The sequence below is a fragment of the Salvelinus namaycush genome, unplaced genomic scaffold (assembly GCF_016432855.1).
Source record: "Salvelinus namaycush isolate Seneca unplaced genomic scaffold, SaNama_1.0 Scaffold391, whole genome shotgun sequence".
Lineage (NCBI taxonomy): Eukaryota > Metazoa > Chordata > Actinopteri > Salmoniformes > Salmonidae > Salvelinus > Salvelinus namaycush.
The window spans coordinates 7,677-79,765 of record NW_024060908.1 but is presented as its reverse complement, the minus strand read 5'-3'; positions in this window follow the sequence as shown (position 1 = coordinate 79,765).

Genomic DNA, 72,089 nt, shown 5'->3' with positions numbered 1-72,089 from the left:
TACTTTAAGACATGAAGGTCAGACAATTCGGAAAATGTCAAGAACAGAACTTTGAAAGTTTCTTCAAGTGCAGCAACAAAAACCATCAAGCGCTATGATGAAACTGGCTCTCATGAGGACCGCCATAGGAAAGGAAGACCCAGAGTTACCTCTGCTGCAGAGGATAAGTTCATTACAGTTACCAAATAAATGTTTCACAGAGTTCAAGTAACAGACACATATCAACATCAACTGTTCAGAGGAGACTGCGTGAATCAGGCCTTCATGGTCAAATTTCTGCAAAGAAACCACTACTAAAGGACACCAATAAGAAGAAGAGACTTGCTTGGGCCAAGAAACACGAGCAATGGACGTTTGACCGGTGGAAATCTGTCCTTTGGTCTGATGAGTACAAATTGGAGATTTTTGGTTCCAACCGCCGTGTCTTAGTGAGACGCAGAGTAGATGAACAGATGATCTCCTCATGTGTGGTTTCCACCGTGAAGCATGGAGGAGGAGGTGTGATGGTGTGATGGTGCTTTGCTGGTGACACTGTTTGTGATTTATGTATAATTCAAGGCACACTTAACCAGCATGGCTACCACAGCATTCTGCAATGATACGTCATCGCATCTGGTTCAAGCTTAGTGTAACTTTTTTGTTTTTCAACAGGACATTGACCCAAAACACACTTCCAGGCTGTGTAAGGGCTATTTGAGCAAGAAGGAGAGTGATGGAGTGCTGCATCAGATGACCTGGCCTCCACAATCACCCAACCTCAACCCAATTGAGATGGTTTGGGATGAGTTGGACCGCAGAGTGAAGGAAAAGCAGCCAACAAGTGCTCAGCATATGTGGGAACTGGTTGAGAGAATGCCAAGAGTGTGCAAAGCTGTCATCAAGGCAAGGGTGGCTACTTTGAAGAATCTAATATATAAAATATATTTGGATTTGTTTATCACTTTTTTGGTTACTACATGATTCCATATGTGTTATTTCATAGTTTTGATGTCTTCACTATTATTCTACAATGTAGAAAATAGTCAAATAAAGAAAAACCCTTGAATGAGTAGATGTGTTCAAACTTTTGATTGGTAAAGTATGTAAATTAAATGTTTCTGTATTTTTCCACATTCTGCAAAATGTGGAATAAGTCACAGGGTATGACTCTATAGTCCTCTATAGTCGTGACTATTCTGTCTTTATCTGGTGCATCAGGTTAGTCACCAGAGTCACAACTTACCCACATTTTTAGAGATGGAACATGAGATGGAACATTCTAACATCCTGACAATTAATTGACCATGTTTTACAGGAATCTTCGTCAGGAATCTTCAAATCGGAGGGAAAAGATGTATAAAAAAAAAATACTACACATTACCAAACATAACAGTACAGAAAAATGAATCCAGTGAGAAACCTTTGCTGTGTAATAACTTATTCCATGATGACATTTTAACCTTTGACCTTTCTGTATCACACAAGAGTTAGTTCATAGTATTCACTAGATAATCTTCTATCTCTGCAGTACAGTTCTAGAGTCACATCACAACAAGACATGTAAACCAACACACCCATTCAGCAGGATTCATTCATCTATCTTTAAAGGTCTTATTCTTGATAAATGACCCGCTTTGACCTTCCAGTATTCTCATGAGTGTTTACAGAGCAGAGTCTACAGATTACTTTGACCTTCCAGTATTCTCATGAGTGTTTACAGAGCAGAGTCTACAGAGCACTGAGTCCGCAGACCACCCTGTCAGGCCTGAGATCCCTACTAGACAGTTTTGGGCCGTGCATAGATTATTTTATTTGTAGTGTATGCTTATATTTGCACGGTAACAAAAGTAGCAACAAATATCAGTATACTCTAACAGTAATGGTAATGAGTATTTATATATTTTTTTTTTTTACCTTTCATTTACCTGGAGGAAACTGTGGCTGTCTCTCATTAAACGCTGGAAAAGCAGTGAACTCAAACAAACCCTGACACTCGCCCGGGTGCACAAGGGAATCAGGAAGTTGACCACTTATCTCAATTATCTCAATCAGAAATAGAGAAAGACGAGTAGAGGAGAGAAAAGCAGAGCGAAGGAAAACAAAGGTCTGGCCGGCAAGCCTCTGGCCCACAGCGGCAGACCGACACTAGCCTACACACAAACACAACACAACCTCATTTGTGGTGGAACTCATTCTGCTGTGAGAGTTTATTTGCTCTTGGCCTTGTTTGACAGGCGGCTCCGCCAGGGGTCACGACCCTGGAAATGAATCAGCTGACCCCCTCCTCTGAGGACGCTGTAGGAAGTGACTAATTCTCAGATTTATTTTAGAGATAATGTTTGCATCTCAAAGGGCACCCTGTTCCCTTTATAGTGCACTACTTTTGACCAGGGCCCATAAGTAGTACACTACTTTTGACCAGGGCCCGTAAGTAGTGCACTATATAGGGAATTGGGTGCCTTTTGATACGTAGCCATAATAGAAACTAGTGATGAGCTGCCTGACTGCGCTAGCGTCTCCCTTTCTACCCATCTAAGTGTTACTTGTCTGTACGCCTTATTGCTTCCTAACCAGAATCAATTATGGGCCGGCTGATTACTGGAACAAGGAATGATCCCCCATGCAATCATTCTGACTGCTCACAAGCTTTGTCGCTCTGAATTTGGCCGTATTTAACTCATGGAACTTTGTCAAGTTCACGTTTGGGTGTTATGTTACTCTATGAACTTATCAACCTTTTTTTTGTTCTCACAGCCAACATTGGACATTTATTTTATTTGGAAGGTCAGTTTTAGCTGGCCGCTGACACCATGGCTAACGTGAATATTGAGCACTGTAAGGGAAGTTAAGGGGAGGGTGGTGTGATGTGATGTGCGTGTGCGTGTGTGTGTGCGTGTGCGTGATGTGCGTGTGCGTGTGCGTGCGTGCGTGCGTGCGTGCGTGCGTGCGTGCGTGCGTGCGTGCGTGCGTGCGTGCGTGCGTGTGTGTGTGTGTGAGGCGAACCAAACATCGGCCATGTTGAAGGAAGGGTGTGAGGTGATTCTGTCTGAGGGGAAGCTGTGTCACCAGTTTAAAAGGCTCACTGGGACCCATCACAGCGTGCTCACAGTATAGACAACACAGTGCACCATATAACCACAGAGTTGGATGGTGGTTGGTCCCCAGAACGACTTTTTGGCTGTCCTTCCCAAATATCCAGTGTCTGTTGCCAGGGCGATAGGAACTAGGAAGGAACATTCAGAAAGCATTCGTCCCATTTGATGAAGAATAGGGTGGAAGGACCTCATTAAGGATCTGCCCCTTTTTTTTAAATTTTAGCCTAAAATGACATACCCAAATCTAACTGCCTGTATCTCAGGCCCTGAAGCAAGGATATGCATATTCTTGATACCATTTAATGAAGAATAGGGTGGAAGGACCTCATTAAGATTCCAAGATAGACAAAATATATATTGTAGCTTTGGGAATGAATTGTAATAGAATATGAATTATATTGTTGATTTTATTGTGATGAAATGCTACACTCCCATCTAGTTTTGGCCAGTGAATCAAAGCCCTTTCACCGTGCACGGAGTATCTCATCATTCAACTGGATCACTCATAAACCACAATGGCAACAAAACACATCAGTGTGTAATTCACTCAACTGTCCCTGGATGTTTTCTTTTCAACCCAGAGGAGATGATCTTTGTTTCAATGAAGGAGGATGAAGAGAGAGGGAGGCAGGAGGGAGAGAGAGAGAAGGGAGAGAGAGAGAAGGGAGAGAGAGAGAAAGGAGAGAGAGAGAAGGGAGAGAGAAAGAGAAGGGGGAGAGAGAGAGAGAAGGGAGAGAGAGAGAGAGAAGGTAGAGAGAGAGAGAAGGGAGAGAGAGAGAGAAGGGGAGAGAGAGGGAGAAGGGGAGAGAGAGAGAGAAGGGAGAGAGAGAGAGAGAGAAGAGACAAGGAAAGAGAGTAGAGAGAAAGTATTCATACATAGTACCCCTTCAGTTATTCCACATGTTATTATGTCACTGCATGAATTCAAAATGGATTCCATTTTTTTCTCACCCATGTATTTACACTATTTACACAATACCACTTGTTTTTAGAATTTGTGTTAGACATTTTAGCAAATTTATTGCAAATGAAATACATAAATATCTAATTTACATAAGTATTCACACCCCTGAGTCAATACTTTCTCACACCCCTGAGTCAATACTTTCTCCCACCCCTGAGTCAATACTTTCTCCCACCCCTGAGTCAATACTTTCTCACACCCCTGAGTCAATACTTTCTCCCACCCCTGATTCAATACTTTCTCCCACCCCTGAGTCAATACTTTCTCCCACCCCTGAGTCAAGCACCTTTGGAAGCGATTCAGATTTTTCCACCCCTGGATTGTGCAACATTAGCTTTTCATTATTTTCAACATTCTTCAAGCTCTGTCAGATTGGTTGTTGATCATTGCTAGACAACCATTTTCAGGTCTTGCCATAGATTAACAAATTGATTTAAGTAAAAACTGTAACTCGGCCACTCAGGACATTCACTGTCGTCTTGGTATGCAACTCCAGTGTAGATTTGACCTTGTGTTTCAGGCTATTCTCCTGCTGAAAGGTGAATTAATCTCCTAGTTCCTGATGGAAAGCAGACTGAACCAGGTTTTCCTCTAGGTTTTTGCCTGTGCTTAGCTCCATTCTGTTTCTTTTTATCCTGAAAAACTCCCCAGTCCTTAATGATTACAAGCATACCCATAACATGATGCAGCCACCAGTAATGTGTTCTATTGGATTTCCCCCAGACATAACACTTTGTATTCAGGACAAAAAGTAAATTGCTTTGCCACATTTTTTGCAGTATTACTTTAGTGCCTTGTTGCAAACAGGATGCATGTTTTGGAATATTTTATTCTGTACAGGCTTCCTTCTTATCACTCTGCCATTTAGGTTAGTATTGTGGAGTAACTACAATGTTGTTGATCCATCCTCAGTTATCTCATATCACAGCCATTAAACTCTGTAACTGTTTTAAAGTCACCATTGGCCTCATGGTGAAATCCCTGAGCGGTTTCCTTCCTCTTCGGCAACTGAGTTAGGAAGGACGCCTGTATCTTTGTAGTGACTGGGTGTATTGATACACCATCCAAAGAGTAATTAATAACTTCTCCATGCTCAAAGGGATATTCAATGTCTGCTTTTATTTTTACCCATCTACCAATAGGTGCCCTTCTTGGCGAGGCATTGGAAAACCTCCCTGGTCTTTGTGGTTGAATCTGCGTTTGAAATTCACTGCTGCACTGAGTGACCTTACACAGACAGTGAGCTCCAGCAGGATCGGGAGAGTGACACTTTTTTTGTTGTTTTGGTTCTGTACGGTATAATAATATATTGTCACAATTTCGAGTCACTTTTACTGTAAATAAGAATTATATATGTTTCTACACATTTCTACATTAATGTGGATGCTACCATGGTTACAGATAGTCCTGAATGAATTGTGAATAATGATGAGTGAGAAAGTTACAGACGCACCAAAAATATCACAACCCCAAGACATGCTAAGCTCTCAACATTATAATAACAGGATATTAGCATTTGGGGGGGGGGGGGGGGTATTTATGCTCTTTAACAAAACTAAAAAATCTTGTTAAGCACTATTATTGCACACAAAGTGAATCCGTGCAACTTATTATGTGACTCGTTACACACATGTTGCCATAACAACGGGGTTGAATACTTATTGACTCAAGACATTTCATCTTTTCATTTTTTATTAATTTGTAAACATTTTGAAAAACATAATTCCCCTTTGACATTATGGGGTATGGTGTGTAGCACAGTAACCCCCAAAAAATCTCAATTTAAAACATTTTAAATTCAGGCTGTAACACAACAAAATGTGACAAAAGCTCAGGGGTGTGAACACGTTCTGAAGGCGCTGTAGACAGAGAGAGTGTGAGAGAGAGAGAGATTCTACCATCACAATAAAGAGAAGCCAGTTCAGAAGGGGAAACTCCAGTGAGGTGGCATCAGCTGATTGCATCAGCGTGAAAATAAATCCTCAGTCTGAAGTAGTTATTTTATCATCTTCATATGACACGTGGCTCTGGCAGTGAGCTACCCTGAAGGAGTCCTATAGACAGTAACCTGGTGTTGGACTATAGACTGTAACCTGGTGTTGGACTGTAACCTGGTGTTGGACTATAGACTGTAACCTGGTGTTGGACTATGGACTGTAACCTGGTGTTGGATTATGGACCGTAACCTGGTGCTGGACTATAGACTGTAACCTGGTGTTGGACTATGGACTGTAACCTGGTGTTGGATTATGGACCGTAACCTGGTGCTGGACTATAGACTGTAACCTGGTGTTGGACTATGGACTGTAACCTAGTGTTGGATTATGGGCCGTAACCTGGTGTTGGACTGTAACCTGGTGTTGGACTATGGATTGTAACCTGGTGTTGGATTATGGACCGTAACCTGGTGTTGGACTATAGACAGTAACCTGGTGTTGGACTATAGACTGTAACCTTGTGTTGGACTATGGACTGTAACCTGGTGTTGGATTATGGACCGTAACCTGGTGTTGGACTATAGACTGTAACCTGGTGTTGGACTATAGACTGTAACCTGGTGTTGGACTATGGACTGTAACCTGGTGTTGGATTATGGACCGTAACCTGGTGTTGGACTATAGACAGTAACCTGGTGTTGGACTATAGACTGTAACCTGGTGTTGGATTATGGACCGTAACCTGGTGTTGGACTATGGACTGTAACCTGGTGTTGGACTATGGACTGTAACCTGGTGTTGGATTATGGACCGTAACCTGGTGTTGGACTATGGACTGTAACCTGGTGTTGGACTATAGACTGTAACCTGGTGTTGGACTATGGACTGTAACCTGGTGTTGGATTATGGACCGTAACCTGGTGTTGGACTATGGACTGTAACCTGGTGTTGGACTATAGACTGTAACCTGGTGTTGGACTATAGACTGTAACCTGGTGTTGGACTATAGACTGTAACCTGGTGTTGGACTATGGACAGTAACCTGGTGTTGGACTATAGACTGTAACCTGGTGTTGGATTATGGACCGTAACCTGGTGTTGGACTATAGACTGTAACCTGGTGTTGGACTATGGACTGTAACCTGGTGTTGGACTATGGACTGTAACCTGGTGTTGGACTATAGACAGTAACCTGGTGTTGGACTATAGACAGTAACCTGGTGTTGGACTGTAACCTGGTGTTGGATTATGGACCGTAACCTGGTGTTGGACTATGGACTGTAACCTGGTGTTGGACTATGGACTGTAACCTGGTGTTGGACTATGGACTGTAACCTGGTGTTGGACTATGGACTGTAACCTGGTGTTGGACTGTAACCTGGTGTTGGATTATGGACCGTAACCTGGTGTTGGACTATGGACTGTAACCTGGTGTTGGACTGTAACCTGGTGTTGGATTATGGACTGTAACCTGGTGTTGGACTATAGACAGTAACCTGGTGTTGGACTGTAACCTGGTGTTGGATTATGGACCGTAACCTGGTGTTGGACTATGGACTGTAACCTGGTGCTGGACTATAGACTGTAACCTGGTGTTGGACTATAGACAGTAACCTGGTGTTGGACTATAGACAGTAACCTGGTGTTGGACTGTAACCTGGTGTTGGATTATGGACCGTAACCTGGTGTTGGACTATGGACTGTAACCTGGTGTTGGACTATGGACTGTAACCTGGTGTTGGACTATGGACTGTTACCTGGTGTTGGACTATAGACTGTAACCTGGTGTTGGATTATGGACCGTAACCTGGTGTTGGACTATAGACTGTAACCTGGTGTTGGACTATGGACTGTAACCTGGTGTTGGACTATAGACTGTAACCTGGTGTTGGATTATAGACAGTAACCTGGTGTTGGACTGTTACCTGGTGTTGGACTATAGACTGTAACCTGTGTTGGACTATGGACTGTAACCTGGTGTTGGACTATAGACAGTAACCTGGTGTTGGACTGTAACCTGGTGTTGGATTATGGACCGTAACCTGGTGCTGGACTATAGACTGTAACCTGGTGTTGGACTATAGACTGTAACCTGGTGTTGGACTATGGACTGTAACCTGGTGTTGGATTATGGACCGTAACCTGGTGCTGGACTATAGACTGTAACCTGGTGTTGGACTATGGACTGTAACCTGGTGTTGGATTATGGACCGTAACCTGGTGTTGGACTGTAACCTGGTGTTGGACTATGGACTGTAACCTGGTGTTGGATTATGGACCGTAACCTTGTGTTGGATTATGGACCGTAACCTGGTGTTGGACTATGGACTGTAACCTGGTGTTGGATTATGGACCGTAACCTGGTGTTGGACTATAGACTGTAACCTGGTGTTGGACTATGGACTGTAACCTGGTGTTGGATTATGGACCGTAACCTGGTGTTGGACTATGGACTGTAAACCTGGTGTTGGACTATAGACTGTAACCTGGTGTTGGACTATAGACTGTAACCTGGTGTTGGACTATAGACTGTAACCTGGTGTTGGACTATAGACAGTAACCTGGTGTTGGACTGTAACCTGGTGTTGGACTATAGACTGTAACCTGGTGTTGGACTATAGACTGTAACCTGGTGTTGGACTATAGACAGTAACCTGGTGTTGGACTGTAACCTGGTGTGGACTATAGACTGTAACCTGGTGTTGGACTATAGACCTGTAACCGACTATAGACTGTAACCTGGTGTTGGACTATAGACTGTAACCTGGTGTTGGACTATAGACAGTAACCTGGTGTTGGACTGTAACCTGGTGTTGGACTATAGACTGTAACCTGGTGTTGGACTATAGACTGTAACCTGGTGTTGGACTATAGACTGTAACCTGGTGTTGGACTATAGACAGTAACCTGGTGTTGGACTATAGACAGTAACCTGGTGTTGGACTGTAACCTGGTGTTGGATTATGGACCGTAACCTGGTGTTGGACTGTAACCTGGTGTTGGACTATAGACTGTAACCTGGTGTTGGACTATAGACTGTAACCTGGTGTTGGACTATAGACAGTAACCTGGTGTTGGACTATACACTGTAACCTCAAAGGGTATCAGTAACACTATCAAAGGGTATCAGTAACACTATCAAAGGGTATCAGTAACACTATCAAAGGGTATCAGTAACACTATCAAAGGGTATCTGTAACACTATCAAAGGGTATCAGTAACACTATCAAAGGGTATCAGTAACACTATCAAAGGGTATCAGTAACACTATCAAAGGGTATCGGTAACACTATCAAAGGGTATCAGTAACACTATCAAAGGGTATCAGTAACTCTATCAAAGGGTATCAGTAACACTATCAAAGGGTATCAATAACACTATCAAAGGGTATCAATAACACTATCAAAGGGTATCGGTAACACTATCAAAGGGTATCAGTAACACTATCAAAGGGTATCAGTAACACTCTCAAAGGGTATCAGTAACACTATCAAAGGGTATCAGTAACACTATCAAAGGGTATCAATAACACTATCAAAGGGTATCAGTAACACTATCAAAGGGTATCAGTAACACTATCAAAGGGTATCGGTAACACTATCAAAGGGTATCACTAACACTATCAAAGGGTATCAGTAACTCTATCAAAGGGTATCAGTAACACTATCAAAGGGTATCAATAACACTATCAAAGGGTATCAATAACACTATCAAAGGGTATCGGTAACACTATCAAAGGGTATCAGTAACACTATCAAAGGGTATCAGTAACACTCTCAAAGGGTATCAGTAACACTATCAAAGGGTATCAGTAACACTATCAAAGGGTATCAATAACACTATCAAAGGGTATCTGTAACACTATCAAAGGGTATCAGTAACCCTATCAAAGGGTATCAGTAACACTATCAAAGGGTATCAGTAACACTATCAAAGGGTATCGGTAACACTATCAAAGGGTATCAATAACACTATCAAAGGGTATCAGTAACACTATCAAAGGGTATCGGTAACACTATCAAAGGGTATCAGTAACACTATCAAAGGGTATCGGTAACACTATCAAAGGGTATCAGTAACACTATCAAAGGGTATCAATAACACTATCAAAGGGTATCTGTAACACTATCAAAGGGTATCTGTAACACTATCAAAGGGTATCAGTAACACTATCAATGGGTATCAGTAACACTATCAAAGGGTATCAGTAACACTATCAAAGGGTATCAGTAACACTATCAAAGGGTATCAGTAACACTATCAAAGGGTATCATTAACACTATCAAAGGGTATCAGTAACACTATCAAAGGGTATCAGTAACACTATCAAAGGGTATCAGTAAGACTATCAAAGGGTATCAGTAACACTATCAAAGGGTATCAGTAACACTATCAAAGGGTATCAGTAACACTATCAAAGGGTATCAGTAACACTATCAAAGGGTATCAGTAAGACTATCAAAGGGTATCAGTAACACTATCAAAGGTCAGGCAATCAACATCAAAACATCAAAAACATCAAAACGTCATCATGAGCTCTTTTTCCTTGATTGATCTGAATGTTTTATGACAAGAGCAAATTGAACTTGCCCAGTCTTCAAATTGATGAAACCCTTATGAATGTATCAAGTGTTTATTGATTTGTATTTGTTTAGTCTAGATGTAAAATCTGTTACTTCTTAAACTAAGAGACAAACACACATGTGCACTTTGGACCAACTTTCCCTACACTCTTAGAAAAAAGGGTTCCAAAAGGGTTCTTCGGCTGTCATCATAGGAGAACCCTTTTTGGTTCCAGGTAGAACTCTTTTGGATTCCTTGTATAACCCTTTGTGTAAAGAGTTCTCCAAAATAATTCGAAAGGGTTCTACCTGGAACCAAAACGGGTTCTGCAAAGGGTTATCCTATGGGGACAGCCAAAGAACCCTTTTAGATTCTAGATGGCATATTATTTTCTAAGAGTGTAACATGTACTATGAAGGTCAGCCCTTGGCCTTAACACAGCCAGCAGGGAAGAGAGCCCTAACCCCCACAACTCCTCCACTACAACAGAGAGGTCTGGGTTTGATTAACAACCATCCATTAGTATTACTGTAGCAGGACGACTCCGCTGGGTTTAACTGCACTGGTTACATTATGTCTGTGTTCCAAATCGCACCCTATTCCCTATGTAGTGCAATACTTTTGACGAGGGCCCTGTAAAGGGAATAGGGCGCCATTAGAGACTCAGAGAGAGAAAGACAGAGAGAGAGAGAGAGAGAGAGAGAGAGAGAGAGAGAGAGAGAGAGAGAGAGAGAGAGAGAGAGAGAGAGAGAGAGAGAGAGAGAGAGAGAGAGAGAGAGAGAGAGAGAGAGAGAGAGAGAGAGAGAGAGAGAGAGAGAGAGAGAGAGAGAGAGAGAGAGAGAGAGAGAGAGAGAGAGAGAGAGAGAGAGAGAGAGAGAGAGAGAGAGAGAGAGAGAGAGAGATGTTGTGGAGTGGACAATGCCAACTGTTTCATGTAGGAGACGAGGAGTGTTGAGAAGTGCTGGACTCTGACACACTGATTTTCTGATCTGATATGAGGGATCTCTGTCTGTATCATTCTTTCTGCATCACTCTCTCTGCCTGTATCATTCTCTCTACATCACTCTCTCTCTCTCTCTGCATCACTCTCTGTCTGTATCATTCTCTCTGCATCACTCTCTGCATCACTCTCTCTGCGTCACTCTCTCTGTCTGTATCATTCTCTCTACATCACTCTCTCTCTCTCTCTGCATCACTCTCTGTCTGTATCATTCTCTCTACATCACTCTCTCTCTCTGCATCACTCTCTCTGCATCACTCTCTCTGTCTGTATCATTCTCTCTGCATCACTCTCTCTGTCTGTATCATTCTCTCTGCATCACTCTCTCTGTCTGTATCATTCTCTCTGCATCACTCACTCTGCATCACTCTCGCTGTATCACTCTCTCTACATCACTCTGTCTGCATCATTCTCTCTGCATCACTCACTCTACATCACTCTCTCTGTCTGCATCACTCTGTCTACATCCTTTTCTCTGCATCACTCTCTCTGCATCAGTCTGTCTGCGTCATTCTATCTGCATCCTTATGTCTGCATCACTCTCTCTGTATCACTATCTCTGTATCACTCTCTCTGTCTGCATCATTTTCTCTGCATCACTCTCTATGTCTGCATCATTTTCTCTGTATCACTCTCTCTGTCTGCATCATTTTCTCTGCATCACTCACTCTGCATCACTCTCTCTGTCTGTATCACTCTCTCTGCATCACTCTCTCTGTCTGTATCATTCTCTCTGCATCACTCTCTCTGTCTGCATCATTTTCTCTGCATCACTCACTCTGCATCACTCTGTCTGTATCTCTGTCTTATTAGTTATTGTCTCAGCTTCATTTCACAGCAGCTGGTTCAAAAGTGTCAAACCGCTGTCAATGTAACATTAGGTGTTAAGATAACAAGTTATCTCAAGAAAGGCTGAGAAGTAGAGCTGAGGTAACTTAAGGGTGAGATTACCATGGCAATAAATAAAATGATTTCCTGTTTCACGACAGTGAAATGAGAAGTAGGCTATGTAGTGTCACGAGCAACTCAATAATATTCAACAACAGGTAGCGATGATTTGCAACACTAAATGACTTGCCCGCTGTGTTTCCCTGCGGTAGGCCACCTCTGGTGGAATGATTAAAGTGACAAAGACACGATAAAAGCCATATTAATTGGCTGGTGAGGATTACGGAAAAACCAAAACATTGTGTGTCGGAAATGCATGCAAACGCAATGAGGCAAACTGCATAACTAAGTTGGGCTGAAAACACTGAAAATATTGACTTTCTCTCATCTCGATGTTGATGTTAGGCCAGAAGAACTATTGCGAAATCAACCACCCCACCCACCACCCTGAGACAAAATTGTCCCTCTCCTCGTCAGGAATCCATAAAAAATTGGATCAACTTGCAGCTCCTGAAAAATATAAACCCAAGAGATCGATATATCCGCCAGAACGCTCAACTTATAACTTGGCCGAGACGCCAACATGATAATACATTTGTATTCCCAAAATCATGCCAAAACATGTCTGTATCATGAGATGTGTTGCTAGGGGAAGACAATAGATATTCATGTTCTCTCTGTCAAATAGCATGTTGGATAGCAACCAAGGTTCAACCATCTCAACATTTTGATTTATAACCCGTGCATAAATATGTTGCTTTGGATAATGTTTCATATGGTATACGAATGGAAAAACATTTATTTTAAGGACATCATGTTTTTTAAAGCATTAAACATTGCTTGCATTGGCCACAATCCTGATCTTATACTAACAATGGACCTTCACTGTATAAATCACAGACCAAATCTACTTTCACTGTATAAATCACGGACCAAACGGACTTTCACTGTATAAATCACGGACCAAATGGACTTTCACTGTTTAAATCACGGACCAAATTGACTTTCACTGTTTAAATCACGGACCAAATGTACCTTCACTGTTTAAATCACGGACCAAATGTACCTTCACTGTTTAAATCACGGACCAAATGGACTTTCACTGTTTAAATCACGGACCAAATGTACCTTCACTGTTTAAATCACGGACCAAATGTACCTTCACTGTTTAAATCACGGACCAAATGGACTTTCACTGTTTAAATCACGGACCAAATGGACTTTCACTGTTTAAATCACGGACCAAACGTACCTTCACTGTATAAATCACGGACCAAATACCAGTAATCCTACTTACACAAAGATTAGCTCAAGTGTTGTCCCAGGTCACTCAACAGATGTTTTATTTAACAGACGATGGATGGAGAGAGTGGAGAGAGAGAGGGAGAGGTAGGATACAACACAATGCTGAAGGGTTTTCCCAGACCACTCATCTATCATTATCTTATATATTATTTATTTTTACTTTTTCTCTCTCTTTCACCCAAGTCACAAGACATGTATTTCCAGGTCCCAAGTGTGCGTGTATCCCAGAGATAACCAAACCAATTATATTACTGACCCAAGCACTGCTTTGTTAATATGGCCGTCAGAAGGGTAAATGAATGTTTGGCCTTCAGCTACCTTAATGAAGCCCAGCACCTTAATGTGATGCATCCTGACATGCTCCTCCAAATTGGATCAAGGGAATTGCTCACATTCTTCCCGTTTTGCTTCCTACTGTCCCTTGCTGGGAGATTGGCCCATATTGGCCTAGTCTGCATCCCAAATGGCACCCTTTACCTACGTAGTGCACTACTTTTGACCAGAGCCCTATGGCTAGTAGTGCACTACATAGGGAATAGGGAGTCATTTGTGATTCAGCCCTAGTAACTTCCACCACACTGGGTTGACTTTTCTCTGACGAATCAAATGTCATTATTGAATCAAATAAAAATGGTCCGCCGTTACAATGGGGGCTGATAGGGATCTGAGGAGGAGGACGTCACTTAAACCAGTAGCAGTGGTGTTTTAATCCGTGACTCACGCAGGGACATAAAGTAAAGAGACTTGGTAAGGGTTCTGTTGACAGAAGGGACCTCTGCTACTTTCACTACGGTTTCATAACAGGAAAGACTTTGATATTTGTCCAAAATGGCACCCTATTCCCTTTGTAGTGCACTACTTTTGCCCATAGGGTCCTGCTCAAAGTAGTGCACTATATAGGGAATAGTGTTCCATTTGGAACGTACACATTGTCAAATATTTCATTAACTTTCTCTCTTTTTAACTGTCATTTTTTTCAATACCCCTTACATTTCTACAACTTTGGTGTTTTTGTTTTTAGAATTAGCAATACTTTGTCCATATCCCAGGAGGAAGTTGAAGACTCTCTGAGAGGTTAAGACATCACAACCCTGTTGTTCAGAAATGACTTGTGTTCAGTTACTTTGAGGGGATTGATGGTTCCGAGAGACGTTTTATTAGCAGAACGGCCATGTAATTACAGTGTAAACAGATGATGTAATACTACAATACTATCGCTGAAGTGATTACAGTCTCCCAGCGTGTTATATTGAAGATGGTGAATCTCTGCTGACATTTTTCCATTTATCGTGTACAATAACCTGCAGCCAGTGGGTATACACACACACACACACACACACACACACACACACACACACACACACACACACACACACACACACACACACACACACACACTCACACACACACACAGTAATAATGTTAGGAGGTTGTGACGTCCTCCAGATGAAGGAGCCCTCGTACACCCTTTAAGGGGTTTCATGTCAATCCTCATCTCTGCACAGGAAGCCTATACTCAGTAGTGTAAAGTACTTCACCTCTTGAAGCTAGGGGGCAGCATTTTTATGTTTGGGAAAATAACGTTCCCATTGTAAGCTGCCTATTTCTCAGGTCCGGATGCTAGAATATGCATATAATTGACAGAGTAGGATAGAAAACACTCTAAAGTCTCCAAAACTGTCAAAATGTTGTCTGTGAGTATAACATAACTGATTTTGCAGGCGAAAACCTGAGAAAATCCAACCCGGATGTGACTTCTATTTTGAAAATTCCCTGTTCCATTGTCTGCCTATCCTCCATTTAAAGGGATATCAACCAGATTCCTTTTCCTGTGGCTTCCTCAATGTGTGAACAGTCTTTAGACATAGTTTCAAGCTTTTATTTTGAAAAATGAGCTTAAGTAGTTTTTTGGGGTTACTCTACTTTACTATTTACTTTTACTTTCCTAAAGAAAATAAAGTACTTTTAACTCCATACATTTTCCCTGACACCCAAAAGTACCGGTTACATTTGGAAATGCTCAGGCAGAACAGCAATATGGTCCAATTCATGCACCTATCAATGTAACGCCTCGTTATGACCTACTGCCTCACTTAACACAAATACAGCGTTTGGAGATGATGTCTGACTGTGCCCCTGTCTGTCTGTACATTTTTAAAAAGCAAGAAAATTGTGGTTTTTGGTCTGGTTTGCTTTAATTTGATGTATAGCATTTATTTTTACTCAAGTATGAAAATTAAGTATTTTTTCCACCACTGTACTTACATTTGAGTCATTTCAGCAGGCAGTCTTATCCAGAGTGACTTACAGTAGTGAGTCCATACATTTTTCAACAATATATTCAACAAAATTGAACTTTTTTCTTCAAAATCTCAGTGTAAAATGTTCCCTGTAGTTGGGGAGCCGGGTGAAATCATTCTGGTCCCCCTGTGGGAATCGAACCCACAACCCTGGCATTGCAAGTGCCCTGCTCGACCAATTAAAACCATTTTAGAAGTACATTTATAACCAGACACTTTTAGACTTTTACTCAAATATTATTTTACTGGGTGACTTTCACTTTGACTTAAGTCATTTTCTGTTAAGGTATCTATACTTTTACTCAAGTATGACAATTGAGTACTTTTCCCACCCCAGCCTATACTGTACGTCTGTGGACCAGAGCCAAGTCAATACATCCCATGTTGTATGTATAGAGTGAGTGAGTCTGAGTCAGAAATGGCCTCCTATTTCCCTATATAATGCACAACATTTGACCAGAGCCCATACGGGGGTCCGTTGTTCAAAAGAGAATATGTTACCATTTAGGACACAACCAAAGGGGAATGTCCTCCAGATGCTACAAGCTATCAGCTTTACCTCATCATTTACAGACCACATGGCTCCAATCTTCAGACCCCCAAGAGCCAGCAGCTCAGGCAGCTTCCTCTCACTTCCTCCCCAAAAACACATCTCCTCTGATACCCTACCGCTTTACGTCAGCTGGCTACCTCCCGCAGCTCCTCACTCTTAACAACAAACTGCCAACAAGACTCCATGAAGGCAAAAGCATTCATCAACACAGGCCTGTTAATGCCAGGAGGCTGCATGTGTCAGGGATGTCCATCAGAAATGATTCCTACATGGAGTTGTCAGGGATGTGTTTCCTAGGTGTTTTGAGTCATGTGATCTGGACACAATGGAGAGTAGCAGACAGATAGAATCCGTTTTTTTTTCAACAGTAAGATTCCCGTTGATTTGACACATTTCTGAAACACACTACTGTATATAAATAATGTGTTTTGTTGGTGGCTAAATGGTCACAGCACACTTTACAAAGACAATGAAGAATACATGTGAATCTACACTAAGGGAGCGGAGTAGAGGGGTAAGGAGGTCCAGGGCTGGTACTGAAGTGGTAGTGCTGGGTATTAGAGCAGGCCAGGGCTGGTACTGGACTGGTAGTGCTGGGTATTAGAGCAGGCCAGGGCTGGTACTGGATGGTAGTGCAGGCCAGGGCTGGTACTGGAGTGGTAGTGCTGGGTATTAGAGCAGGCCAGGGCTGGTACTGGATGGTAGTGCTGGGTATTAGAGCAGGCCAGGGCTGGTACTGGAGTGGTAGTGCTGGGTATTAGAGCAGGCCAGGGCTGGTACTGGAGTGGTAGTGCTGGGTATTAGAGCAGGCCAGGGCTGGTACTGGAGTGGTAGTGCTGGGTATTAGAGCAGGCCAGGGCTGGTACTGGAGTGGTAGTGCTGGGTATTAGAGCAGGCCAGGGCTGGTACTGGAGTGGTAGGGCTGGGTATTAGAGCAGGCCAGGGCTGGTACTGGATGGTAGTGCTGGGTATTAGAGCAGGCCAGGGCTGGTACTGGAGTGGTAGGGCTGGGTATTAGAGCAGGCCAGGGCTGGTACTGGAGTGGTAGTGCTGGGTATTAGAGCAGGCCAGGGCTGGTACTGGAGTGGTAGTGCTGGGTATTAGAGCAGGCCAGGGCTTGTACTGGAGTGGTAGTGCTGGGTATTAGAGCAGGCCAGGGCTGGTACTGGAGTGGTAGTGCTGGGTATTAGAGCAGGCCAGGGCTGGTACTGGAGTGGTAGTGCTGGGTATTAGAGCAGGCCAGGGCTGGTGCTGGAGTGGTAGTGCTGGGTATTAGAGCAGGCCAGGGCTGGGACTGGATGGTGGTGCTGGGTATTAGAGCAGGCCAGGGCTGGTACTGGAGTGGTAGTGCTGGGTATTAGGGCAGACCAGGGCTGGTACTGGAGTGGTAGTGCTGGGTATTAGAGCAGGCCAGGGCTGGTACTGGAATGGTAGTGCTGGGTATTAGAGCAGGCCAGGGCTGGTATTGGAGTAGTAGTGCTGGGTATTAGAGCAGGCCAGGGCTGGTACTGGAGTGGTAGGGCTGGGTATTAGAGCAGGCCAGGGCTGGTACTGGAGTGGTAGTGCTGGGTATTAGAGCAGGCCAGGGCTGGTACTGGAGTGGTAGTGCTGGGTATTAGAGCAGGCCAGGGATGGTACTGGAGTGGTAGTGCTGGGTATTAGAGCAGGCCAGGGCTGGTACTGGAGTGGTAGTGCTGGGTATTAGAGCAGGCCAGGGCTGGTACTGGAGTGGTAGTGCTGGGTATTAGAGCAGGCCAGGGCTGGTACTGGAGTGGTAGGGCTGGGTATTAGAGCAGGCCAGGGCTGGTACTGGATGGTAGTGCTGGGTATTAGAGCAGGCCAGGGCTGGTACTGGAGTGGTAGGGCTGGGTATTAGAGCAGGCCAGGGCTGGTACTGGAGTGGTAGTGCTGGGTATTAGAGCAGGCCAGGGCTGGTACTGGAGTGGTAGGGCTGGGTATTAGAGCAGGCCAGGGCTGGTACTGGAGTGGTAGTGCTGGGTATTAGAGCAGGCCAGGGCTGGTACTGGAGTGGTAGTGCTGGGTATTAGAGCAGGCCAGGGCTGGTACTGGATGGTGGTGCTGGGTATTAGAGCAGGCCAGGGCTGGTGCTGGAGTGGTAGTGCTGGGTATTAGAGCAGGCCAGGGCTGGTACTGGATGGTGGTGCTGGGAATTAGAGAGGGGTAGAGCTGGTGCTGGATGGTGGTGCTGGGAATTAGAGAGGGGCAGAGCTGGTGCTGGATGGTGGTGCTGGGAATTAGAGAGGGGCAGAGCTGGTGCTAGGGATCAGGGGCGGTTCCTTGGGGGTTCCACCCAGGGTTGGGGGGACAGAGACCTAGGGGACAGAGACCTAGGGGGACAGAGACCTAGGGGGACAGAGACCTAGGGGGATAGAGACCTAGGGGGATAGAGACCTAGGGGGACAGAGACCTAGGGGGACAGAGACCTAGGGGGACAGAGACCTAGGGGGACAGAGACTTAGGGGGATAGAGACCTAGGGGGACAGAGATCTAGGGGGACAGAGACCTCGGGGGACAGAGACCTCGGGGGACAGAGACCTAGGGGGACAGAGACCTAGGGGGACAGAGATCTAGGGGGACAGAGACCTAGGGGGACAGAGACCTAGGGGGACAGAGACCTAGGGGGACAGAGACCTAGGGGGACAGAGCGTCCTGCCGTGATGGGACTCCCGGCTCGATGGATACGTCAGTTGGTTATTGTAACCGCTGCAACCCTTGGTGAGATCAGATCACACAGTGGAGAGATGTTTGGAATCCAGAGCTCCTGGATTCAGTTATGAGCCCAGGTCCCCCCAAGTCCCTGACGTTTATACTAACCACCATAGAGTACGGTTGCATTGGTTCTTCTATCATTTTTTCCCAAGTAAGATTCATGTCTGAGACCACCCAGAGACGATAGGATAGGAACAGAAAGACATGGCTTTAATCTCAGTCAGACAGTCATACATGGGGAATTCTATATCTAAGTGGGAGTGAAATTCATGAGCTATGACTTGTTGCTCCTTCCTGTCTGATGTTTATAAAGACGTCTTCTCCATCCAGACTACCCAAGATAAGCTTATCTACATGGAAATTAGTAATAAAAAGTGTGTTTTTGGTATCATAAGGAATTATAATTGCTCTCATATGACCTTGTATGTGCGTCATAGACAGTGTTACCCAACATTTCCTCTTTACCCAGACGCCCCAGATAAACCGATCTGCATGAAAACCAGTTACAACAAGAAGCCTTTACTTGGATGTGCTGTTGACGTGCTGCTGACGTCTGTTACGTAACGATCCCCTCCTTCCTGGCTGAGTCCCAAATGGAACCCTATTCCCCACATAGTGCACTAGTTTCAAGGCCTCTGGTTAAAAGTAGTGCACTATGTAGGGAATAGGATGCCATTTGGGATGCATACATGGTGCCCTGGCTCCTGGGTGTCAGCAGGCAGCGCCAGCGGGTTGGGATTGCACACACTACAGGAAGTCTCCGTTATGCCGCCCTAGAAGGTCAAAGGTCAGTTTAAGTTGCTGACACACAGAGGAGCTGTGTTATCCGACATAAACCATAGCGATAATCACTGGTGTCTGTTTCAGTTCACTCTGTTAGATAACCCTTGCCTCTCTGACTCAGACAGCCAGGCAATCGGCTGGGCACTGATGGGGATGATGGTCAGTCCTGATGCATACTATATGGAGAGGGATGGGATATCCGTCCTAAACTAAAGAAATAACCAATCTCTGTTAGAAGGCCCTGGTCTACGGCATCCATATTAGGAAGTCACTCAGTTGTCAGACCAAACTCCCTCAGTGGTCAGACCAAACTCCCTCAGTGGTCAGACCAAACTCCCTCAGTTGTCAGACCAAACTCCCTCAGTTGTCAGACCAAACTCCCTCAGTTGTCAGACCAAACTCCCTCAGTTGTCAGACCAAACTCCCTCAGTGGTCAGACCAAACTCCTTCAGTTGTCAGACCAAACTCCCCCAGTTGTCAGACCAAACTCCCTCAGTTGTCAGACCAAACTCCCTCAGTTGTCAGACCAAACTCCCTCAGTGGTCAGACCAAACTCCTTCAGTTGTCAGACCAAACTCCCCCAGTTGTCAGACCCCACTCCCCCAGTTGTCAGACCAAACTCCTTCAGTTGTCAGACCAAACTCCTTCAGTTGTCAGACCAAACTCCTTCAGTTGTCAGACCAAACTCCCCCAGTTGTCAGACCCCACTCCCCCAGTTGTCAGACCAAACTCCTTCAGTTGTCAGACCAAACTCCTTCAGTTGTCAGACCAAACTCCCCCAGTTGTCAGACCCCACTCCCCCAGTTGTCAGACCCCACTCCCCCAGTTGTCAGACCAAACTCCTTCAGTTGTCAGACCAAACTCCTTCAGGGGTCAGACCAAACTCTTTCAGTTGTCAGACCAAACTCCCCCAGTTGTCAGACCAAACTCCCTCAGTTGTCAGACCAAACTCCCCCAGTTGTCAGACCAAACTCCCTCAGTTGTCAGACCAAACTCCCCCAGTTGTCAGACCAAACTCCTTCAGTGGTCAGACCAAACTCCTTCAGTTGTCAGACCAAACTCCCCCAGTTGTCAGACCAAACTCCCCCAGTTGTCAGACCAAACTCCCCCAGTTGTCAGACCAAACTCCCCCAGTTGTCAGACCAAACTCCCTCAGTTGTCAGACCAAACTGACAAAAACGTCAACTGACAACTGAGGGACTTAAAGGGATAAAAATAAAACAGATGCCGCATAAATTAGCTGTTTTTTATTTTCTTTGAAACACACCAAGAGCCATGGAGGCACAATTTCACAATTTCACTGTATCAATCCAACCTCAAAGTGTAGAAATATACACTTAGTGGCCAGTTTATTAGGTACGCCCATCTAGTACCTGGGTCGGACTCCCTCTTTGCCTCCAGAACAGCCTGAATTCTTTGGTGCATGGAAACGTTGCTCAATTTGTATCAAGGGACCTAACGTGTGCCAGAAAAACATTTCCCACACCATTACACCTTCGCCACCAGCCTGTACGGTTGACACCAGGCAGGATGGAGCCATGTACTCATGCTGCTTTCTGCCATAAGCATGACTCAACAGGAACCTGGATTCGTCAGACCAAGCAACGTTTTTCCACTCCTCAATTGTCCAGTGTTTGTGATCTCGTGCGCACTGAAGCCTCTTCTTCTTGTTCTAAGCTGATAGGAGTGGAACCCGGTGTGAACTTTCACAAACTGGAGTCGGCGAAACACAACTCCCCTCAACAAAACAGAGAAAGGATTTTACACATCAGACACATACAGATGTAGAATCTTAATTTGAATCAGGCAATTTTGAGCAACAGGCAATGTGAGTTATTATATGGATTATGATTAATGGACATTTTATGTAGGGGTTGATCAATTTTTCATTAGGGTAAATCAAGTCTGACATTTCAAAGTGCAAATTACAAACTTTAAAAGCATTTTTAAAACTCAAATACCCTACAAGTCTGCAGTTCCTCCTTCCCAGGTGGTGCAGAGGATAAAAGACATGGCTTGGAAACCAACCATTGCAAGATCAAACCCCACATGTGCAGATTGTCAACGTATGAAGTATTTTTCTTTTTAAATATGGTTGTGTTTGTTGATTAAATGTTGTTCAAATGTACAATAGAGTGGCAGCTAGCCTAGCAGTTAAGAGCATTGGGCCAGTAACTGAAAGATTACTGGTTTGAATCCCTGAGCCAACCAGGTGAAAAATAGGCCCTTGAGCAAGGCACGTGGATGTCGATTAAGGCAGCCCCCTCCACCTCTCTGATTCAGAGGGGTTGGGTTAAATGCGGAAGACCCATTTCAGTTGAATACATTCAGTTGGACAACTGACTAGGTATCCCCTTTCCCATACTATTTCCAAGTGATTCAGCCATCCATTCAGATGCTACTGTGGTAGTATAAATTATTTGTTCAGATGCTACTGTGGTGTTTGGCCGACAGACAGGGGTGGGCTGGGACTGTAGAAAAGCTAGTGCTGGGGATTGAGAATGTATGGGAACAGCAGAGAGAGGTTGTCACTGCCAGCAGAGATGGAGGAGGAGATGGAAGGATACCAGAAGGAGGAGGAGATGGAGGTCGACCAGCGATTCACCTGACAGATGTGCACCAGATGATCCTTATCACCTCCTCTCTCTCTGATCAATAACCTGACACCACTCAGCTCGGATGTCCCCGGGCTGGGACAGGACCTGACACCACTCAGCTCGGATGTCCCCGGGCTGGGACAGGAGGGGGTGTAACAGTATAACTTTAAACCGTCCCCTCGCCCCGACACGGGCGCGAACCAGGGACCCTCTGCACACATCAACAACTGACACCCACGAAGCGTCGTTACCCATCGCTCCACAAAAGCCACGGCCCTTGCAGAGCAAGGGGAAACCCTACTTCAGCTCTCAGAGCAAGTGACGTAACCGATTGAAATGCTATTAGCGCGTAGGAGGGGGCAGGGAGGATGTCATGGGACAGGAGGGGGCAGGGAGGATGTTGTGGGACAGGAGGGGGCAGGGAGGATGTCCTGGGACAGGAGGGGGCAGGGAGGATGTTGTGGGACAGGAGGGGGCAGGGAGGATGTCCTGGGACAGGAGGGGGCAGGGAGGATGTCCGGGGACAGGAGGGGGCAGGGAGGATGTCCTGGGACAGGAGGGGGCATGGAGCAGGAAGGATGTCCTGGGACAGGAGGGGGCAGGGAGGATGTCATGGGACAGGAGGGGGCAGGGAGGAAGGAAGGATGTCCTGGGACAGGAGGGGGCAGGGAGGATGTCCTGGGGCAAGAGGGGGCAGGGAGGATGTCCTGGGACAGGAGGGGGCAGGGAGGATGTCCTGGGACAGGAGGGGGCAGGGAGGATGTCCTGGGACAGGAGGGGGCAGGGAGGATGTCCTGGGACAGGAGGGGGCATGGAGGAAGGATGTCCTGGGACAGGAGGGGGCAGGGAGGATGTCCTGGGACAGGAGGGGGCAGGGAGGATGTCCTGGGACAGGAGGGGGCATGGAGGAAGGATGTCCTGGGACAGGAGGGGGCAGGGAGGATGTCCTGGGACAGGAGGGGGCAGGGAGGAAGGATGTCCTGGGACAGGAGGGGGCAGGGAGGATGTCGTGGGACAGGAGGGGGCAGGGAGGATGTCCTGGGACAGGAGGGGGCAGGGCGCAGGGAGGATGTCCTGGGACAGGAGGGGGCAGGGAGGATGTCCTGGGACAGGAGGGGGCAGGGAGGATGTCCTGGGACAGGAGGGGGCAGGGCGCAGGGAGGATGTCCTGGGACAGGAGGGGGCAGGGAGGATGTCCTGGGACAGGAGGGGGCAGGAAGGATGTCCTGGGACAGGGGGGGGCAGGAAGGATGTCATGGGACAGGAGGGGGCAGGGAGGATGTCCTGGGACAGGAGGGGGCAGGGAGGATGTCCTGGGACAGGAGGGGGCAGGGCGCAGGGAGGATGTCCTGGGACAGGAGGGGGCAGGGAGGATGTCATGGGACAGGAGGGGGCAGGAAGGATGTCATGGGACAGGAGGGGGCAGGAAGGATGTCATGGGACAGGAGGGGGCAGGAAGGATGTCATGGGACAGGAGGGGGCAGGAAGGATGTCCTGGGACAGGAGGGGGCAGGGAGGATGTCCTGGGACAGGAGGGGGCAGGAAGGATGTCATGGGACAGGAGGGGGCAGGAAGGATGTCCTGGGACAGGAGGGGGCAGGGAGGATGTCCTGGGACAGGAGGGGGCAGGGAGGATGTCCTGGGACAGGAGGGGGCAGGGAGGATGTCCTGGGACAGGAGGGGGCAGGAAGGATGTCATGGGACAGGAGGGGGCAGGGAGGATGTCCTGGGACAGGAGGGGGCATGGAGGAAGGAAGGATGTCATGGGACAGGAGGGGACAGGGAGGAAGGAAGGATGTTGTGGGACAGGAGGGGGCATGGAGGAAGGAAGGATGTCATGGGACAGGAGGGAGCATGGAGGAAGGAAGGATGTTGTGGGACAGGAGGGGGCAGGGAGGAAGGAAGGATGTTGTGGGACAGGAGGGAGCATGGAGGAAGGAAGGATGTTGTGGGACAGGAGGGGGCATGGAGGAAGGAAGGATGTTGTGGGACAGGAGGGGGCAGGGAGGAAGGAAGGATGTTGTGGGACAGGAGGGGGCAGGGAGGAAGGAAGGATGTTGTGGGACAGGAGGGGGCATGGAGGAAGGAAGGATGTCATGGGACAGGAGGGAGCATGGAGGAAGGAAGGATGTTGTGGGACAGGAGGGGGCAGGGAGGAAGGAAGGATGTTGTGGGACAGGAAGGGGCATGGAGCAGGAAGGATGTCATGGGACAGGAGGGAGCATGGAGGAAGGAAGGATGTTGTGGGACAGGAGGGGGCAGGGAGGAAGGAAGGATGTTGTGGGACAGGAGGGGGCATGGAGCAGGAAGGATGTCATGGGACAGGAGGGGGCAGGGAGGAAGGAAGGATGTTGTGGGACAGGAGGGGGCAGGGAGGAAGGAAGGATGTCATGGGACAGGAGGGGGCAGGGAGGAAGGAAGGATGTCATGGGACAGGAGGGGGCATGGAGCAGGAAGGATGTCATGGGACAGGAGGGGGCATGGAGCAGGAAGGATGTCATGGGACAGGAGGGGGCAGGGAGGATGTTGTGGGACAGGAGGGGGCAGGGAGGATGTCCTGGGACAGGAGGGGGCAGGGAGGATGTCCTGGGACAGGAGGGGGCAGGGAGGATGTCCTGGGACAGGAGGGGGCAGGGAGGATGTCCTGGGACAGGAGGGGGCAGGAAGGATGTCATGGGACAGGAGGGGGCAGGGAGGATGTCCTGGGACAGGAGGGGGCATGGAGGAAGGAAGGATGTCATGGGACAGGAGGGGACAGGGAGGAAGGAAGGATGTTGTGGGACAGGAGGGGGCATGGAGGAAGGAAGGATGTCATGGGACAGGAGGGAGCATGGAGGAAGGAAGGATGTTGTGGGACAGGAGGGGGCAGGGAGGAAGGAAGGATGTTGTGGGACAGGAGGGAGCATGGAGGAAGGAAGGATGTTGTGGGACAGGAGGGGGCATGGAGGAAGGAAGGATGTTGTGGGACAGGAGGGGGCAGGGAGGAAGGAAGGATGTTGTGGGACAGGAGGGGGCAGGGAGGAAGGAAGGATGTTGTGGGACAGGAGGGGGCATGGAGGAAGGAAGGATGTCATGGGACAGGAGGGAGCATGGAGGAAGGAAGGATGTTGTGGGACAGGAGGGGGCAGGGAGGAAGGAAGGATGTTGTGGGACAGGAAGGGGCATGGAGCAGGAAGGATGTCATGGGACAGGAGGGAGCATGGAGGAAGGAAGGATGTTGTGGGACAGGAGGGGGCAGGGAGGAAGGAAGGATGTTGTGGGACAGGAGGGGGCATGGAGCAGGAAGGATGTCATGGGACAGGAGGGGGCATGGAGGAAGGAAGGATGTTGTGGGACAGGAGGGGGCAGGGAGGAAGGAAGGATGTCATGGGACAGGAGGGGGCAGGGAGGAAGGAAGGATGTCATGGGACAGGAGGGGGCATGGAGCAGGAAGGATGTCATGGGACAGGAGGGGGCATGGAGCAGGAAGGATGTCATGGGACAGGAGGGGGCAGGGAGGATGTTGTGGGACAGGAGGGGGCAGGGAGGATGTCCTGGGACAGGAGGGGGCAGGGAGGATGTCCTGGGACAGGAGGGGGCAGGGAGGATGTCCTGGGACAGGAGGGGGCAGGGAGGATGTCCTGGGACAGGAGGGGGCAGGGAGGATGTCCTGGGACAGGAGGGGGCATGGAGGAAGGATGTCCTGGGACAGGAGGGGGCAGGGAGGATGTCCTGGGACAGGAGGGGGCAGGGAGGATGTTGTGGGACAGGAGGGGGCAGGGAGGATGTCCTGGGACAGGAGGGGGCAGGGTGGATGTCCTGGGACAGGAGGGGGCAGGGAGGAAGGAAGGATGTCGTGGGACAGGAAGGATGTTGTGGGGAAGGGAGGAAAATAAAAAACTGAAATAACACATTTACATAAGTATTCAGACCCTTTACTCAGTACTTTGTTGAAGCACCTTTGTCAGAAATGACAGCCTTGAGTGTTCTTGGGTATGACGCTACAAGCTTGGCACACCTGTATTTGGGGAGTTTCTCCAATTCAGGTTTGATGGGGAGTGTCGCTGCACAGCTATTTTCAGGTCTCTCCAGGGATGTTCGATTGGGTTCAAGTCTGGGCTCTGGCTGGGCCGTTCAAGGACATTCAGAGACTTGTCCCGAAGCCACTCCTACATTGTCTTGGCTGTGTGTTTTGGGTCATTGTCCTGTTGGAAAGTGAACCTTCGCCCCAGTCTGAAGTCTTGAGCGCTCTGGAGCAGGTTTAAGAATAATGGAGGCCACTGTGTTCTTGGGGATACTTTCAATGCTGCAGACATTTTTTTTTGGTACCCTTCCCCAGATCTGTGCCTCAACACAATCCTGTCTCGGAGCTCTACGGACAATTCCTTCGACCTCATGGCTTGGTTTTTGCTCTGGCATGCTCTGTCAACTGTGGGACATTACATAGACAGGTGTGTGCCTTTCCAAATAATGTCCAATGAACTGAATTTACCACAGGTGGACTCCAAGCAAGTTGTAGAAGCATCTCAAGGAGGATCAATGGAAACAGGATGTACCTGGGCTCAATTTCGAGTCTCATAGCAAAGGGTCTGAATACTTATGTAAATAAGATATTTCTGTTTTTTTATTTTTAATACAATTCCAAATTTTCTAAAAACCTGGTTTTGTTTTGTCATGATGGAGTATTGTGTTTAGATTGATGAGATTATTATACTTTATTTAATCCATTATAGAATAAGGTTGTAACGTAACAAAATGTGGAAAAAGTGAATGTGTCTGAATACTTTCCTAATGCACTGTCATCTCCTTATTCTTTTAAACCACCAATCACACATCCTACTGCTAGTTTTAAAAGATGTTGAAAATAAAACTTTTATCAATACCCAGCTTTGTGTGAAACAGACAGTGATCATCTCAGAAAGGAGTAGTGAGTTTACCTCAGTAGACCCCTACACTACAGATGGCTGGTTTTACTAAAGGAGTAGTCAGTTTACCCCAGTAGACCGCTACACTACAGATGGCTGGTTTTACTAAAGGAGAAGTCAGTTTACCCCAGTACACCCCTATACTACAGATGGCTGGTTTTACTAAAGGAGTAGTCAGTTTACCCCAGTAGACCCCTACACTACAGATGGCTGGTTTTACTAAAGGAGAAGTCAGTTTACCCCAGTAGACTCCTACACTACAGATGGCTGGTTTTACTAAAGGAGTAGTCAGTTTACCCCAGTAGACTCCTACACTACAGATGGCTGGTTTTACTAAAGGAGTAGTCAGTTTACCCCAGTAGACCGCTACACTACAGATGGCTGGTTTTACTAAAGGAGTAGTCAGTTTACCCCAGTACACCCCTACACTACAGATGGCTGGTTTTACTAAAGGAGTAGTCAGTTTACCCCAGTACACCCCTACACTACACATGGCTGGTTTTACTAAAGGAGTAGTCAGTTTACCCCAGTACACCCCTACACTACAGATGGCTGGTTTTACTAAAGGAGTAGTCAGTTTACCCCAGTAGACCCCTACACTACAGATGGCTGGTTTTACTAAAGGAGAAGTCAGTTTACCCCAGTACACCCCTACACTACAGATGGCTGGTTTTACTAAAGGAGTAGTCAGTTTACCCCAGTACACCCCTATACTACAGATGGCTGGTTTTACTAAAGGAGAAGTCAGTTTACCCCAGTAGACTCCTACACTACAGATGGCTGGTTTTACTAAAGGAGTAGTCAGTTTACCCCAGCAGACCCCTACACCACAGATGGCTGGTTTTACTAAAGGAGTAGTCAGTTTACCCCAGTAGACTGCTACACTACAGATGGCTGGTTTTACTAAAGGAGTAGTCAGTTTACCCCAGTAGACCCCTACACTACAGATGGCTGGTTTTACTAAAGGAGAAGTCAGTTTACCCCAGTAGACCCCTACACTACAGATGGCTGGTTTTACTACAGGAGTAGTCAGTTTACCCCAGTAGACCGCTACACTACAGATGGCTGGTTTTACTAAAGGAGAAGTCAGTTTACCCCAGTACACCCCTACACTACAGATGGCTGGTTTTACTAAAGGAGTAGTCAGTTTACCCCAGTAGACCCCTACACCACAGATGGCTGGTTTTACTAAAGGAGAAGTCAGTTTACCCCAGTAGACCCCTACACTACAGATGGCTGGTTTTACTAAAGGAGTAGTCAGTTTACCCCAGTACACCCCTACACTACAGATGGCTGGTTTTACTAAAGGAGTAGTCAGTTTACCCCAGTACACCCCTACACTACAGATGGCTGGTTTTACTAAAGGAGTAGTCAGTTTACCCCAGTAGACCCCTACACTACAGATGGCTGGTTTTACTAAAGGAGTAGTCAGTTTACCCCAGTAGACCCCTACACTACAGATGGCTGGTTTTACTAAAGGAGTAGTCAGTTTACCCCAGTACACCCCTATACTACAGATGGCTGGTTTTATTAAAGTAGAAGTCAGTTTACCCCAGTACACCCCTATACTACAGATGGCTGGTTTTACTAAAGGAGTAGTCAGTTTACCCCAGTAGACTGCTACACTACAGATGGCTGGTTTTACTAAAGGAGTAGTCAGTTTACCCCAGTACACCCCTACACTACAGATGGCTGGTTTTACTAAAGTAGAAGTCAGTTTACCCCAGTACACCCTACACTACAGATGGCTGGTTTTACTAAAGGTTCTAACAAGGCTAGTTAGCAAATGGTCCCTTGGATTTACAGTGCCGTGAAAAAGTATTTGCCCCATTTCTGACTTTCTGTATTTTTTTCAACCAAAACCTAATATTATATAAAGGGGTCCTGAGTTTACAAATAACAAGACAAATTGATACAACATGGGTCCCATTATGCCTGGCGAAAACCACTGCATTCTACAGTAGGAACGGTCAAGCATGGTGGTGGTAGTGTGATGCTTTGGCGATGCTTTGCTTCCTCAGGACCTGGATGACTTGCCTTAATAGAAAGGACCATGAATTCTGCTCTGTATCAGAGAATTCTACAGGAGAATGACAAGCCAATCGTCTGTGAGCTGAAGCAAGACAATGATCCAAAACACACAATCAAGTCTACATGAAAATAACTAAAAAGCAACAAATTTGCTGTTTTGGAAGTTCAGACCTAATCCCAATTGAGAGGTTGTGACAGGACTTGAAACAAGCAGTTCATGCTTGAAAACCCACAAATGTGTCTGAGTTACAGCAGTTCTGCGTGGAAGAGTGGGCTGAAATTCCCCCACAGTGACGTGAGAGACTGATCAACTACTACAGGAAGTGTTTGGTTGGAGTCATTGCAGCTAAACGTGGCACAACCAGTTATTGAGTGTAAAAGGGGGCAATTACTTTGTTTCTGAAATAAATATGTAATTGGTCTGTTATTTGTTCACTCAGATTCACTTTATCTAAGATGAGGTTTTGGTTGAAGATCTGATAACATTCAGGATAAAGAAATATGCAAAAGTAGAGAAATGCGAAAAGAGGCAAATACTTTTTCACGGCACTGTATACAGTACCAGTCAAAAGTTTGGACAGCCCTACTCATTCAAGGGATTTTCTTTATTTTTTAACTGTTCTTAATATAATATGGACTTGGTCTTTTACCAAATAGGGCTCAAATCTTCTCAATAGCACCCCTACCTTGTCACAACACAAATGATTGGCTCAAACGCATTAAGAAGGAAAGATATTCCACAAATGTACTTTTAACAAGGCACACCTGTTAATTTAAATGCATTCCAGGTGACTACCTCATGAAGCTGGTTGAGATAATGCCAAGAGTGTCCAAAGCTGTCATCAAGGCAAAGGGTGGCTACTTTGAAGAATCTCAAATCTAAAATATGTTTTTGGTTACTACATGATTCCACAATGTGTTTTTTCATAGTTTTGATGTCTTCACTATTATTCTACAATGTAGAAAATAGTAAAAATAAAGAAAAACCCTTGAATGAGTAGGTGTGTCCAAGACGAAACCAAAATGCTTAATGCGCCAGCAGTTTCTGGTGGTTGGAGAATCTAAAGACCACTAAAAAGAACTCTGCAGAGCAGACTGTGGCGACACACACTAAAGGAAAGTCCCCTGCCCAAGTCCTCTTCCTCCTCTCACTGCTAACCCGCTAAAGTACTGTTTGAGGTTTGGCTTGGAGGCCTAACTACTTCCTCTCAGTGACTTATTCTATGGTGCCATAAAACATGACCTGTTCTGAACCACACAGACACAGTCCTGGTGGGTAGAGAGACCACTAAAAGGAATGTTCTGAACCACAGACACAGTCCTGGTGGGTAGAGAGACCACTAAAAGGAGTGTTCTGAACCACACAGACACAGTCCTGGTGGGTAGAGAGACCACTAAAAGGAGTGTTCTGAACCACACAGACACAGTCCTGGTGGGTAGAGAGACCACTAAAAGGAATGTTCTGAACCACAGACACAGTCCTGGTGGGTAGAGAGACCACTAAAAGGAATGTTCTGAACCACAGACACAGTCCTGGTGGGTAGAGAGACCACTAAAAGGAATGTTCTGAACCACAGACACAGTCCTGGTGGGTAGAGAGACCACTAAAAGGAATGTTCTGAACCACAGACACGGTCCTGGTGGATAGAGAGACCACTAAAAGGAATATTCTGAACCACAGACACAGTCCTGTTGGGTAGAGAGACCACTAAAAGGAATGTTCTGAACCACACAGACACAGTCCTGGTGGGTAGAGAGACCACTAAAAGGAATGTTCTGAACCACAGACACAGTCCTGGTGGGTAGAGAGACCACTAAAAGGAATGTTCTGAACCACAGACACAGTCCTGGTGGGTAGAGAGACCACTAAAAGGAATGTTCTGAACCACAGACACAGTCCTGGTGGGTAGAGAGACCACTAAAAGTAATGTTCTGAACCACAGACACAGTCCTGGTGGGTAGAGAGAACACTAAAAGGAATGTTCTGAACCACAGACACAGTCCTGGTGGGTAGAGAGACCACTAAAAGGAGTGTTCTGAACCACAGACACAGTCCTGGTGGGTAGAGAGACCACTAAAAGGAATGTTCTGAACCACACAGACACAGTCCTGGTGGGTAGAGAGACCACTAAAAGGAATGTTCTGAACCACAGACACAGTCCTGGTGGGTAGAGAGACCACTAAAAGGAATGTTCTGAACCACAGACACAGTCCTGGTGGGTAGAGAGACCACTAAAAGGAATGTTCTGAACCACAGACACAGTCCTGGTGGGTAGAGAGACCACTAAAAGTAATGTTCTGAACCACAGACACAGTCCTGGTGGGTAGAGAGAACACTAAAAGGAATGTTCTGAACCACAGACACAGTCCTGGTGGGTAGAGAGACCACTAAAAGGAGTGTTCTGAACCACAGACACAGTCCTGATGGGTAGAGAGACCACTAAAAGGAGTGTTCTGAACCACACAGACACAGTCCTGGTGGGTAGAGAGACCACTAAAAGGAATGTTCTGAACCACAGACACAGTCCTGGTGGGTAGAGAGACCACTAAAAGGAATGTTCTGAACCACAGACACAGTCCTGGTGGGTAGAGAGACCACTAAAAGGAATGTTCTGAACCACAGACACAGTCCTGGTGGGTAGAGAGACCACTAAAAGGAATGTTCTGAACCACAGACACAGTCCTGGTGGGTAGAGAGACCACTAAAAGGAATGTTCTGAACCACAGACACGGTCCTGGTGGGTAGAGAGACCACTAAAAGGAATGTTCTGAACCACACAGACACAGTCCTGGTGGGTAGAGAGACCACTAAAAGGAATGTTCTGAACCACACAGACACAGTCCTGGTGGGTAGAGAGACCACTAAAAGGAATGTTCTGAACCACACAGACACAGTCCTGGTGGGTAGAGAGACCACTAAAAGGAGTGTTCTGAACCACAGACACAGTCCTGGTGGGTAGAGAGACCACTAAAAGGAGTGTTCTGAACCACACAGACACAGTCCTGGTGGGTAGAGAGACCACTAAAAGGAATGTTCTGAACCACAGACACAGTCCTGGTGGGTAGAGAGACCACTAAAAGGAATGTTCTGAACCACAGACACAGTCCTGGTGGGTAGAGAGACCACTAAAAGGAATGTTCTGAACCACAGACACAGTCCTGGTGGGTAGAGAGACCACTAAAAGGAGTGTTCTGAACCACAGACACAGTCCTGATGGGTAGAGAGACCACTAAAAGGAGTGTTCTGAACCACACAGACACAGTCCTGGTGGGTAGAGAGACCACTAAAAGGAATGTTCTGAACCACAGACACAGTCCTGGTGGGTAGAGAGACCACTAAAAGGAATGTTCTGAACCACACAGACACAGTCCTGGTGGGTAGAGAGACCACTAAAAGGAATGTTCTGAACCACAGACACAGTCCTGGTGGGTAGAGAGACCACTAAAAGGAATGTTCTGAACCACACAGACACAGTCCTGGTGGGTAGAGAGACCACTAAAAGGAATGTTCTGAACCACACAGACACAGTCCTGATGGGTAGAGAGACCACTAAAAGGAGTGTTCTGAACCACAGACACAGTCCTGGTGGGTAGAGAGACCACTAAAAGGAATGTTCTGAACCACAGACACAGTCCTGGTGGGTAGAGAGACCACTAAAAGGAATGTTCTGAACCACAGACACAGTCCTGGTGGGTAGAGAGACCACTAAAAGGAATGTTCTGAACCACACAGACACAGTCCTGATGGGTAGAGAGACCACTAAAAGGAGTGTTCTGAACCACAGACACAGTCCTGGTGGGTAGAGAGACCACTAAAAGGAATGTTCTGAACCACAGACACAGTCCTGGTGGGTAGAGAGACCACTAAAAGGAATGTTCTGAACCACAGACACAGTCCTGGTGGGTAGAGAGACCACTAAAAGGAATGTTCTGAACCACAGACACAGTCCTGGTGGGTAGAGAGAACAGAGAGACCACTAGAGGAAACGTCAAAGTTCACTCACTCCTCTTAGCTTGTTAAAGATTGTTTGAGGTCTGGCACAGAGCTTGAGGCCAAACTATCTCTTCTCAGTGACTTACTGTATTTAATGGTGCCCTAAACTAAAGCTATATCCTCTCAGTGACTTACTGTATTTAATGGTGCCCTAAACTAAAACTATATCCTCTCAGTGACTTACTGTATTTAATGGTGCCCTAAACTAAAACGATATCCTCTCAGTGACTTACTGTATTTAATGGTGCCCTAAACTAAATCTATATCCTCTCAGTGACTTACTGTATTTAATGGTGCCCTAAACTAAATCTATATCCTCTCAGTGACTTACTGTATTTAATGGTGCCCTAAACTAAATCTATATCCTCTCAGTGACTTACTGTATTTAATGGTGCCCTAAACTAAAACGATATCCTCTCAGTGACTTACTGTATTTAATGGTGCCCTAAACTAAAACTATATCCTCTCAGTGACTTACTGTATTTAATGGTGCCCTAAACTAAAACTATATCCTCTCAGTGACTTACTGTATTTAATGGTGCCCTAAACTAAAACGATATCCTCTCAGTGACTTACTGTATTTAATGGTGCCCTAAACTAAAACTATATCCTCTCAGTGACTTACTGTATTTAATGGTGCCCTAAACTAAAACTATATCCTCTCAGTGACTTACTGTATTTAATGGTGCCCTAATCTAAAATGTGTGTTGTTTGAGACAGATTTGCAAAGTCTTCTCACTCCTAGCCTTCTAAACCCCCAGCCTCCTAAACCCTTAGCATCCTAGCCTCCTAAACTCCTAAACTCCTAGCCTCATAGCCTCCTAAACTCCTAGCCTCTCAAACTCCTAGCCTCTTAAACCCCTAGCCTCCTAAACTCCTAGCCTCCTAAACTCCTAGCCTCCTAAACTCCTAGCCTCCTAAACCCCTAGCCTCCTAAACCCTTAGCATCCCAGACTCCTGAACTCCTAGCCTCATAGCCTCCTAAACCCCTAGCCTCCTAAACTCATAGCCTCTCAAACTCCTAGCCTCTTAAACCCCTAGCCTCCTAAACTCCTAGCCTCCTAAACTCTTAGCCTCCTAAACCCCTAGCCTCCTAAACTCCTAGCCTCCTAAACTCCTAGCCTCCTAAACCCTTAGCATCCTAGACTCCTGAACTCCTAGCCTCCTAAACCCCTAGCCTCCTAAACCCTTCGCATCCTAGACTCCTGAACTCCTAGCCTCATAGCCTCCTAAACCCCTAGCCTCCTAAACTCATAGCCTCCTAGCCTCCTAAACCCCTAGCCTCCTAAACTCCTAGCCTCCTAGCCTCCTGCTAATAATGTTTGAGGTTTGGCAGAGAGGCCTAACTTTTTCCATTTCAGTGACTGATGACTTATTCCTTATTCAATGGTGTCCTGAAACATGTCCAGTTTGAGATCTGTCCCAGCAGTGTCCCAGCAGTGTCCCAGCAGTGTGCCAGCAGTGTCCCAGCAGTGTCCCAGCAGTGTCCCAGCAGTGTGCCAGCAGTGTCCCAGCAGTGTGCCAGCAGTGTCCCAGCAGTGTGCCAGCAGTGTCCCAGCAGTGTCCCAGCAGTGTGCCAGCAGTGTCCCAGCAGTGTCCCAGCAGTGTCCCAGCAGTGTGCCAGCAGTGTCCCAGCAGTGTCCTCTCACTCCCTCTCAGACTGCAGACAGTAAACGGACACCATTAGCTCAGAAACTCGTTAAAGCGTGTAGCCCAGTTAACATGCTTTACTTTACACGAACGCACCGACTCAACTCAGTCAGTGGTTCCGGATTGGAGAGGGCAGACCAACAGACAGACAGAGAGAGAGAGAAAGAGAGAGAGAGAGATCAAGAGAGAGAGAAAGACACACACAGAGAGAGAGAGAGAGAGAGAGAGAGAGAGAGAGAGAGAGAGAGAGAGAGAAAGAAAGAAAGAAAGAAAGAAAGAAAGAAAGAAAGAAAGAAAGAAAGAAAGAAAGAAAGAAAGAAAGAAAGAAAGAAAGAAAGAAAGAAAGAAAGAAAGAAAGAAAGACACGGAGAGAGAGAGAGAGAGAGAGAGAGAGAGAGAGAGAGAGAGAGAGAGAGAGAGAGAGAAAGACACGGAGAGAGAGAGAGAGAGAAAGAGAGAGAGAGAGAGTCATCAAGCTCTGCTGCCTCTCGTATCACTATGCCTGATTAGATACTCAGATGGAAGCTAAACGGTGAAGAATGTTAAACTAAGGAGAGGCCAAAGAGGAGGCCAAGAGAGGTGAAATGTTGCATTGTTTTGCCTTTTGGCCGGTTCATTATTGCAAATGAGAATTGGTTCTATTCCACCTGGTTCCCTGACTGAAGACTTCCTATCTCAAATCAAATCAAATTTTATTGGTCACATACACCTGGTTAGCAGATATTAATGCGAGTGTAGCGAAATGCATGTGCTTCTAGTTCTGACAGTGCAGTAATATCTAACAAGTCATCTAACAATTCCCCAACAACTACCTAATACACACAAATCTAAAGGGATGGAATAATAATATGTACATATAAATATATGGATGAGCGAAGGCCGAGCGGCATAGGCAAGATGCAATAGATGGTATAAAATACAGTATAGACATATTAGATGAGTAATGTAAGATATGTAAACACTATTAAAGTGGCATTATTTAAAGTGACGTGTGATCCATTTATTAAAGTGGCTTTGATGCACCTGTACTGACCTCGCCTTCTGGATGGTAACGGGGTGAACAGGCAGTGGCTCGGGTGGTTGTTGTCCTTGAGGATCTTTTTGGCCTTCCTATGACATCGGGTGGTGTAGGTGTCCTGGAGGGCAGGTAGTTTGCCCCCGGTGATGCATTGTGCAGACCTCACCACCCTCTGGAGAGCTTTGCGGTTGAAGGCGGCGCAGTTGCCATACAGCCCAACAGGATGCTCTCAATTGTGCATCTGTAAAAGTTTGTGAGGGTTTTAGGTGATAAGCCAAATTTCTTCATCCTCCTGAGTTTGACGAGGCGTTGTTGTGCCTTTTTCACCACTCTGTCTTCGAGAACACTCCAAGGAACTGAGGCCTCCTGTCTGTCAGAGGCCTGTTGTCTTAGAGAACACTCCTAGGAACTGAGGCCTCCTGTATGTCAGAGGCCTGTTGTCTTAGAGAACACTCCTAGGAACTGAGGCCTTGTGTCTATCAGAGGCATGTTGTCTTAGAGAACACTCCTAGGAGCTGAGGCCTTGTGTCTGTCAGAGGCCTGTCTCTTGACCCTACACTGTCTGGCTTGAAGTGACAATGTCCAGTCTATATCACGGGCCTTGCAGCTGTCTGTCAGTAACTCCTAGTACATCAGAACTAGATCACGGGGCCTTGCAGCTGTCTGTCAGTAACTCCTAGTACATCAGAATTATATCACGGGGCCTTGCAGCTGTCTGTCTGTAACTCCTAGTACATCAGAACTAGATCACGGGGCCTTGCAGCTGTCTGTCTGTAACTCCTAGTACATCAGAATTATATCACGGGGCCTTGCAGCTGTCTGTCTGTAACTCCTAGTACATCAGAACTAGATCACGGGGCCTTGCAGCTGTCTGTCTGTAACTCCTAGTACATCAGAACTAGATCACGGGGCCTTAATTAATTTACACAGGTATGGCACTGTGAAGGCGTGACAGTAGGAGAGAGACTGTGAGTAGAGATCTTATATCCTTAACTGTGTGTCTGTCAGAGGCCTATCTCAGGGTGGGATAACACTCAGAGGCTGAGGGCCTCATCTCCGATGGAAGCTTGAATAAAAGTCTGACTTTACGTGACAATGCACAGAGCATCATCAGCCCATGCAGCTGTTTGTCAGTAGCTTTTAGTAGCAAAAAAAACCCCAACTGATTCTTGATTTGATTTTGTGGCCACTGTGCTCAATTAATGTACCCAGGCTTTTAATATGTCAGCTTATCTGTGATCCACAGTTCCTCATTTAACCACATGGAAACCAACCCCATGAAATATCTGATGCAATTTTGAGTAAATGTAGATGGGAGAAATGCTTCTATTTCCTTCGTTATTCAAACAGAGGGTCTTTTTTCTATCTATTGATCTTGGACAGCACAAGTATTCCCAGCTTTCACCACTCTGTCCAGGCTGAACACCACAAACAAGTAGTCATTAACTCAGAGTCATTAACTAGCATTTGAAATAACACTACAGGGTATGAAATGTTTACATACAAACTGCTGAATCTTATTGGGGTTCCACTGAACCCTGAGAGAGCAGGAACAGCAGGGCGTCTGGTTAAGGAATGGAGTTGTGACACACACATGTCTTTCAACAGTATCTAATATAGTTCAGTATAAACCCTATATTATTATTAACTCCACATGCCCAACCCAGAATCCTTTACTTCTTGAGGCTGACATCATAATAACAGGACAAAGCTGTATAGGCTAGGGCTGACATCATAAAATCAGGACAAAGCTGTATAGGCTAGGGCTGACATCATAAAATCAGGACAAAGCTGTATAGGCTAGGGCTGACATCATAAAATTAGAACAAAGCTGTATAGGCTAGGGCTGACATCATAAAATCAGGACAAAGCTGTATAGGCTAGGGCTGACATCATAAAATCAGGACAAAGCTGTATAGGCTAGGGCTGACATTATAAAATCAGAACAAAGCTGTATAGGCTAGGGCTGACATCATAAAATCAGGACAAAGCTGTATAGGCTAGGGCTGACATTATAAAATCAGAACAAAGCTGTATAGGCTAGGGCTGACATCATAAAATCAGGACAAAGCTGTATAGGCTAGGGCTGACATCATAAAATCAGGACAAAGCTGTATAGGCTAGGGCTGACATCATAAAATCAGGACAAAGCTGTATAGGCTAGGGCTGACATCATAAAAGCAGGACAAAGCTGTACAGGCTAGGGCTGACATCATAAAATCAGGACAAAGCTGTATAGGCTAGGGCTGACATCATAAAATCAGGACAAAGCTGTATAGGCTAGGGCTAACATCATAACATCAGGACAAAGCTGTATAGGCTAGGGCTGACATCATAAAATCAGGACAAAGCTGTATAGGCTAGGGCTGACATCATAAAAGCAGGACAAAGCTGTACAGGCTAGGGCTGAAATCATAAAATCAGGACAAAGCTGTATAGGCTAGGGCTGACATCATAAAATCAGGACAAAGCTGTATAGGCTAGGGCTGATATCATACAATCAGAACAAAGCTGTATAGGCTAGGGCTGACATCATAAAATCAGGACAAAGCTGTATAGGCTAGGGCTGACATCATAAAATCAGGACAAAGCTGTATAGGCTAGGGCTGACATCATAAAATCAGGACAAAGCTGTATAGGCTAGGGCTGACATCATAAAATCAGGACAAAGCTGTATAGGCTAGGGCTGACATCATAAAATCAGGACAAAGCTGTATAGGCTAGGGCTGACATCATAAAATCAGGACAAAGCTGTATAGGCTAGGGCTGACATCATAAAATCAGGACAAAGCTGTATAGGCTAGGGCTGACATCATAAAATCAGGACAAAGCTGTATAGGCTAGGGCTGACATCATAAAATCAGGACAAAGCTGTATAGGCTAGGGCTGACATCATAAAATCAGGACAAAGCTGTATAGGCTAGCGGTGTGAAGAGCTAGTTGTATTCCTGCATTCTCTCCTAATCACACAGTGGGTGTAACCCACTCTCTAGCAGCAACTATAAAAAATAAATGAAAATCAGAAACTGAAAGTCGAGTTTAGTTTCAGGTAGCATTATGGCTTGGATGGCCTTAACCACCGACCACTTTCTACAGCCCACGAGATAAAAGACTGAGTGAAACCTGAAACAGCGTATTGTCAGACAGCACATCAATCTCAGGGGGAACACACTTCCTTAGCGCTCTGCAATAAAACCACATGGTAATGAGTAGCAATGGGAGCCTTTATATACAAACTGTGTGCCCTAGCTGTTTGAAGTTGTGCCCTTGTATCCACGGTAAGCATCTAGACAAGAAGAGAAAGACGTTTCTGAAAGTCTACCTATACTTAATGAAAGGGAGAAGGTAGCCAACACGTTGCAGAAGATTATGTATAACTCTGGCAAAGGTTTGATTATAGACCAGAATGGCAGAATGTAGGGCACTCATATGTCAACTATGGTGTGCACCTGGACCCACACAAAGGTCTGACACTCTATTCCCTATGTAGTGCACTACTTTTAACCAGGGCCCATAGCACTCTGGTCAAAAGTAGTGCACTATATAGGGAATGGGATGCCATTTGGGACGTAGCCTATGTCCCCCCACAGAGTCAAGACTGAATATTGGACATAAGGCTTCTGTTCCGATTTGGCTGGGTTCTATCTGCTGTGGTACTTGATGACGCAGATACTGTACTGTACGGTCAATCACAATCAATGCATCAGCACAGTCAACACACACACACACACACACACACACACACACACACACACACACACACACACACACACACACACACATAATGAATGCACAAACATTGGAAATGCTTTATCCTGAACGACAATCTCACAAAAAAAAGTGCAATTTCCGCAGAGTAATTCATTCATTGATTCTCAGGTTTCTGTGAAACACTTCACTTTTTCTTTCAACTCCATGACAACCCATAAATATCACAATGATCAAAATATCAAATGAAATTCATATTTCCCATTGTTTGTTTGTTTGGTTCCCTAGTTTGAGAGTAATGACAGAACGGGTTTCTGGGGTTTGCCTGTAACAGTTCTCCTCTGTACGCACTAACTGCTGTGGGCAACGTTTTGGAAACGTCCCAAATGGCACCCTATTCCCTACATAGTGCACTACTTTTAGCCAGAGCCCTGTGGGTCCTAGGAAATAGGGTTCCATTTGGGAGGCGGCCTTTGTTGAGCTGCCACTAAGCTTTTATCAAAGCCACATGTGGTTACAATTAGTCCATATGGTCGGAGTTAGAGAGCAGAGTCGGTCTAGAAAGATTCTCAGGTAATTCATTCTCAACACTCAGAGACTTTCATCCTCCATAGTTACCCACCGTTAAGCACATTCAGGAGTCAAAGGGAAATGTCTGTGTGAATCATGTATGGGCCTACAGCTTATCTTTGGTCTTTCTTTTGTCTTTCATAAAGAAAATATCACATTAGCAATCGGGGTGGGGGGCTAGGATTTCTGTTTCTCAATGTGTGGGACAGAGGAAAGGCTAGGATCTCTGTTTCTCAGTGTGTGGGACAGAGGAAAGGCTAGTATCTCTGTTTCTCAGTGTGTGGGACAGAGGAAAGGCTAGTATCTCTGTTTCTCAGTGTGTGGGACAGAGGAAAGGCTAGTATCTCTGTTTCTCAGTGTGTGGGACAAAGGAAAGGCTAGTATCTCTGTTTCTCCGTGTGTGGGGCAGAGGAAGGGCTAGTATCTCTGTTTCTCAGTGTGTGGGACAGAAGGGAGACTATTATCTTTGTTTCTCAGTGTGTGGGACAGAGGAAAGGCTAGTATCTCTGTTTCTCAGTGTGTGGGACAGAGGAAAGGCTAGGATCTCTGTTTCTCAGTGTGTGGGACAGAGGAAAGGCTAGTATCTCTGTTTCTCAGTGTGTGGGACAGAAGGGAGGTTATTATCTCTGTTTCTCAGTGTGTGGGACAGAAGGGAGGTTATTATCTCTGTTTCTCAGTATGTGGGACAGAGGAAAGGCTAGTATCTCTGTTTCTCAGTGTGTGGGACAGAGGAAGGACTAGTATCTCTGTTTCTCAGTGTGTGGGACACAGGAATGGCTAGTATCTCTGTTTCTCAGTGCGTGGGACAGAGAAAGGCTAGTATCTCTGTTTCTCAGTGTGTGGGACAGAAGGGAGACTATTATCTCTGTTTCTCAGTGTGTGGGACAGAGGAAAGGCTAGTATCTCTGTTTCTCAGTGTGTGGGACAGAAGGGAGACTATTATCTCTGTTTCTCAGTGTGTGGGACAGAGGAAAGGCTAGTATCTCTGTTTCTCAGTGTGAGGGACAGAGGAAAGGCTAGTATCTCTGTTTCTCAGTGTGTGGGACAGAGGAAAGACTAGTATCTCTGTTTCTCAGTGTGTGGGACAGAAGGGAGGTTATTATCTCTGTTTCTCAGTGTGTGGGACAGAAGGGAGGTTATTATCTCTGTTTCTCAGTGTGTGGGACAGAGGAAAGGCTAGTATCTCTGTTTCTCAGTGTGTGGGACAGAGGAAGGACTAGTATCTCTGTTTCTCAGTGTGTGAGACACAGGAATGGCTAGTATCTCTGTTTCTCAGTGCGTGGGACAGAGAAAGGCTAGTATCTCTGTTTCTCAGTGTGTGGGACAGAAGGGAGACTATTATCTCTGTTTCTCAGTGTGTGGGACACCGAGTTGGCACTGAGTTGGGTTGGTTGGCTATCTGCAGAGAATGTTCTGTTCTGATGCTCTGTCCCATCACAGTTACTGGAGCTGGAGTAAGACTGGCCATCTGGAAGGAAACATCTATACAATCACAGTCCCAGTCCACGATGGCATTTCTAAGAAATGACTAAAACATGGTTCAAAGAATGTGTTAGGATGGTGATTGTTTCTGACAGAAGGATGGTACGCTATTCCGTTAGGATCCCCATTAGCCGACACCATAACATCAGCTAACCTTCCTGGGGCCCAACACAGAACTAAAAAGACATTAAACAATCACAAAGTAATAGCACTGAGGACAGAGTTCTCTCCACTACAGGGACCTCATAAAGAAACAGATTGTGGATGCTTTTTGTAAAATGTTTTACAGTCAATAGACTACATTCATCCTTTTTGGATTATATCCATTTGGTCGAAATACCTTACTGGAAAATTATACACAATCATACATTTCCTTCCAAATATTTCTTTACATATATATTTTGTTAAAGTGAGGGAGAGTCAGTCCGACATGTTGAACTTGTGAACTGGAGACTTCTGAACTTAAAACCCATAAAACACAATTAACCTCTGACTTGCCTAGTTAAATAAAGGTTAAAAAGAATATATATTCATGACCTCTCTCCAGTGATTATTGGAGTGTACGGTTTCTATGCAGGAGGCCAATCCATTGACCTCTCTCCAGTGATTATTGGAGTGTACGGTTTCTATGCAGGAGGCCAATCCATTGACCTCTCTCCAGTGATTATTGGAATGTACGGTTTCTATGCAGGAGGCCAATCCGTTGACCTCTCTCCAGTGATTATTGGAGTGTACGGTTTCTATGCAGGAGGCCAATCCATTGACCTCTCTCCAGTGATTATTGGAATGTACAGTTTCTATGCAGGAGGCCAATCCATTGACCTCTCTCCAGTGATTATTGGAATGTACGGTTTCTATGCAGGAGGCCAATCCGTTGACCTCTCTCCAGTGATTATTGGAATGTACGGTTTCTATGCAGGAGGCCAATCCGTTGACCTCTCTCCAGTGATTATTGGAATGTACGGTTTCTATGCAGGAGGCCAATCCATTGACCTCTCTCCAGTGATTATTGGAATGTACAGTTTCTATGCAGGAGGCCAATCCGTTGACCTCTCTCCAGTGATTATTGGAATGTACGGTTTCTATGCAGGAGGCCAATCCGTTGACCTCTCTCCAGTGATTATTGGAATGTACGGTTTCTATGCAGGAGGCCAATCCGTTGACCTCTCTCCAGTGATTATTGGAGTGTATGGTTTCTATGCAGGAGGCCAATCCGTTGACCTCTCTCCAGTGATTATTGGAATGTACGGTTTCTATGCAGGAGGCCAATCCATTGACCTCTCTCCAGTGATTATTGGAATGTACGGTTTCTATGCAGGAGGCCAATCCATTGACCTCTCTCCAGTGATTATTGGAATGTACGGTTTCTATGCAGGAGGCCAATCCGTTGACCTCTCTCCAGTGATTATTGGAATGTACGGTTTCTATGCAGGAGGCCAATCCGTTGACCTCTCTCCAGTGATTATTGGAATGTACGGTTTCTATGCAGGAGGCCAATCCATTGACCTCTCTCCAGTGATTATTGGAGTGTACGGTTTCTATGCAGGAGGCCAATCCATTGACCTCTCTCCAGTGATTATTGGAATGTACGGTTTCTATGCAGGAGGCCAATCCGTTGACCTCTCTCCAGTGATTATTGGAATGTACGGTTTCTATACAGGAGGCCAATCCGTTGACCTCTCTCCAGTGATTATTGGAATGTACGGTTTCTATGCAGGAGGCCAATCCGTTGACCTCTCTCCAGTGATTATTGGAATGTACGGTTTCTATGCAGGAGGCCAATCCGTTGACCTCTCTCCAGTGATTATTGGAATGTACGGTTTCTATGCAGGAGGCCAATCCATTGACCTCTCTCCAGTGATTATTGGAATGTACGGTTTCTATGCAGGAGGCCAATCCATTGACCTCTCTCCAGTGATTATTGGAATGTACGGTTTCTATGCAGGAGGCCAATCCATTGACCTCTCTCCAGTGATTATTGGAATGTACGGTTTCTATGCAGGAGGCCAATCCATTGACCTCTCTCCAGTGATTATTGGAGTGTACGGTTTCTATGCAGGAGGCCAATCCGTTGACCTCTCTCCAGTGATTATTGGAATGTACGGTTTCTATGCAGGAGGCCAATCCGTTGACCTCTCTCCAGTGATTATTGGAATGTACGGTTTCTATGCAGGAGGCCAATCCGTTGACCTCTCTCCAGTGATTATTGGAATGTACGGTTTCTATGCAGGAGGCCAATCCGTTGACCTCTCTCCAGTGATTATTGGAATGTACGGTTTCTATGCAGGAGGCCAATCCGTTGACCTCTCTCCAGTGATTATTGGAATGTACGGTTTCTATGCAGGAGGCCAATCCGTTGACCTCTCTCCAGTGATTATTGGAATGTACGGTTTCTATGCAGGAGGCCAATCCGTTGACCTCTCTCCAGTGATTATTGGAATGTACGGTTTCTATGCAGGAGGCCAATCCGTTGACCTCTCTCCAGTGATTATTGGAATGTACGGTTTCTATGCAGGAGGCCAATCCGTTGACCTCTCTCCAGTGATTATTGGAATGTACGGTTTCTATGCAGGAGGCCAATCCATTGACCTCTCTCCAGTGATTATTGGAATGTACGGTTTCTATGCAGGAGGCCAATCCATTGACCTCTCTCCAGTGATTATTGGAATGTACGGTTTCTATGCAGGAGGCCAATCCATTGACCTCTCTCCAGTGATTATTGGAATGTACGGTTTCTATGCAGGAGGCCAATCCGTTGACCTCTCTCCAGTGATTATTGGAGTGTATGGTTTCTATGCAGGAGGCCAATCCGTTGACCTCTCTCCAGTGATTATTGGAATGTACGGTTTCTATGCAGGAGGCCAATCCATTGACCTCTCTCCAGTGATTATTGGAATGTACGGTTTCTATGCAGGAGGCCAATCCATTGACCTCTCTCCAGTGATTATTGGAATGTACGGTTTCTATGCAGGAGGTCAATCCGTTGACCTCTCTCCAGTGATTATTGGAATGTACGGTTTCTATGCAGGAGGCCAATCCGTTGACCTCTCTCCAGTGATTATTGGAATGTACGGTTTCTATGCAGGAGGCCAATCCATTGACCTCTCTCCAGTGATTATTGGAGTGTACGGTTTCTATGCAGGAGGCCAATCCATTGACCTCTCTCCAGTGATTATTGGAATGTACGGTTTCTATGCAGGAGGCCAATCCGTTGACCTCTCTCCAGTGATTATTGGAATGTACGGTTTCTATACAGGAGGCCAATCCGTTGACCTCTCTCCAGTGATTATTGGAATGTACGGTTTCTATGCAGGAGGCCAATCCGTTGACCTCTCTCCAGTGATTATTGGAATGTACGGTTTCTATGCAGGAGGCCAATCCGTTGACCTCTCTCCAGTGATTATTGGAATGTACGGTTTCTATGCAGGAGGCCAATCCATTGACCTCTCTCCAGTGATTATTGGAATGTACGGTTTCTATGCAGGAGGCCAATCCATTGACCTCTCTCCAGTGATTATTGGAATGTACGGTTTCTATGCAGGAGGCCAATCCATTGACCTCTCTCCAGTGATTATTGGAATGTACGGTTTCTATGCAGGAGGCCAATCCATTGACCTCTCTCCAGTGATTATTGGAGTGTACGGTTTCTATGCAGGAGGCCAATCCGTTGACCTCTCTCCAGTGATTATTGGAATGTACGGTTTCTATGCAGGAGGCCAATCCGTTGACCTCTCTCCAGTGATTATTGGAATGTACGGTTTCTATGCAGGAGGCCAATCCGTTGACCTCTCTCCAGTGATTATTGGAATGTACGGTTTCTATGCAGGAGGCCAATCCGTTGACCTCTCTCCAGTGATTATTGGAATGTACGGTTTCTATGCAGGAGGCCAATCCGTTGACCTCTCTCCAGTGATTATTGGAATGTACGGTTTCTATGCAGGAGGCCAATCCGTTGACCTCTCTCCAGTGATTATTGGAATGTACGGTTTCTATGCAGGAGGCCAATCCGTTGACCTCTCTCCAGTGATTATTGGAATGTACGGTTTCTATGCAGGAGGCCAATCCGTTGACCTCTCTCCAGTGATTATTGGAATGTACGGTTTCTATGCAGGAGGCCAATCCGTTGACCTCTCTCCAGTGATTATTGGAATGTACGGTTTCTATGCAGGAGGCCAATCCATTGACCTCTCTCCAGTGATTATTGGAATGTACGGTTTCTATGCAGGAGGCCAATCCATTGACCTCTCTCCAGTGATTATTGGAATGTACGGTTTCTATGCAGGAGGCCAATCCATTGACCTCTCTCCAGTGATTATTGGAATGTACGGTTTCTATGCAGGAGGCCAATCCATTGACCTCTCTCCAGTGATTATTGGAGTGTACGGTTTCTATGCAGGAGGCCAATCCGTTGACCTCTCTCCAGTGATTATTGGAGTGTATGGTTTCTATGCAGGAGGCCAATCCTTTGACCTCTCTCCAGTGATTATTGGAGTGTACGGTTTCTATGCAGGAGGCCAATCCATTGACCTCTCTCCAGTGATTATTGGAGTGTATGGTTTCTATGCAGGAGGCCAATCCATTGACCTCTCTCCAGTGATTATTGGAGTGTACAGTTTCTATGCAGGAGGCCAATCCGTTGACCTCTCTCCAATGATTATTGGAGTGTATGGTTTCTATGCAGGAGGCCAATCCGTTGACCTCTCTCCAGTGATTATTGGAGTGTATGGTTTCTATGCAGGAGGCCAATCCATTGACCTCTCTCCAGTGATTATTGGAGTGTATGGTTTCTATGCAGGAGGCCAATCCATTGACCTCTCTCCAGTGATTATTGCAGTGTATGGTTTCTATGCAGGAGGCCAATCCATTGACCTCTCTCCAGTGATTATTGGAGTGTATGGTTTCTATGCAGGTGTGAATCACATTGACAGCATCCCAAATGGCACACTATTTCCTATGTAGTGCACTACTTAATAATTACTACTTAGGAATCTCGCCCACCAGCCGGCTCTCTCGCTGTCGAGTCTATATGCGGTAGCAATTGAGCCTGGGGACATGGTTAGGTCAAAAGTAGTGCACTAGGGGGGGGAATTAGGGTGTCATTTGGGATGCAGGTATTTTCCCTGTTGAGGAATAACCCCAGTCTGTAGAGTAGTGTTCATCATTAGTAGTGTTACATCTGTCCTTGTTCTAATGGGACGTGACCCTGACGTAATAGTTAGCACACGTGTGACTGGGCTGGTTAATGTTGCCTGGGTGCTAATGGAGGACAGCTTAGAAAGGGACGAATCCTCTCTAGTCTATTTGTTTGTTTAAGAAGATGTGTCTGAAAAGACCTGAGAGCTGTTGTGTAGATGTAGTCTTTGATATGGTCACTGAGACCTGAGGTGTAGCTGTAGTCTTTGATATGGTCACTGAGACCTGGGGTGAAGCTGTAGTCTTTGAGATGGTCACTGAGACCTGGGGTGAAGCTGTAGTCTTTGAGATGGTCACTGAGACCTGGGGTGAAGCTGTAGTCTTTGAGATGGTCACTGAGATCCAGGGTGTCGCTGTAGTGTTCGAGATGGTCACTGAGACCTGGGGTGAAGCTGTAGTCTTTAAGATGGTCACTGAGATCCAGGGTGTCGCTGTAGTGTTCGAGATGGTCACTGAGACCTGGGGTGAAGCTGTAGTCTTCGAGATGGTTACTGAGATCCAGGGTGTCGCTGTAGTGTTCGAGATGGTCACTGAGACCTGGGGTGAAGCTGTAGTGTTCGAGATGGTTACTGAGATCCAGGGTGTTGCTGTAGTGTTCGAGATGGTCACTGAGACCTGGGGTGAAGCTGTAGTCTTTGAGATGGTCACTGAGACCTGGGGTGAAGCTGTAGTCTTTGAGATGGTCACTGAGACCTGGGGTGAAGCTGTAGTCTTTGAGATGGTTACTGAGACCTGGGGGTGAAGCTGTAGTGTTTGAGATGGTCACTGAGACCTGGGGTGAAGCTGTAGTCTTTGAGATGGTCACTGAGACCTGGGGTGAAGCTGTAGTCTTTGATATGGTCACTGAGACCTGGGGGTGTAGCTGTAGTCTTTGAGATGGTCACTGAGACCTGGGGTGAAGCTGTAGTCTTTGAGATGGTCACTGAGACCTGGGGTGAAGCTGTAGTCTTTGAGATGGTCACTGAGACCTGGGGTGAAGCTGTAGTCTTTGAGATGGTCATTGAGACCTGGGGTGAAGCTGTAGTCTTTGAGATGGTCACTGAGACCTGGGGGTGTAGCTGTAGTCTTTGAGATGGTCACTGAGACCTGGGGTGAAGCTGTAGTCTTTGAGATGGTCACTGAGACCTGGGGTGAAGCTGTAGTCTTTGAGATGTTCACGGTGTCTCTTCACATAATGGGCTATTCCAATGCATTTCCCGCTGGACAAATTGCTCATCTCAGCTGAGGCATTCATTCGGGAGCTAACACAAGTCTCCAGGCTTCAGGTAAGGTTACTCATGCTGTGAGCATGGTTCACTGACCCCCTCCATTACACAAGCCCCCACAGCATCTCTTCCCATAGCTCTAACTAGGAGTGCATCACACTGTCTGGCCTCCAATGTCGGGGAAGCTGCTCTGAATATATACGCTGACTGGACAAAACATTATGACCACTATGAACACTTTCCATGATATGACCAGGTGAATCCAGGTCGAAAGCTATGATTTGAATCGTTTCAATCACTGTAGATGAAGAGGAGGATTTATAAGCCTTGAGACAATTGAGACATGGATTGTGTATGTGTGCCATTCATAGAGTGAATGGGGCAAGACAAAATATTTAAGTGCCTTTGAACCGGGTATGGTAGTAGGTATCTTTGAACCAGGTACGGTAGTAGGTGCCTTTGAACCGGGTATGGTGGTAGGTGCCTTTGAACCGGGTATGGTAGTAGGTGTCTTTGAACCAGGTACGGTAGTAGGTGCCTTTGAACCGGGTATGGTTGTAGGTGCCTTTGAACCGGGTATGGTAGTATGTGCCTTTGAATCGGGTATGGTAGTATGTGCCTTTGAACCGGGTATGGTGGTAGGTGCCTTTGAGCCGGGTATGGTAGTAGGTATCTTTGAACCAGGTACGGTAGTAGGTGCCTTTGAACCGGGTATGGTGGTAGGTGCCTTTGAACCGGGTATGGTAGTAGGTGTCTTTGAACCAGGTACGGTAGTAGGTGCCTTTGAACCGGGTATGGTAGTAGGTGCCTTTGAACCGGGTATGGTAGTATGTGCCTTTGAATCGGGTATGGTAGTAGGTGCCTTTGAACCGGGTATGGTAGTATGTGCCTTTGAACCGGGTATGGTGGTAGGTGCCTTTGAACCGGGTATGGTAGTATGTGCCTTTGAACTGGGTATGGTGGTAGGTGCCTTTGAACCGGGTATGGTGGTAGGTGCCTTTGAACCGGGTATGGTAGTATGTGCCTTTGAACCGGGTATGGTGGTAGGTACCTTTGAACCAGGTATGGTAGTAGGTGCCTTTGAACAGGGTATGGTAGTAGATGCCTTTGAACCAGGTATGGTAGTAGGTTGCCTTTGAACCAGGTATGGTAGTAGGTGCCTTTGAACCGGGTATGGTAGTAGGTGCCTTTGAACCGAGTATGGTAGTAGGTGCCTTTGAACCAGGTATGGTAGTAGGTGCCAGGCACAAAGGTTTGAGTGTGTCAAGATCTGCAACCCTGCTGGGTTTTTCAAGCTCAACAGTCACCTGTGTGTATCAAGAACGGTCCACCACCTTAAAGGACAACTTTTTATTTAACCCTTAAATTACCAGGTAAGTTGACTGAGAACACATTCTCATTTACAGCAACAACCTGGGGAATAGTTACAGGGAAAAGGAATGAGCCAATTGGAAACTGGGGATGATTTGGTGGCCATGATGGTATGAGGGCCAGAACACAGGGGTTAACACCCCTACTCTTACAATAAGTGCCATGGGATCTTTAGTGATCACAGAGAGTCAGGACACCCGTTTAACATCCCATCCGGAAGAAGGTACCCAATTAATGCCTTGGGGCATTGGGATATTTATTTATTTTAGACCAAAGGAAAGAGTGCCTCCTATTGGCCCTCCAACACCACTTCCAGCAGCATCTGGTGTCCCATCCAGGGACTGACCAGGACCAACCCTGCTTAGCTTCAGAAGGAAGCCAGCAGTGGGGTGCAGGGTGATGTGCTGCTGGTATGCATATTGACACAACTGTGGGAAGCATTGGAGTCAGGCCAGCATCCCTGTGGAACACTTCTGACACCTTGTAGAGTCCTTGCCCAGACGAATTGAGGCTGTTCTGAGGGCAAAAGGGTGTTCAAGTCAATATTAGGAAGGTGTTCCTAATGTTTTCTACACTCAGTGTAGTTTACCAAGCTACCAATTACTTCACACTGATTGAGCTACAGTAAAGTTACCCTTAAGATAAATAATTTTTTAACTAAAGTTACTTTGAAAAAGTAGTTCACTACATCAAAACTACCTTGTGAAAAATGATTATATATACATTTGTCATACAATATAATACAAAAATAAGAAACATGCATGACTTACCTATCTTCAGATCCTTCAGCTTTGACTTACCTATCTTCAGATCCTTCAGCTTTGACTTACCTATCTTCAGATCCTTCAGCTTTGACTTATCTATCTTCAGATCCTTCAGCTTTGACTTACCTATCTTCAGATCATTCAGCTTAGACTTACCTATCTTCATATCATTCAGCTTTGACTTACCTATCTTCAGATCCTTCAGCTTAGACTTACCTATCTTCATATCATTCAGCATTGACTTACCTATCTTCAGATCCTTCAGCTTTGACTTACCTATCTTCAGATCATTCAGCTTAGACTTACCTATCTTCAGATCCTTCAGCTTTGATTTACCTATCTTCAGATCCTTCAGCTTAGACTTACCTATCTTCAGATCCTTCAGCTTTGACTTACCTATCTTCAGATCCTTCAGCTTTGACTTACCTATCTTCAGATCCTTCAGCTTAGACTTACCTATCTTCAGATCCTTCAGCTTTGACTTACCTATCTTCAGATCATTCAGCTTAGACTTACCTATCTTCAGATCCTTCAGCTTTGACTTACCTATCTTCAGATCCTCTTTGTTGTTGCAGCCACATTTCTCCACCACAGTAACTTTTTAGAAAATAAAGACAAGCACAAGAGACAACCAATTATAAGCCTAATCAATCATCTGCTAACAGAGGTCACATACGACAACACAGATAAACAATGTTAATCTTACCAACAATGGCCTCCAGTCTTCTAATGTCGAGGGCCTCCTTGGCCATAGGTCAAACGAGCTAAGTAGAATGGGTAAGTACATTTCAATGGGGCTAGCAAACAGATAGGATAAACAAAAGTCTGTTTTGGCTAGCAATCTTTTTGATCTGGTATGAAGTTATATAAGCGGCTAAACAACGACATGAAGGCATTTATAAAACATAAAGAAAAGTTAAACTTGCAGATGGTGCCAGCATAAGGGCTGTGAAAGACATGATGACAAAGGATGGAAGATCATTCAATTCAGGGGTTGTCAAAAACAGTAGCTAGGTAACAACAACCAACTACTTCCTGTTTTGTCTTCTTCTGCGGTCGTGAAAAGCCGGTGTAGTCTGGCTGTAGTGTTTTGACAACTTATTTACTAAAATCTCCACCTGATTACTACAGAAACACTACTGTTTCCCTACTGAATACTATAAAATCTCTACCTGATTACTGGAAACTACTGTTTTCCTACTGAACACTATAAAACTTTATTTGTGTATCTTGAGTAGTGCATAAACTACACATTAACTACAGAACCCCTACATGTCACTACATAGTTACTACTGCACAAATAGGTTTTGTGTAGTAATTCAGTAGTATTTTTTCATGAGCGCAGGGAGAGAGAAAAAGAATAGGGGGTCGTTTGTGAATTTAAAAATAAATTACCTACTGAAAACACTACGAAGATTTTAATTTAGTTAACCTTCCAAAATGTAGTTAAATGACTATTAAAATAACATGTAATGGAACTACTCCCCAACACTGCCGGCTTCCACGTCTCCTAGGTAGCCTGGGGCCACGTCCTAGAGGTCAACACGTCCTCTTAATTCCTCCATTACAGAAAGAGGTCTGCTTTATGTCACTGTCCACGTGGAAAATGTGTATCATGTTTAGTGTCTCTACCAGACTTATTGCTCTTTTAACTGCCTCCTTTGATAACTGCATGAGGACCAAACCACACACACATACAGTACAAAATATGGAACACAAACTTGCTAAGAACTAGGCTAATACATCATACAGATTTGTTCACGCAGATTTAGAAACCCATTTCTCATCTTCGTGTATGAATACAGGATACATGCAGCACTGCCATAAAGCACAGTCGCCAGTTGAAAGTTACAATCTAAGTTGATTACAGGTATTAAACTAATTAAGATGTGAAAGCCTTTAGTCCTGTGCCATGTCTATATCCCATAGTCATCTATTTAGACAAACAAGCGCTCCATTGGCTAACACTAACCCTAACTGTGGGAAATAAAGTGTTTGGTCCGCTCTGTTGACATGCTTTACAGGCCTCTTGAGAAATCCTTCAAGCCTTCCTTTCCAAATGTCGTCTTGAATTACTTCCACTAGGCTGGCGTCTGTAGTGCCTGTGCTGCTTGCCAGTGACATCCGCTGTGTTTGAGCAGTAAGCCTCACACAGCCGACTGTCGACTAAAGTTGGAGAGTGAAGTCGGGGGACTTGCATCTGCGACAGTCGAAAGCCGGGACACTGCAGTGGTTTTACAACAGCAAGGCTCAGATCAACATGGCAGCGTTTCAACATAGCTGCTATTGTTTATTAACGTTTTTTTCTGTGTAAATGTCTAAATAAACAGTTTGTGAGTGTGACATAACATGTGTACAATGAATTGTTTAAAGAGACATCTCAAATATCACTTTCATTTGTATCCCCTGTAGATTTAGAATCACAGTAAAGTTGGATCCTGTTTCAGTCGCGTCTTTGGCTACGCGCCTGAGACAAACTAAAACACCCTATAATGATCAGTTACATTGCAGGTGATGAGACTTCATGGCGACTTCATCAAGCACTGCGAGTTTATGCAGTCGACATTGTAGCCTTAAGTTGGACAATTTTTATAACCATAATGCAACACACTTTGAAAGGCGGTGACCAACGATCACCGACTTGACAAAAGTGATCTGCTCGAACGCGCCCATTGGGCTTGTTCCACATTGCAGCTGACAGTGCAGGCGACTGCCAACTGACTGATCTGCAAATCCCCTTGCATCATAGATAAATACTCATTATTATTTGTAGATCACTCAGTCACACAATTTACCCACGATCCATCACGGCCATGGACGTTGTTGGTCTGATGCCAAAATAAACAACTGATGTGACAGAGAGAGCAAGCTGTGTGCTGTGTTACCTCCCTTTCTAGTGGGCAGTGGGGGCAAGCTGTGTGCTGTGTTACCTCCCTCTCTAGTGGGCAGTGGGGGCAAGCTGTGTGCTGTGTTACCTCCCTCTCTAGTGGGCAGTGGGGGCAAGCCGTGTGCTGTGTTACCTCCCTCTCTAGTGGGCAGTGGGGGCAAGCTGTGTGCTGTGTTACCTCCCTCTCTAGTTGGCAGTGGGGGCAAGCTGTGTGCTGTGTTACCTCCCTCTCTAGTGGGCAGTGGGGGCAAGCTGTGTGCTGTGTTACCTCCCTCTCTAGTGGGCAGTGGGGGCAAGCTGTGTGCTGTGTTACCTCCCTCTCTAGTTGGCAGTGGGGGCAAGCTGTGTGCTGTGTTACCTCCCTCTCTAGTGGGCAGTGGGGGAAAGCCGTGTGCTGTGTTACCTCCCTCTCTAGTGGGCAGTGGGGGCAAGCTGTGTGCTGTGTTACCTCCCTCTCTAGTGGGCAGTGGGGGCAAGCTGTGTGCTGTGTTACCTCCCTCTCTAGTTGGCAGTGGGGGCAAGCTGTGTGCTGTGTTACCTCCCTCTAGTGGGCAGTGGGGGCAAGCTGTGTGCTGTGTTACCTCCCTCTCTAGTGGGCAGTGGGGACAAGCTGTGTGCTGTGTTACCTCCCTCTCTAGTGGGCAGTGGGGGCAAGCTGTGTGCTGTGTTACCTCCCTCTCTAGTGGGCAGTGGGGGCAAGCTGTGTGCTGTGTTACCTCCCTCTCTAGTGGGCAGTGGGGGCAAGCTGTGTGCTGTGTTACCTCCCTCTCTAGTGGGCAGTGGGGGCAAGCTGTGTGCTGTGTTACCTCCCTCTCTAGTGGGCAGTGGGGGCAAGCTGTGTGCTGTGTTACCTCCCTCTCTAGTGGGCAGTGGGGGCAAGCTGTGTGCTGTGTTACCTCCCTCTCTAGTGGGCAGTGGGGGCAAGCTGTGTGCTGTGTTACCTCCCTCTCTAATGGGCAGTGGGGGCAAGCTGTGTGCTGTGTTACCTCCCTCTCTAGTGGGCAGTGGGGGCAAGCTGTGTGCTGTGTTACCTCCCTCTCTAGTGTGCAGTGGGGGCAAGCCGTGTGCTGTGTTACCTCCCTCTCTAGTGGGCAGTGGGGGCAAGCTGTGTGCTGTGTTACCTCCCTCTCTAGTGGGCAGTGGGGGCAAGCTGTGTGCTGTGTTACCTCCCTCTAGTGGGCAGTGGGGGCAAGCCGTGTGCTGTGTTACCTCCCTCTCTAGTTGGCAGTGGGGGCAAGCTGTGTGCTGTGTTACCTCCCTCTCTAGTGGGCAGTGGGGGCAAGCTGTGTGCTGTGTTACCTCCCTCTCTAGTGGGCAGTGGGGGCAAGCTGTGTGCTGTGTTACCTCCCTCTCTAGTGGGCAGTGGGGGCAAGCTGTGTGCTGTGTTACCTCCCTCTCTAGTGGGCAGTGGGGGCAAGCTGTGTGCTGTGTTACCTCCTTCTAGTGGGCAGTGGGGGCAAGCTGTGTGCTGTGTTACCTCCCTCTCTAGTGGGCAGTGGGGGCAAGCTGTGTGCTGTGTTACCTCCCTCTCTAGTGGGCAGTGGGGGCAAGCTGTGTGCTGTGTTACCTCCCTCTCTAGTGGGCAGTGGGGGCAAGCTGTGTGCTGTGTTACCTCCCTCTCTAGTGGGCAGTGGGGCAAGCCATGTGCTGTGTTACCTCCCTCTAGTGGGCAGTGGGGGCAAGCTGTGTGCTGTGTTACCTCCCTCTCTAGTGGGCAGTGGGGGCAAGCCATGTGCTGTGTTACCTCCCTCTAGTGGGCAGTGGGGGCAAGCTGTGTGCTGTGTTACCTCCCTCTAGTGGGCAGTGGGGGCAAAGCTGTGTGCTGTGTTACCTCCCTCTCTAGTGGGCAGTGGGGCAAGCTGTGTGCTGTGTTACCTCCCTCTCTAGTGGGCAGTGGGGGCAAGCCGTGTGCTGTGTTACCTCCCTCTAGTGGGCAGTGGGGGCAAGCTGTGTGCTGTGTTACCTACCTCTCTAGTGGGCAGTAGGGGCAAGCCGTGTGCTGTGTTACCTCCCTCTCTAGTAGCAGTGGGGCAAGCTGTGGCTGTGTTACCTCCCTCTCTAGTGGGCAGTGGGGGCAAGCCGTGTGCTGTGTTACCTCCCTCTCTAGTGGGCAGTGGGGGCAAGCTGTGTGCTGTGTTACCTCCCTCTCTAGTGGGCAGTGGGGCAAGCCGTGTGCTGTGTTACCTCCCTCTCTAGTGGGCAGTGGGGGCAAGCCGTGTGCTGTGTTACCTCCCTCTCTAGTGGGCAGTGGGGGCAAGCTGTGTGCTGTGTTACCTCCCTCTCTAGTGGGCAGTGGGGGCAAGCTGTGTGCTGTGTTACCTCCCTCTCTAGTGGCAGTGGGGGCAAGCCTGTGTGCTGTGTTACCTCCCTCTCTAGTGGGCAGTGGGGGCAAGCTGTGTGCTGTGTACCTCCCTCTCTAGTGGGCAGTGGGGGCAAGCCATTTGTGCTGTGTTACCTCCCTCTCTAGTGGGCAGTGGGGGCAAGCCGTGTGCTGTGTTACCTCCCTCTAGTGGGGCAGTGGGGGCAAGCGTGTGCTGTGTTACCTCCCTCTAGTGGCAGTGGGGGCAAGCCTGCTGTGCTGTGTTCCTCCCTCTAGGTGGCAGTGGGGGCAAGCTGTGTGCTGTGTTACCTCCCTCTAGTGGGCAGTGGGGGCAAGCTGTGTGCTGTGTTACCTCCCTCTCTAGTGGGCAGTGGGGGCAAGCTGTGTGCTGTGTTACCTCCCTCTCTAGTGGGCAGTGGGGGCAAGCCTGTGTGCTGTGTTACCTCCCTCTCTAGTGGGCAGTGGGGGCAAGCTGTGTGCTGTGTACCTCCCTCTCTAGTGGGCAGTGGGGGCAAGCTGTGTGCTGTGTTACCTCCTCTCTAGTGGGCAGTGGGGCAAGCCCGTGTGCTGTGTTACCTCCCTCTATAGTGGGCAGTGGGGGCAAGCTGTGTGCTGTGTTAACTCCCTCTCTAGTGGGCAGTGGGGGCAAGCTGTGTGCTGTGTTACCTCCCTCTCTAGTGGGCAGTGGGGGCAAGCCGTGTGCTGTGTTACCTCCCTTTCAGTGGGCAGTGGGGGGATAACAGTCCTTCTCAGAGGTCAATGAGTTCATGTTAGGAAGCTTCCTATTCACCATCACTACTGATGTGCTCTCCATGTAATTACATAGTCTTCTCGGCGGGTCAAATCAAACTGTCAAGTCATCTGATCAAGTCCATTGCAGTTCATCTCAAGAGAATCACTGATTCAGTTCCTTGTTAATATCATTCCTACTGAATCAGATCCCTGTGTTTTACCTCCAGGTGAATCAGTTTCTAGTGAATCCCTTTACACCCTCTGAATCAACTTCCTATCAATTAGATCCCAGACAGGGGCCTAACTATCGACACCTTGTAGAGTCCATGCCCCCAACGCATTTAGGCTGTTCTGAGGGCAAAAAGGGGAGGGGGGGGGCAACTCAATATTAGGAACGACGTTCCTAATGTTTTGTACACTCAGTGTATATTGCTAAGAGTATGAGAGTAGAGTGACTCCCCTTACCGGGGTCTCAAACCCTAGGCCAGCAGCACCAATGACGAACACCCTAACCAAAGTCCCAATAAGGGATCTCATCCAGAAGAAGCCCTAACCCCTCCTCCCTAGACACTTAGGTAGATCTGTACCAACCTGAGAGGTGGAAGCAACAGGAAGAATGCCCTTTTTGAAGTCACTCTCAATCTCTGTTAAAAAAAAGTACAATCCTAGTGATTCAGGAGTATCATTAAAAAGAGGTTAACATGCCTCACAGACATTATACAACTATACAGAAAGCCCTTCAACTGCTGAAATAAGTAACTAAAATGAATGATAAGAATAGTCTGATTAACTGATAGCTGTTACACAGACATGATGGAGTAGCAGGAAGATGGGAGTACAGTGAACCAAGAGAATGTGAGTTCATATCCCAGGGGAGGACATGTTCAATCATAATTACTCTATAAATAAACATGCACAATGTAATCATTTATGTCAAATATGTAAGTAGAAAACACTGTATGATAAAGGCACTGTGTGTGTGTGAGTATCTCTAACCTTGTCAACAGACAAAGAGCTATGAATGGATCAGGGGTTCACCAATCAGGGCCTTAATTGGCTCGGAAACAGTAACAAGAAGGGATGTGTAATTAATGTTTCTTTGGACACATGAATGTTTTTGCAACGTTCCCATGAAACGTGTCTGGAACATTAATATCTTATGTTCTGATAACATGACAACCGTGTTCCGTGTATGTTTGGTGAAATGTTGACAGAATATTCTCCTGTTCCACAGAAAACCGCATCAAGGTTCTTGCAATGTTCTCATTTAACGTGTCTAGAACATTAATATCATATATTCGGAGAACGTGGCAACCGTGTTCCGTGTATGTCTGTTGGGACGTTGATGGAATATTCTCCACAGAAAACTCCAGACCCACTTCAAAAACTCCTCATGCAGAGAGTCATGAAACAATAACCTCTCTTGTCCAAGCAGCCGTCCTGCTGCTCCAGAAGGGTAGGAGTGCCAGTTGAAATAGGGGAAACTGAGCAGGCTGAGAGGAAACATGATGGAAAAGGGAGACGCTCATCTCGTCTTCAGCGCGTGTGTCTGCGTGTGCGTTCTCGGCTTCTTCTGCCGGCCTACACAGTGGTCATCGCGGATGGAGGTTTCCCTGTGACCTGGTCAATGGGTCCATGCCAATAATGCAGATCACTTCTTACCAAGCTGTCCAAGCTGACCTTTCCCCTCAATAAGACCATTGTGTGATGCTTCCTCCACGCTCTGCTCTCTCTCTCAACACTCATGTCATATTCATGCATGTCTATATCTATATTTACTGGTCAAAATATTCACAACACATTGTGGTATTTATATCGGAATTTGTTCTGCATAGTGCCCGTCCATAACCGGTCTACATGTAAATATACACATTATCCACCTTGTTTAGTATTCAGAACTGTCTGTCCACTGAGGACAACTTAGTGTGAGACAGACATATGTTGAGGTAACATGTCCTTTAGTATTCAGAACTGTCTGTCCACTGAGGACAACTTAGAGTGAGACGTATGTTGAGGTAACATGTCCTTTGGCTCCATCTACTGGCTACGTTAAGCTACTTCACACAAGTAATGAAATAATGAATATTCAGAACTTTTAGTTACAGCTTCATGCATAGTACTGTTGTTTATTTAACAAAACATACACATATTACATTGTTTTTATGGCTTTGGACAGCCTCCTGTCACTTTTAATTCCCAATTTTGTGACATTTCATGATGATGATGATGATTCATGATGAAGGCTTATGCCTATCAGTTGATGGTGGGTGGCTGTTTATGCATGTTCTGTATTGTCAATGTTAACTAAGCCTGTTCAATGACGACACAGAAACAAAGACAGCAGCAAAGTAATTATTAATATTGCATTAGAAAACAAATCTGTATGTAAATGTGTCCACAAACCATAGCAACCCAACTTCACTCTGCTTAATGAATAATGCATGAGCTGAGCCTGCAATACGCCCCAAATGGCACCCTATTCCCTTTAAAGTGCACTACTTTTGACCAGGGTCCATAGGGTAGTGTACTGCTATATAGGGACTAGTGTGTCATTTGGACCGCAGCCTGAGCCTCCACCAAGCCTCTCACTGCAGCAGAGAACTGCATCATGTTTTGGAAATGCCTCATCTCCCAATTTAGACAATGTGCTGTTTTGTTTTTCTTACTGGGGTTGAACTTAATTTAGGCAAAACAGTTTAGGTACAAATTGATTGATTTCAAATTGATTCATTCCATTGATGCGTCCCATGAGAATTCAGTGGGTCATCTCAGATTACCAAGGTTTTTTTATAATAAGAATATATTGTTCAGGTACTGTATTTAGAAAAACCAAAGCCAGAACGAGCTATTCTATTACAAAAAACAGATGGTGTCACTGTTGGCTACAGATTGTTTGAGTCTTTTCTATATATCTATGAACTGTTCAATATTAACACTTAATGAGAGACTGGAGCTGTTTTATCTGACCTAATATTAGTGGTGTACTTATTAGTATACATATTCCTATACTTGTCAAGATTTCATAATTTCTCTCTATTCACAACAAGATTAAAAACAATTCAAATGACATATGAAACATTATTATTATGATGACCCCCACATGTGCCTTCAGAGAGAGGGGGGGGAGAGTGAATTCTGCAAAAATATCCTCTGTGTTCAACATAAAACACCAAATAATGCAAGCAGAGCAGAATTAGGTCGATACCCGCTAATGATCAAAATCCGGAAAAGAGCCGTTAAATTCTACAACCACCTAAAAGGAAGCGATTCCAAACCTTCCATAACAAAGCCATCGTCTACAGAGAGATGAATCTGAAGAAGAGTCCGCTAAGCGAGCTGGTCCTGGGGCTCTGTTCACAAACAGGACCCCACAGAGCCCCAGGACAGCAACACAATTAGACCCAACCAAATCATGAGAAAACAAAAAGATAATTACTGGACACATTGGAAAGAATTAACAAAAAAAACAACGCAAACTAGAATGCTATTTGGCCCTAAACAGAGAGTACACAATGGCAGAATACCTGACCACTGTGACTGACCTAAACTTAAGGAAAGCTTTGACTATGTACAGACTCAGTGAGCAAAGCCTTGCTATTGAGAAAGGCCGCCGTAGCAGACCTGGCTCTCAAGAGAAGACAGGCTATGTGCACCCTGCCCACAAAATTAGGTGGAAACTGAGCTGCACTTCCTAACCTCTTGCCAAATGTATGACCATATTAGAGACACATATTTCCCTCAGATTACACAGAATTCAGAAAACAAACAGATTACAAATAATTCAAAAACCAAACCCAATACTGATAAACTCCCATATCTACTGGGTGAAATACCACAGTGTGCCATCACAGCAGCAAGATTTGTGACCTGTTGCCACAAGAAAAGGGCAACCAGTGAATCAAATCAAATCAAATTGTATTAGTCACATGCGCCGAATACAACAGGTGTAGAAGAACAAACATCATTGTAAATTCAACCCATATGTATGTTTATTTATTTTCCCTTTTGTACTTTAACTATTTGCACATTGTTGCAGCACTGTATATAGACATAATATGACATTTGAAATGTCTTATTCTTTTGGAACTTCTGTGAGTGTAATGTTTACTGTTAATTTTTATTGTTTATTATCAACTTCACTTGCTTTGGCAATGTTAACATATGTTTCCCATGCCAATAAAGCCCTTCAATTTAATTGAAATTGACTTGAGAGATGAGAGAGAGAGACGGAGGGCAATAAATCACTGCTGCCTTTCACGATGTCTCATTAGCTACTCAGATGGAAGCTATTCAGTGAAGAATGTCAAACTAGGTGAGACGCCAAACAGAGACAGAGAGAGAGAGAGAGAGAAAGAAGAGATTTAAAATCAGTCAGTAGCACTTCTAGACACCATTGACCTGAGACACAGCTGTCAGTACTGCAGCAAGACTAGCAGTAGTGTCCCTCCCTAGACCAAGCGTTGACACGCCCAGTCCTCTCAGTTTACTGCTTACTATTCAATGACCTACACAACGTTGAGCTGGCGCAGAGCACAGGACGTCAACAACAGCTTATTCATTTTCAAAGTCGAAAGCAAGGTTCCAGCAACCACTGAAGGGCTGTCATTTCCTGGACACTATCCGAGGCTTGATACTGACCAACGTTGTAACTTTTAGGAGCGATTACAACAACTCCAGGATGGAAGTGGCCCCTGGTATCGTATGCAAATACGTACGCTGACGTAGTTGATCATGTGGTTTTTGGCGTAGATCCCCCTGCGAACGCGGATTTTTTTCGGCTGTTGTCTGGCGGATTCGGTCGAATCTGTAGAATAAATCGTTCGTATTCGGGTTGTTATCGTCTTGAAAGACCCGTTTTTGGTCCCCGTTTACCGGTGCTCGGCATCACAGCGCATCATACGTGGTGGACAGGTAAGAATCTGCCAAATAGAATATTTATCAGTTTGCATATCGGCGAAAACAAGTCCCAAAGTTAAACCTGTAGCCTAGCTATGTAGCTAGCTAGCCTCCCACCACCACTGTTTCTGTACGCAGACGCCACTACATATTTAACTTGGCTAGCCAGTAAACTTTGATTGTCCCGGTGTGGCTACACCTGATTGACGACCTGCGAGTAGTAACAATGTATCCAGTTTCAAGCAATGAAACGATGTGCCTACAGTCCTCTCGCTTTAGGAAGTTTTGTTTGCCATAATGCTGCGGTAATGTTAGTCGAGATTTGTGGGGAGGACTTGTACTTTTTCCCTATGTCGACATAACCAGCAAAATATGGCCTCCACGCCGACATGGCGTTACGTCGTTGGCGAGGGAAGGGGACATTTGGACATTTTAATTGAATGTTTTATTTATCTTGCCTATTTCTGTTGTATGCTATGGAATGCGATTGGAATCATAAGACCAGAACGTTTATAAATTGTATTCTAGTTCTGGAGTTTAACCAGCAACCTACTTCGATTTCGGGTACCAATGCCGTCCGTCGTATGATGTAGGCAGGCTGCAGGCAGCGGTGACGCCTTCTTGCACGTCCCTACTGCACTGTGGCAACAGTCACAGTGGGATAAAACGCCTCGTTGCAGTACAGCCAGACTACTGGTCGAAGTAGAATACTTAGCACATATTGGTGGTTTAAGACGGGCTTGGTTCTCAGTATCAAGTTTGTTTCTTGATAAAGATCTATGCATATGAAATGAGCCTGACACAATAGGCAATATCTTTACAAACTACAGTACTGTGGCCCCATGTTATCTAAATGTAATTTCCTCATGCTACAGTACATGCTCATAATGTAGCCAAGTCAAGAAACGTCTGAAGTAGAGTTATTTTATTGTGGTATTTAGTAGAGGGGGGGGTTACAGATTGGTGTGATTATGGTGTCTAAAAGCCTGAAGAGATGACCTGATTTGACTTTTAGCCTACTGCATGTGTCCACTTACACCACTGTTAAAGGTACAGTGCATTGCTTTTATGTTCACACGGGATTTCACATCAACAATTGTAGACCTCATCAACTAGGTTACTAACACAGGAGGTTGGCGGCACATTAATTGGGGAGGATGGGCTCGTGGTAATGACTGGAGCGGAATAAGTGGAATGGTATCAAACACATGGTTTTCCAGGTGTTTGATGCTGTTCCGGAAAATTATGAGCCGTTCTCCCCTCAGCAGCCTCCACTGGTTACTAGGCATATTCGGGATAGGATCACGCAGGGTTTGTGTATATCATCACATTAGTTGGGGGGGGTGTTGGGGGGGGGTGTATCATCAAAATTATGACCTGACTAATCCAGTCATGTCACAGTTGTGCAGCGTCTCCAGGGTGACAACGTCAGTTAATCTCTGACTGGTAGAATGTATTTGTTCAGATTAAGGCATGCAGTCATTCTCAAGTCATTTGTACACACTGACTGCTGATGGAGTCATACAGCAGTCGTAGATCACAGTTCTATACTTGGGCTTAGGTTGCTGAAGAAAAACGTAGGCCTACATCCATTTAGTCTCCCTCTCTCCTCCTCCCCATTCAGTGTCCTTGGTCTTTTCATGGTCCAGGCAGCGAATGGCTTGTTTAAAGATGGCCGCTTGTTCTTTGTGACTCATGTGGTGCTCACCTCAGCAATATCCTCTGTCAGACTCGGGAGATGTTGTTCCTGCCTCCTCCTCCTCTGTGCTTCTAGATGTTTGTCGTTAGCTAGGGGACTAAGATGGCCCTGGTGATGTCATATCTGCTGTGGGCATGTCTTCCTGTAAAAGCCCTGTAGTCTGTCTGTGGAGCGGCCATAGTCACGATGACTTCATGACAGCATAGAGACAGCCTCGTTAGCCTTGCACTTAGTTATTAGGCAGTCGGGCCCCAAAAATGTAGTTTGTCTTCTCAGTGAGAGAGTTGAGGAGCTACTTTTGTTTGAAAATGTACGCACTCTCTACTGTAAGTCGCTCTGTATAATAGCGTCTGCTAAATGACACAAATATATTTATTAGGCAGTCAGGCCCCCAAAATGTAGTTCATCTCTCAGTGAGCAGGTTGAGGAAGAGTCCAGACTAATGCAGTGCTCATCATGAATCATATGATAATCACCATATGATTACCCTCGCTAGCTCTTTCAACCTGATTGGCCTGCAGCCCTGTCAATCACCCTTCAATCCCCCCACTCATTCCAACCAATCGGGGAGCTTGGACACACTCTAGTGCTCCACCCCGTCACCTCAAGTTAGCGTGTGTTTACATGCCGTCGTAAGAAGAAAAGATACATGTTGTGTAGTGACATACTGTTTCTATCTTGAGGGTGTTGTGCGTCCATCGAACATAACCACACAACAATATCAAGAAGTTGACCGGAATCGTCTGTGTGTCGTGTGATGGTTACTAAGTGTTTAATATGGGCCTCAACATCATGTTCTGACCGGACAACACTGGCGTGAGCAGAACCTAAGCAATCAACGTCAGTTAATAGCAGGTGAGGACATTCGCAGCCGACCACTCACACGAGCTGTTTGTTTTCATGGTCCTAGGTCTCGTCTGTGTTGGTCGTTAACTGTGTTGTTTATTTTTCACTTTGGTAATGATTCAAAAAGACTGCATGCAGCAGGTTACGTAATGTTGCATAATAATATTACCGACTCAATTTCCTTCGTGTGGATTACAATGAGTAATCACCGTTGTCCAATCAGAGTAGTAAGAACGAGAGGATCAGAATTCACAGGGTATATGAGAGGACTGTTTCTTTTTCAAAACAATAACCTACTTATAGTTTGAACCAACTCTCAGCTCTTTCCTATCGAATGTCCTCTGAAACCACTACTCAAGAAATATGTACATTTTAAAAATATATATTTGAGTCATTTAGCAGACGCTGTTATCCAAAGCGACGTAAGCATGAAACACACAGAGAATGTCACTGCCGATAGACGTTTCTTCTGTTGCTAGAACAAAAGCAGTAGCTGCAGCATGCCGACCCAGAACCTGACTTTTCTACCTGTAGAATCGCAATGCTCGTCAGTGGCCAACAACTTGGGCTTTGAGCCAATCAGAGAGCACGAACCCCCACGTGGGGGGAGCCAACGGGAGTGAGAACAAAAAAGGGGAAAAGTGTGCATTTTCTCCATACATCCACAGTTCAATGTCATGAGCCAGTCACACTTCACACTGTATGCAATGTGGGCTATGGGATGGTAGCTAACTAAGTGCACAGACGCAATGCACACAAGGCTTGGGCAGTGTACCGTATACCGAGGTATTTGGAAGTGGCCACGGGATGGTTTTTCAATACCAGCTGAAACTATTTATTTTGACCTTTTCAATACATTTTTATATTTGAAGCTACTTTTTAAGTAAATACCTGCAGGCAACTTGTGCAATACATTAAGAGAGGAAGCTGATCGCGTTGATCATTTCACCTGACACATTATGAAGCTCACCGTAGTTCCCCAGAACAGTTGAGACAGTCACATGTTTGTTTGTAAATAGCACAACAGGAGAAAGTGCAACACATTCAGCAGAAAATAGCACATGAACATACATTGCCAAACACTACTGCCACCTTCTGGTTTGGAGTATTTTAAAAGGGCAGAGTAGCTGACGACTTAAAGGTTTTTGCTGTGTGAACACAAACAGAGATTGAGTACCGACACCGTTCAGAGGTGCTAAATACTGTCGGCAGGCAAACGTTTGACCAGTGTGTCTAAGCTATTATTATTATTATATTGAACCTTTATTTAACTAGGCAAGTCAGTCGAGCTTCAGATAGACAGCTAGGTGAGACCAGCACGTTTCAGCCATAGTACATTTGTCCTCCGTGTTTATCAGCCAAGTCAGTGCTACTAGGAAAAGACAAGTGCCAGTGTTTGAGTTACATAGGGATTGTTTTATCTGGAACTAAAAGAAGCTGAACTGTTGGAAAGAAAGAGCTTCACAGAGGAGAAGCAGAGACTGTCAATAGAGTCCTGAAGCCACACAACGCTCACACAGGCCGCATGGGTTTCCTAGGTAACGTCTCCCATCTGTTTTCTACTCAACAACAGTAAATTGATGTATTCATGTGTGTAATGGGCAGGCTTTCATGTTGGAAGAGACATGATAGAGAGGAAGAGAGATGACAGGAGAGGAAGAGACATGATAGGAGAGGAAGAGAGTTGACAGGAGAGGAAGAGAGATGACAGGAGAGGAAGAGAGATGACAGGAGAGGAAGAGAGATGACAGGAGAGGAAGAGAGATGATAGGAGAAGAAGAGAAAGAGGGATGATAGGAGTGGGAGTTCGTACTGTTATCTAAGCTAGATGCCCTCAATCTCACACAAATGATCAAGAAACCTACAAGGTACAACCCTAAATCCGTAACCATGGGCACCCTCATAGATATCATCCAGACCAACTTGCCCTCTAAATACACCTCTGCTGTCTTCAACCAGGATCTCAGCGATCGCTGCCTCATTGCCTGTGTCCGTAATGGGTCCGCGGTCAAAACTACCACCCCTCTTCACTGTCAAACGCTCCCTTAAACACTTGGTTGCTCTTTAAAAGTGTTTTCCTCACCATCTTAAATAAGCATGCCCCGTTCAAAAAATGTAGAACTAAGAACGGATATAGCCCTTGGTTCACTCCAGACCTGACTGCCCTTGACCAGCACAGAAACATCCTGTGGCAAACTGCATTAACATCGAATAGCCCCCACGATATGCAACTTTTCAGGGAAGTTAGGAACCAATATACACAGTCAGTTAGGAAAGCTAAGGCTAGCTTTTTCAAACAGAAATTTGCATCCTGTAGCACTAATTACAAAACGTTTTGGGACACTGTAAAGTCCATGGAGAATAAGATCACCTCCTCCCAGCTTCCCACTGCACTGAGGCTAGGAAACACTGTCACTGTCGATTATCGTAGATTTATCGGTGATTTCAATAAGCATTTTTCTACGGCTGGCTATGCTTTCCACCTGGCTGCCCCTACCCCGGCCAACAGCTCTGCAACCCCCCCGCAGAAAATTGCCCAAGCCCCCTCCGCTTCTCCTTCACCCAAATTCAGACAGCTGATGTTCTGAAAGAGCAGCAAAATCTGGATCCCAACAAATTAGCTGGGCTAGAAAATCTGGACCCTCTCTTTCTAAAATTATTCGCCAAAATTGTTGCTATTACTAGTATGTTCAACCTCTCTTTCGTATCTTCTGAGATCCCCAAAGATTGGAAAGCTGCCGAGGTCATCCCCCTCTTCAAAAGGGAAGACACTCTAGACCCAAACTGTTATAGACCTATATCCATCCTTCCCTGCCTTTTCTAAATTCTTCGAAAGCCAAGTTAACAAACAGATCATCGACCATTTCAAATCCCACCGTACCTTTTTCACTATGCAATCTGGTTTCCGAGCTGGTCATGGCTGCACCTCAGCCACGCTCAAGGTCCTAAACGATATCATAACCGCCATCGATAAAAGACAGTACTGTGCAGCCGTCTTCATCGACCTGGCCAAGGCTTTCGACTCTGTCGATCACCGCATTCTTGTCGGCAGACTCAACAGCCTTGGTTTCTCAAATGACTGCCTCGCCTGAATCACCAACTACTTCTCAGAGTTCCGTGTGTCAAATTGGAGGGCCTGTTGTCCGGTCCTCTGGCAGTCTCTATGGGTTGCCACAGGGTTCAATTCTCGGGCTGACTCTTTTCTCTGTATATATCAATGATGTCGCTTTTGCTGCGGGTGACTCTCTGATCCATCTCTACACAGACGACACCATTCTGTATACCTCTGGCCCTTCTTTGGACACTGCGTTAACAAACCTCCAGACGAGCTTCAATGCCATACAACACTCCTTCCGTGGCCTCCAACTGCTTTTAAATGCTAGTAAAACTAAATGGATGCTCTTCAACCGATTGCTGCCCGCACCCGCCCGCCCGACTAGCATCACTACTCTGGACGGTTCTGACTTAGAATATGTGGACAACTACAAATACCTAGGTGTCTGGTTAGACTGTAAACGTTCCTTCCAGACTCACATTAAGCATCTCCAATCCAAAATGAAATCTAGAATCGGCTTCCTATTTCGCAAACAAAGCCTTCACTCATTCTGCCAAACACCCTCGTAAAACGGACAATCCTACCGATCCTTGACTTTGGCGATGTCATTTACAAAATAGCCCCCAACACTCTACTCAGCAAATTGGATGCATTCTATCACAGTGCCATCTGTTTTGTCACCAAAGCCCCATATACTACCCACCCCTGCGACCTGTATTCTCTCGTTAGCTGGCCCTCGCTACATATTCATCATCACAACCCACTGGCTCCAGGTCATCTATAAGTCTTTGCTAGGTAAAGCCCCGCCTTATCTCGGCTCACTGGTCACCATAGCAACACCCACCCGTAGTACGCGCTCCAGCGGGTATATTTCACTGGTCATCCCCAAAGCCAACACCTGCTTTGGCCGCCTTTCCTTCCAGTCCTCTGCTACCAATGACTGAAACGAACTGCAAAAATCACTGAAGCTAGAGACCATTATCTCCCTTTAACTTTAAGCATCAGCTGTCAGAGCAGCTTACTGATCACTGTACCTGTACACAGCCCATCCGTAAATAGCACACCCAACTACCTCATCCCCATATTATTATTTATTTATTTTTGCTCCCCAGTATCTCTACTTGCACATCATCTGCACATCTATCACTCGTGTTAATGCTAAATTGTAATTATTTTGCCTCTATGGCCTATTTGTCTTACCTTCCTAATCTTACTACATTTGCACTCACTGTACATAGACTTTTTCTATTGTTTTATTGACTGTACGTTTGTTTGTGTAACTCTGTGTTGTATTTGTCGCACTGCTTTGCTTTGTCTTGGCCATTTGTCTTTGTCTTGGTTATAAATGAGAACTTGTTCTCAACTGGCCTACCTGGTTAAATAAAGGTGAAATAAAAATAATTGTTAAATTTAAGAGGGTGAGAGGAGGGAAAGGAAGGAGAGAGGGGGAACGGCAAGGAAGGAGTGTAACTGACAATTAACCTGTCAATCTATGTCGTTGGTTTTTGTATGAAATGCTTACGTGTTCGCTATGCGGGGGAACTGGTAAGACAAGCGGAACTACGTGGCTAAAATCTGTTGTAACGGGGATTATTATCATAGCAACACACCTTTTGAGTGAAGACAATCCCACGCTGTGTTAGCTAGGTTTTTTGTGTCTTCGGGTGTAGTTCGTAACGGTTGAAGCGTGTATGTTAGGATGGGAACGATATAATAATTAAGGATGAAACGTGAATTCATGCCAGGAACAAGAAGTGTGAAGTTTTGGATTTCCTCCCTTCTGTAATAAGCAGCCAATTAGGTATTTTTACTTTATTCATGTGTTTAATCCGATACTGTTATAGCTCCGGCTAAACTGTTTTGATGTATGTAACCACTTCAGAGTTATACCAAGCTAATGTCACTCGTAAGATAAGGTTGTAGGAGTGTGCCTAACTGTATTTTCATTTACTTTCTAGTTCTCACGGAAGGTGATAATTCTGACAAACTACAGAATAAAATCAAGGAACGGTTGTGCTCGTGGTTACCGGAGGGAGGAGGAGGAGGGGGGAGGAGAGGGAAATGAGGAAGAACGGGAGGGGGGAGGAGGAGAGGGAAATGAGGAAGAACAGGAGGGGGAGGAGGAGAGGGAAATGAGGAAGAACGGGAGGGGGAGGAGGAGAGGGAAATGAGGAAGAACGGGAGGGGGAGGAGGAGAGGGAAATGAGGAAGAACGGGAGGGGGGAGGAGGAGAGGGAAATGAGGAAGAACGGGAGGGGGGAGGAGGAGAGGGAAATGAGGAAGAACAGGAGGGGGAGGACGAGAGGGAAATGAGGAAGAAAGGGAGGGGGAGGAGGAGAGGGAAATGAGGAAGAAAGGGAGGGGGGAGGAGGAGAGGGAAATGAGGAAGAACGGGAGGGGGGAGGAGGAGAGGGAAATGAGGAAGAAAGGGAGGGGGGAGGAAGGAAGGAGAGAAACAGAGGACAGGTTGAGGGAAGAAAAGGAGAAGAGTATGTGAAGGCAAGGAGAGAGCATAAGAGGAGAGGACGAATCAGAATCAAAGTTTATTGGTTGCATACACAGATTTGCAGATGTTGCAGGTGCAGCGAAATGCTGGAGGAAGGGAGAGGACAGAAGAGCTCAGCTGGGGCTCTTCTCTCTGACTGCAGAAACCCACCGCTCTGACCCAGTCACGTGTCTCCAGCCTGACCAGCAGGTCACCCCTGCTGTAGCAGAGGCTGTCTGATATGTGGACACCCAGTAACACCAGCCAAGCTTGGTTGACTACAGTAGGTCGAACAACTGTCGCTGGTATAGGCTAGAGGAGGTACTCTGGATGTACAGGTGGTTCATTAGAGAAACACTACTAGGTAACCTTGTGTTGAATGCCACAACAGAAATTCCCTATTTATTCTATTCCAACCTTCTTTATCCCAACATGTGAAATACAGTTGCATAACAACTAATGTTCCAAAACGTAGTTCTGACCGTATTTGATCTCAGTAGTGGAGAAGCCACTTTTAAAAGATGACCCTGGCACAAATATGCCATGCAGTCTAAACCATTCCGTCAGGATTTCATAACTGTCTGGGACCGCAGCCATCACGATCTGGGTTCAAATACTATTTTAAATCTTTCAAATACGTTGAGCGTTTGCTCGAGCCTGCCTGGTGTGCCAGATGGGTTTTCACTTTCACAACTACTCTACTTCCATTGCGCCAGGCAAGCTAAATCAAGCCCAGATGGAGTATTTGAAATAATATTTGAACCGGGGTCTGGCAGCCATGGAAGAGGGAGATCTGTCTCTGGCTGGTTTTGGTTTCAGTTGGAAACACCATGTGTAGCCCAGGGTTAGGAGGCAACTTAGGACTGTTACAAATGGTTTTACCAGACACCACCCTTCCAGGACTGACTGTTACAAATGGTTTTACCAGACACCACCCTGCCAGGACTGACTGTTACAAATGGTTTTACCAGACACCACCCTGCCAGGACTGACTGCTACAGATGGTTTTACCAGACACCACCCTGCCAGGACTGACTGTTACAGATGGTTTTACCAGACACCACCCTGCCAGGACTGACTGTTACAGATGGTTTTACCAGACACCACCCTGCCAGGACTGACTGTTACAGATGGTTTTACCAGACACCACCCTGCCAGGACTGACTGTTACAGATGGTTTTACCAGACACCACCCTGCCAGGACTGACTGTTACAGATGGTTTTACCAGACACCACCCTGCCAGGACTGACTGTTACAGATGGTTTTACCAGACACCACCCTGCCAGGACTGACTGTTACAGATGGTTTTACCAGACACCACCCTGCCAGGACTGACTGTTACAGATGGTTTTACCAGACACCACCCTGCCAGGACTGACTGTTACAGATGGTTTTACCAGACACCACCCTGCCTGGACTGACTGTTACAGATGGTTTTACCAGACACGGTCCTGCCAGGACTGACACACTCATGTCCACACAGCTCCTCATGTCAAGTCTCCGGTTTCCTTAAAGGCCCAATGCAGACTGTTTTATATCAATATCAAATCATTTCTGGGTAACAATGAAGTACCTAACTGTAATTGTTTTTAAATTAAAATGGTCAAAATTAAACAGAAATAGCTTCTTAGCCAAGTGCAATTTCTCAAGCAACATTTTTGCTAGGACTGTGAGTGGGGAGCTGTTATTGGCAGAGGTTTGAAAGTCTCTTATTATTGGTCTATTAACTAATTTAACAGAACTCCATCCCACCAAAACAGGCAGAAATTTAAGGCCGTCTTTTCAACCAGTTCTTACACTAAAAGGGACTTAATAAGCATAGTTTTCACAATTACACAGTAATATTCCAACCTCAGTGTGGATAGATATATATTAACCCACACTATGAAATATTCTCAGGGTTAGACTGCGTGGTCATTTTCAGGGTCAGACTGCGTGGTCATTCTCAGGGTTAGACTGCGTGGTCATTCTCAGGGTTAGACTGCATTGTGAGAGCATGGTCATTCTCAGGGTTAGACTGCATTGTGAGAGCGTGGTCATTCTCAGGGTTAGACTGCATGGTCATTCTCAGGGTTAGACGGCGTGGTCATTCTCAGGGTTAGACGGCGTGGTCATTCTCAGGGTTAGACGGTGTGGTCATTCTCAGTGTTAGACTGCATGGTCATTCTCAGGTTAGACTGCGTGGTCATTCTCAGGGTTAGACTGCGTGGTCATTCTCATGGTTAGACTGCGTGGGTCATTCTCAGGTTAGACTGCGTGGTCATTCTCAGGGTTAGACTGCATGGTCATTCTCAGGTTAGACGGCATGGTCATTCTCAGGGTTAGACGGCGTGGTCATTCTCAGGGTTAGACGGCGTGGTCATTCTCAGGGTTAGACTGCGTGGTCATTCTCAGGGTTAGACGGCGTGGTCATTCTCAGGGTTAGACGGCGTGGTCATTCTCAGGGTTAGACGGCGTGGTCATTCTCAGGGGTTAGACGGCGTGGTCATTCTCAGGGTTAGACGGCGTGGTCATTCTCAGGGTTAGACGGCGTGGTCATTCTCAGGGTTAGACGGCGTGGTCATTCTCAGGGTTAGACGGGTGG